Source organism: Oncorhynchus keta, chromosome 6, assembly GCF_023373465.1.
Source record: "Oncorhynchus keta strain PuntledgeMale-10-30-2019 chromosome 6, Oket_V2, whole genome shotgun sequence".
Classification (NCBI taxonomy): domain Eukaryota; kingdom Metazoa; phylum Chordata; class Actinopteri; order Salmoniformes; family Salmonidae; genus Oncorhynchus; species Oncorhynchus keta.
The window spans coordinates 19,736,572-19,797,519 of NC_068426.1; the positions used below are offsets into that span (position 1 = coordinate 19,736,572).

The 60,948-nt window shown below is 44.1% G+C and overlaps 1 protein-coding gene, 1 long non-coding RNA gene and 1 pseudogene across 4 annotated transcripts; 2 read left to right on the top strand and 1 right to left on the bottom strand.

The window, feature by feature from the left end:
- Positions 1 to 867, top strand: part of LOC118384845 (proliferating cell nuclear antigen-like) — a 4,856-nt pseudogene extending 3,989 nt beyond the window's left edge.
- A 7,618-nt stretch (positions 868 to 8,485) lies between these two features.
- LOC118385178 (calsenilin-like) lies at positions 8,486 to 52,022 on the top strand. 2 transcript variants are annotated; one of them, XM_035772091.2, is made up of 9 exons: positions 8,486 to 8,601; positions 31,589 to 31,769; positions 43,277 to 43,401; positions 44,241 to 44,310; positions 48,546 to 48,616; positions 48,730 to 48,837; positions 49,008 to 49,112; positions 49,355 to 49,417; positions 49,680 to 52,022. In XM_035772091.2, exons 1-9 carry the CDS (start codon positions 8,596 to 8,598, stop codon positions 49,725 to 49,727), a joined length of 777 nt encoding a protein of 258 aa, XP_035627984.1. In that variant the 5' UTR covers positions 8,486 to 8,595; the 3' UTR covers positions 49,728 to 52,022. The 2 variants fall into 2 exon arrangements, with proteins under 2 accessions (XP_035627984.1, XP_035627982.1); XM_035772089.2 differs by lacking the exons at positions 8,486 to 8,601; positions 31,589 to 31,769 and having other exon boundaries at positions 42,203 to 43,401.
- LOC118385180 (uncharacterized) lies at positions 14,247 to 38,597 on the bottom strand. 2 transcript variants are annotated; one of them, XR_004825968.2, is made up of 3 exons: positions 36,257 to 38,597; positions 23,048 to 23,465; positions 14,247 to 14,430 (listed from the first exon to the last, which is right to left on the bottom strand). It is a non-coding gene; the product is annotated as an uncharacterized LOC118385180 (long non-coding RNA). The 2 variants fall into 2 exon arrangements; XR_004825969.2 differs by lacking the exon at positions 36,257 to 38,597 and adding an exon at positions 23,838 to 23,934.
- Positions 52,023 to 60,948: the final 8,926 nt, after the last annotated feature.

Genomic DNA, 60,948 nt, shown 5'->3' on the forward strand with positions numbered 1-60,948 from the left:
GTATAGGATTGCAGACATGGGCCACATCAAGTATTAACTGGCACTTGAGATTGTCGAGGGTGCATCCGAATCCTCAACCTGACTAAGCAAGTCTTAGAACACTTGGACTGAACCCTGAAGAACACTGACACCCTAGTGAAATGTTACCGTTAAAGAAGTATGGCTGTTCTGCAGGTCCCAATATGTTCCAGATGCCAGTTAAATCCTGTAGGAATGCTGTATACTGTATTATGGTTGAGGCAATATAACTAATGATATTTTTGGGTGATACAAATGTGTTTCCATGCGAGAAACATTTAAGTTGTTTGATGGATACAGTATGTTTGCCACATCTTGTTTATCCTTATCAAACGGCTAATTCATCACCCAGTGGGTGCTATAAAAACAGCTTTTCTTAATATTATCTATTATCAATTTTGCAAGTACATAGTTTTAGACTATGTTGTTTTGACATACTCGCATACCTGTACACATCACAAGGCAGTTTGTATTTAGAGCAAGCTTTTTGCATGTTCTCTTGAGATTGTCAGATAATTTATTGTCTAACATAGTATGTCCCCACAAATGCATGATGTGAACTTCTGACATGTCTGGGACAGAGGAGGCTGGTGGGAAGACGTATAGGAGGATGTTCTCATTGTAATTTCTGGAATGGAATCAATGGAACGGAGTCAAACACATTGTTTCCATGTGTATGATGTGTTTGGTACCATTCCATTGATTCCATTCCAGCTCATGAAACTATTTTTATTTTATTTTTACATGTATTTAATTCCTTCATTTTGGCACTAAACAGTCTCCATATATACTCCAATTAATTTTTTCCACCAGTACCGGGGAACCTTCAGACGAGTCTCGTGGGAGTAAAACAGCCGACATGTACATGTTCGTGAGAGACTCAGCAACCACAGCTAATGAAGTCACTGAAACCCTTAAACAGTCTGTTTTGTAATGGATGGACAGTAGTAATAAACTGGGCCGGAGCATCTCTAAAACTAAGAGCATTGTATTTGGTACAAATCATTCCCTAAATTGAGGAGACTAAATTACTTGATGTTACCTTAGACTATAAACTGTCATGGTCTAAACATATAGATTCAATGGTTGTAAAGATGGGGAGAGGTCTGTCCATAATAAAGAGATGCTCTGCTTTTTTGAGAACTCACTCCACAAAGCAAGTCCTGCAGGCTCTAGTTTTGTCTTATCGTGACTATTGTCCAGTCAAATGGTCAAGTGCTGCAAAGAAAGATCTAGTTAAGCTGCAGCTGGCTCAGAACAGAGTGGCACGTCTTGCTCTTCATTGTAATCAGAGGGCTAATATTAATACTATGCATTCCAGTCTCTATTGCCTAAAAGTTGAGGAAAGACTGACTGCGTCACTTCTTGTTTTTATAAGAAACATTGATGTGTTGGAAATTACAAATGGTTTGCATAGTCAATTTACACACAGCACTGACACACACTTACCCCACCAGACATACCACCAGGGGTCTTTTCACAGTCCCCAAATGTCAAGGAAACGGAGTCAGCTAATGGGGTCCTAATAGATTAAATGAAATCAAATCCCACCTTTCCACAGTGGGGTCATATTAGCATGTAGCCCAAACTGTTCGGATACTACAGACAGAAGTTGTCAGATCGGCTGTACCGACTTCAGACAAGTCCCAAAACACTTGTGGTAGAGCAAAACGTAGAACATGTGTTTGTGTTCGGGAGAGTCTTATGTTTCCATAAGGGGGTCATAATAGTTTGTATGCCAAACCGTTCGGACGCTACAGACGATTTTGTGAAAAGACCGATTTTCGGGAATGTCTCATAGTCTGACAAACACCGCTCTAGCTCTGTCACCTTTCAGCGCAGATGCGGAAGTGCGACATCAGCGGATGTGGTGTATTGAGATGCACCCAATGCAAAAAAACAGATATCTGTAGCTTAAACAGACAGATTTTTATGGGGATTTGTTTAATGATGCTAATTGGACTCTAGAGGGGACTAAAACAAAATATATTTCTCTGAGCAATTGTATTAGTATAAAATTAATTATAATTATTTAAAAAGGGTGTCAAAAATTCTGGACCAATCTGTACCTATGGTACCTACAGTATATTTCACATTCCCTTTTCCTTTTCAGTCTAGTTATCAAATAAATGTAAAAAAATATATTTAAAAAATCACAAGCAACGAATACAACAGGTATGTTTTCTTACGTTCCCTTTCCCAACAATGCAGAGTTAAAAAGTATGAAACATTTGCTAAATAAAAAAAGGAAATAGTAACACAATAAAATAATAATAACGAGGCTATGTACAAGGAGTACAGATACCGAGTGTGGTACATGTAGGTAGGGGTAAAAGTGACTAGGCAATCAGGATATATCATAAACAGAGTAGCAGCGTGTGTGTGTGTGTGTGTGTGTGTGTGTGTGTGTGTGTGTGTGTGTGTGTGTGTGTGTGTGTGTGTGTGTGTGTGTGTGTGTGTGTGTGTGTGTGTGTGTGTGTGTGTGTGTGTGTGTGTGTGTGTGTGTGTGTTTCGAAGCCTCTCCTTGTTCGGGCGGTGCTTGGCAGTCGACATCACCGGTCTTCTAGCCATCATTGATCCATTTTTCATTTTCTATTGGTTCTGTCTTGTCTTCCTACACACCTTGTTTCAATCCCATTCATCATCTGTTGTGTATTTAACCCTCTGTTTCCCCTCATGTCTTTGTCAGAGATTCTTTATTGTTCAGTTTTGTGTTGTTTGTATTGGTGGTGATCGGGTCCTCGTACCCATTTTATTTTATTTTTATTCATAGTTTTGAAGTTATGTTTTATTTACAACCATTAAACAACTCCATTTCATTAAGTTTGATTCTCCTGCGCCTGACTTCCCTGCCACCTATACAAACGACCCTGATTGTGTGTGTGTGTGTGTGTGTGTGTGTGTGTGTGTGTGTGTGTGTGTGTGTGTGTGTGTGTGTGTGTGTGTGTGTGTGTGTGTGTGTGTGTGTGTGTGTGTGTGTGTGTGTGTGTGTGTGTGTTGGAGTGTCAGTGTAGTATGTGGATGGACTAGTAACCGGAAGGTTGCGAGTTCAAACCCCCGAGCTGACAAGGTACAAATCTGTCGTTCTGCCCCTGAACAGGCAGTTAACCCACTGTTCCCAGGCCGTCATTGAAAATAAGAATATGTTCTTAACTGACTTGCCTGGTTAAATAAAGGTCAAATAAAAAAAATAAAAAAAAATGTGTGCGCGAGTGCAAGGGAGTCGGTGCAAAAAAGAGGGGGTCAAAGGAGAGACTGAATTCAATCTGCAGGCTGGCAGTTCATAGGAGAGGGATGACAGAGAGGAGGTGTGTGGCATGTAAAGAAAGCAAAGAAATTGTGACAGAGAATAGGAGTGAGATTAAAGGGAGGGAATAAGAAACATGACAGAAGGAGTGCAAGAAGTGTGAATGTTAAACAGGCTGAGGAATAAAAGTATAGAGAGGAGAAAGGGATGGATGTAGTGGATGAAATAGCGTGGCATAGACAGATGGGTTATTGTGTGTATGAGTGCATGCACAGCAACCTTTGTTGGAGAAGATATGGTGAAAAAGCAAACACACACACACATCCTCAATTAGACTCAACATTGGAATGTAATCCACCAGGGACACCAAGCGCTCGCTGGAGCTAGTCGCTAGGCTAAAAATAGACTTAGTGTCGACAGGAATGTGATAGACCGATAGGCAGAAAACCCAGAGGCACACATCGACAGACTCATGGAAATATTTAACCTTTTAAGCTTTTCCCCTGTAATATAAATTGCAGTGGAATTGAATACATGTAGTGTAACAAAATGACTCACATGAAAGAGTATAAGCCTATTTCATTGGTAGATCTTTATGTGACACTAATTTATTGGCTCTTAAAACAGAATGACGTCTTACTGTATTATCATTGAATGAATTAAAGAAGACTTTACCCTGGTTGAGTGAAAAAGACCCAGACATCCACACCTGCTTATAACTTCCCTTGCCCTTAGAGAACATGCGTTTTTGGATAGCTGAGATGGCTGAGAGTATATGTTTGCATTGGTAATTAGAATCTCTATCTAAATCCACATCAATCCTTGACATCATTGAGATGGAGTGTTCACTCAGGCTGTTATCTGCATGCTCTCTATTTCTTTTTCTTTATTCAAATCTTTCTCCTCTTCCTTTTTTACACCTCCCCCTTGTGTCTGATTAACCTTTCGCTCTCCTTATGGTCTAAAACACTGCTTAGCAACAGTTTCCACAGCAACACACTCATAAAGAAAACTATATCTCTCTCTTCCCTCCCTGACTTGGAGTCTTGTTCATAAATAAAGTTGACTGATTTTGACTGTAATACCCTTACCCCCCCAAATGGCTTCTGGCAAACTGTTGTGGGAAACCTTTTGGTCAATTTGCCACAATAGCTCATATTTTCACATGAAAATTAGTTTTGTGGCAAAATTGCAGCAAATTTGCAGTGGCCTTTGGCAAACAATTCTGGGAAACTTGTGGCGAACATTCTACTCTTTGCTGCAAATTTGCTGCAAACTCAGTATGAATATGCACATTAGATCTGGTTTTTGGTTACTGTGTGTTAACAACATTGAAATGTTGTATCTATTTAAACCAAATCACATACAACTTGCTTATCACAGATAAAACTATACTAAACATACTAAATGTACTAAATATAATAAACAACATGTATTCAATGTCTTAACAGATACAAATAAATCCAATACAACCTGAAATCATCAGTACGCTAATGAAGAAAATAGCAAAGACTGGATATTTCCCTACCTTTTTATGTAGCTACAGCATTTACAGAGAAATGTGAACACTATGGGAATGTGATAGAGGAATTAGAGATTCCTATGTATTTTGTAGCCAAAACCAAATTCGCACTCGTTTCTAATTCATTAATGAGGTGTAAGTTCATTAATTATGCATGAAGTAGATCGAGACCAGTCTTAAAAGCCAGGTAAACAGCGTTTAATTCAAGTGAGTACTGCCAGCATACACACATTTCCACAGGTTATAAACTGAAAATGACGTCAGCGTTTTCCAAACGTTCTATTTACAAGTAGAGGGGCCCTCTAGCTCTTGAGCCTTCGCGTTATCAGCACGAAGTCAAGGCCAGTCAGTATAAATCAACATTCTAGACAATCTGGAGATGGCCCGTTCCCACCACCTGGAGATTTGTACAACTGAATGAACTAAGGAACAGACCTTCATTGTTACTAAACTCCTGACTACATTATATACAATTGGGAAAGGGAGCAAGAGAGAAAATTCACATGTACAGTACATTATAGCATTTGGACTAGTCAGTTCTGATTGGAATGTATACATAATTAGTCATTTCAACCATAATTTCCTCTATCAGAATGTTGACCTTAGGATGTTTAAATGGGCAACTACAGAATTTATACGAGCCTACTGATAACTGAGTAATAGCTTTCAACCAATGGAAGTTTAAAAAACAACAAAAAATGCATCACACCCAGTTCAGAACTATTGCCTTTTTGAGTGAACATTGGAGATGGCGGTCTTTCATCCAAAGCTGGTTGAATTCAGAAAACACAAAATAAAAACAAAATTGGGATACTGAAAACCATAACAGAAAAGTTAGACTCAGCAGCTAATGGACGTTTTGTAAAAACGGAGTCAGATGTTACAAGTTGTTATAAGTTGCCTCGATGTTGCTATACTTCTCCCTGAAACTGGCATTCTATATATTTTTCAGCAAGGAAACAATGTTTCTGCCTTGTATAAATGCTATATAAACAAGCAGTGTAGCTAGCATAAACTGGGACTTACTGTAGGCCTACTAAATCTAACTTTAAATCTGTGGCCAACTGTTCCTGGAGAGCCACAATATACAATATATATATTTGTTTTTCAGGTGTATAAGTTTTGGGTGGAAGAAAAACAATATTGAAATTGAGTTATGCCTAATATGGATATTCATATTATTTTCCCAAAATGAATTATAGCCATGCCTTGACCTGGTGCACACATATTTCTCTGTCCTCAGTTTGACTGAAGGCCTCAATCATTATTTTTACCTTGTAACTGATTGCTTCTAGAAAGAGAGAAGGAACAACACATGATCAAGATGCACTACCTACAAGTTTGTATCTAATTGTTACAGATAATGAACGTATGGGCTACATTTATGAGAATAATACATTAATTTGCTTACTTTATCAAGCTTGAAGACAATACACTAATTCATCACTCAAAAAACGGGTTTTGAGTGAGTGCGCCACTCTCACGTTCGTTATAATGAATGTCGGACCAAGGCGCAGCCTACGTAGAGTTCCATATGTTTCATTCAATTCAAACTCACAAAAACAAATAAAGAGCCAAACAAAACGTGAAGTCATGGAGAACTCACAGGCCACAACACACAAACAAGATCCCACAAAACACAGTGGGGGAAATGGCCAACATAGACATACAATAACCTAGATAACCCACCCTAGTCACACCTCGACCTAAGCACCATAGACAATAAATGGCTCTCTATGGTCAGGGCGTGACAGCCACAAACATCTTTTCAGGGTGTTGATGCATCCTCCTCCCAAAACAGCCTCTTTCAGCACCTTGGGTAGGGGAAGGGTATCCATCTGTAAAAGTGTCTTGCTTTGATGTCAAGTCAGCTCATATTGTTGCTACCTTAGCTGTTGTGCTAGCTAGCTAACATGCTACAGAACAGTGCCATTAGCATATTGACATGCATATTAGTATTAACCTAAAAATATTTAGGCAAATCATTAGTTAGCTAGCCAACTATCACATTAATTGTGCAAAATTAGGATAGCTAACATTAGCTAGTTAGCTATTCACTAGCCTGCTAGCTCAGCGCTAGCCATTCAGTGACACTGACAGATTGAAAATGTTTCACTCTATGCCATAAAACATGACATTGCTAACTAGGCATCAATTATCTAACAATTTTACATTTGAATTAAAAAGTTAGACGCTCACAGGACAACTTAGGTAGGTAGCTAGATAAATAGCTTGGTTACCATTTTCCAACTGATTTTTCAAATCCCCCGATTGGTTGTCAACTGTTACTGATCTTGGAACTCATGTGTTCAACAGAAATTACTTCTGGTAAACCGTTTGCCAATAGTGGCATTAAATATGGTTGCCACAGGTTTGCCTTAGATTCAAATAGAATCTTGGAAGAATTGTTTGCCACTAGCGGTAATAAAGCACTCCTCAGGAGAGACCTCTATGATTATTGTTGTGAGTTCTGTTATCTTGATTGAGTTCATGAGTAAAATGACCTCTTAATTGACTGTTAGGAGAAACTGCATGAGAGGTCAATGAGGGCCAATCTCAAGTTATTCAGCTGTCTATAGAAAAGGAATGGGATAGGATCTTAGATCACTGCTGAATTAGTAAAAATACAATAGCGAAGGCACATTTTAGAGACAGAACTGTGTAAACAATAGTGCCATGACAATTCCCATAAAATATCTTGCAACGCCATCTGCATTTTAATTCATTTCTAATTGGTACTTCATATGCTTTTATAAAATCTATAAATATACAGTAAAACATACAATCACAGATTCCCAAGGGACATTTTTACCATGGCCTTACCACACAATGATCTTGTGTTCATTCTATCACTACTGATATAAAAATGTATTGTGCTGCTAAAACCTAGCCTGAGTAGCCTCTGAATACAATTCCAAACAGAGAGTGGGGAACTCGTGCATCTCTTCACCCCCTCTTCATCTGCTTGGCTTGTGCAATACTTTCGAGCAAAGCCACTGTTATCAGCGCAGTACTGCTGTCAAGTCTTAAACCCTGGTGATGTGTGAAATGTACATGTGCTCAATGGCACATAGCCTAACTACAGTAATTTACATATTTAGGGAACTCAAGCTAAAAAGTATTTTATTCAATGAAATCATTGTTTTATCTGTTAAAGGCTATGTATTTAGTTGTTTAGCCTGCATAACAATCTACAATGTACATGTATCTGTCCTCTTTGCTTATCATCATGATCAGCAAAATGTCCAAAAGCCTACAGAAAAAAACATCAAAGTAAGATATCCCCAATGAGCTCAATATGGCTTTTATCTTGAGTCCTACAAATCCAGCTCCCTGTGTGTAACCAACTTCAATGGGGAACAGATTGTTGGCCAGGTTCCGTTTGTGACTGTCTTATATTAGATAGGAAAGACATCTTGCACACGCGGTAAGAATCTAGACCAGAGAAACCCCACAGTGACTTCAGTACCACGGACAGCGACTTTAAGAAGGCTTACAGAGAGGGCCAGTCTCTCTCTCTCTCTCACACACACTCTCTCTCTCTCTCTCTCTCTCTCTCCCTCTCTCTCTCTCTCTCTCTCTCTCTCTCTCTCTCTCTCTCTCTCTCTCTCTCTCTCTCTCTCTCACTCACACTCTCTCTCTCTCTCTCTCTCCCTCTCTCTCGTGCGCCGGTGCTTTGAAATGCGCAAGTTTATATCTCACAAGGTTACCACTTACATAAAGATCCTCAGAACAAAAAGTGCGCGCGACTAAAGGAACGCCTCAGAGTGGTTTACTGTAAAGAACAAGACATCAACACAATAACACCATGCAGGTAAATTGAAAAGATAGCATGTATATTTGTTGTGGGTTTTTTAATTGTTGGAATAGCCTAAACAAATTGCTGCAGAGTTTTGAGTTCAGTACGAGGCAGACCTGCTGAATTCATGCCCATGTCATTCGTGGAATAACAGTTATGGCAGAAAATAATCATTGAGTTATTGCAAAACATGTCATACAGTGGACAAATAAATACATCCAATCAATTGGTATTATATTTTTTATTATTTTAATGTGAGTGTTGTTGAATCAATCAAATGAAACAGTAACCAACTGCCATGGAAAATAGGTAATGTCAGCTACTTGGTGTCACTGATATTGTACCTGCTCTGACGATGCCTCTATTCTATGCCATTTTGTGACAATGGCTAGGCTAAACTTAATGATAGTAATTCTTACTGTCTACAGTATTGTATGTCACTATCTTAGGAACAACAACAATAATAACAATAATAATTAGGTGGGTGCTTATATTTGTCCTATTTCACTCATGTACATGTGTATTAGTACATGTGTGAATTGGATTTTTGTTTTTATGCATATCCCAACTCTCCCTGAAACACCCTTGGAGAGTGGGGTCATGGCCAAGGTCTTCGTTTAAAGCGGTAATCAGCAGTTTAATTCATTTTAAAGCATACTCTCCACCTATTTCGATAACAAACTGAGGGATGGGGCTGGAGAAACTTAACCACTCTCACAGACAGGTCTCGGGATGCAAGGACTGACCATCCATGATATCAAAAATAGAATTTGAACTGTGTTTTGAGGCTATATGGCGTTTGTTTACATTTACTTTGTTTACAAACATTGTAGTAAAACCAGCTTATATTTTGGCTTCTGATGTGGTACAACAGTTGAACTAAGATCATGAGAAATGTATAAGTTACATTCTTCAAGAATCAACGGGTACATATCTGTCACGCCCTGACCTTAGATATCTCTGTTTTCTTTATATTTTGGTTAGGTCAGGGCGTGACTAGGGTGGGTACACTCGTTTTTGTATTGTCTTGGGTTTTTTGTATGTCTAGGGTTTTCGTAGGTCTAGGGGATTTGTATGTCTATGATATGTATGTATGTCTATGATATGGTCCTGATATGGTTCCCAATCAGAGGCAGCTGTTTATCGTTGTTTCTGATTTGGGGATCATATTTAGGTAGCCATTTCCCTTTGCTGTTTGTGGGATCTTGTCTACGTGTAGTTGCCTGTCAGCACTCATTTGTATAGCTACACGGTTCGTTTTGTTATTTTTTTAGTTCGTTCAGTGTTTCATTCTTTAAATAAATAAGAAAGTACCCATACCATGCTGCGCCTTGGTCCGGTCCTTATAACGAACGTGACAATATCACAATTTATGTAACTGCAGATTGCCCCTTTAACTGTGTTGTAACCATGTATTACTACTACATTTTGTGTATCAATTTCAGGCAGGCAATTACTATAAATGTTTTAAAGTTAAGCCATTGTCCAAAGGCAAGCATTCAGATATAATGTAATGTATTTAATCAACTAATGGTGTCCATATTGATATATAGAGTGACAGACTGTTCAACCCATTGTAGAGACTGTGCTAGACAGAAGTCTAGAAGCTGCAAAAAGCTGTTTATGCAATAGTTGAGTGTGTTGAGTGAAGTGCTGAGCATTCTGTCAGATGCAGTATGTAGGCATCACTCATTGCTGGAATTTGACCATGTGTTCTGCAGTTGCCTCACTGTTTGGAGTCGTACATTGAGACTTGGCATAAAATGATGTTGGTTAAGACGACATGTTGGAAAAGCTCAATGTGTTACTTGTTGGACTGGAAAATATGTACAAGTATAGAGCTGAAATGTTCTCTTGTTTTGAAAGAAAAAAAAGTGCGGTAGTAGTCCTCCCCACCCCCCACCCCCTTATACAACACACACACACAGCGATGGTAAACAATTTTTTGGCATTCACTCATGTCTTGGGACCGTCCGCCCAACAACACCAATGAGGGAGCCTTAGGATATAACCATTTTCAATGTAGTTGTCTCAGTCTGTACTGTAATGTATTTAGACTCTGAGAGACACGGTGCATGTGCGATACAGTGCACAGAGATACAATATACTAATAGTGTTCTGTGATACAGTGCATCCCTCTGTGACAATAATCAGCTGAGTCCCAGCTGTTCCATGCAGCAAGGCATTACAGGCATGATTGAACCCTAGAGGCTATGTGATTTACCACCCAGCAGCACTGTACCCTAAAACTTCTCAACTGCCAGTCCCTTTCTCAGGAAATAACACAGTACCAGAATGGATAGCTACAATTGCTTGAGTTAGGAAATATGGGCATTTGTAATGTAAAAACGATTTCCCCAAACCCTGGGGTCTATAGATCCAAGCAGGGACTTTCATACATTTTGATTGCAGACGTAGAGGGCAATTTGATAAGATTGAAATGTAACTACACTGTAACTTAAATTGAATTGTTCATTGAACAATTCATCCAGGCAAATAAAAGAGAGGTCACCCCACACCCCTTTCTCCCCTGTCGTGGAATCTGTTTTATCTGAGGAAGTACATGCGGAGTTACTTAACGATCATGCCAATGGGAGAGGAGAGGAAGAGACAACTTGGAGGGGTGTATAGGGACTATGGAGGCAGTTTGAAGTATTTCTAAAAGAGAGTGTATTTGCTTGTTCAAGTACACTATATATACAAAGTATGTGGACACCCCTTCAAATCAGTAGTGTCAGCTATTTCACCCACATCCGTTGCTGAGAAGTGTATAAAATCGAGCACACAGCCATGCAATCTCCATAGAAAAATATTGGCAGTAGAATGGCCTTACTGAAGACCTCAATGACTTCCAATGTGGCATCGTCATAGGATGCCACCTTTCCAACAAGTAAGTTCGCTAAATTTCTGCCCTGCTAGAGCTGCCCCAATCAACTGTATGTTCTGTTATTGTGAAGTGGAAACGTCTAGGACAACAACGGCTCAGCCGCGAAGTGGTAGGGCACGCAAGTTCACAGAACGTGACCGCCGAGTGCTGAAGCACATAACACGTAAAAAATTGTCTGTCCTCGGTTCCAGACTGGCTCTGGAAGCAACATCAGCACAAGAACTGTTTGTCTCGAGCTTCACCATGCGCAATGCCAAGCATCGTCTGGAGTGGTATAAAGCTTGCTGCCATTTGACTCAGTGGAAATAGTGGAAACATGTTCTCCGGAGTGATGAATCACACTTCACTATCTGGGTTTGGAAGGTAGCCAGGAGAATGCTACCTGCCCCATTGCATAATTTCGACTGTAAAGTTTGGTGGACGAGGAATAATGGTCTGGGGCTGTTTTCACGGTTCGGGATAGGCCCCTTTGTTCCAGTGAAGGAAAATGTTAAGTCTACAGCATACAGTACAATGACATTTTACACAATTCTGTGCTTCCAACTTTATTGCAACAGTTTGGGGAAGGCCCTTTCCTGTTTCAACATGACAATGCCCCGTGCACAAAGCGAGGTCCATACAGAAAAAGATTTGTCGAGATCGGTGTTTAAGAACTTGACTGGCCTGCACAGACCATCACCTCAACCCCATCAAACACCTATGGGATGAATTGGAACGCCGACTGCGTGCCAGGCCTAATTGCCCAACATCAGTGACTGACCTCACTAATGCTCTTGTGGCTGAATGGAATCAAATCGATGGTGCCAACTAAACTGACCTTTTGGGATATAAAGAAGGATTTTATCTCACAAAACGACCATGCATGTTGTAGCTGGGACCCTTGGGATTGCAAATCAGAGGAAGATTTACAAAAAGTAAGTGAGTATTTAATCGCTATTTGTGATTTTATGAAGCCTGTGCTGGTTGAAAAATATTTTGATGTGGAGGGCCGTCCTCAAACAATCGCATGGCATGCTTTCGCTGTAAAGCCTATTGTAAATCGGACAATGCAGTTAGATTATCAATAATTTAAGCTTTTAACTGATATAAGGCACTTGTATGTACATAGATGTTTAATACCCATAATACCCATGATTATTTATTTGAATTGCGCTCCTTCCAATTTCACCGGAGGTTGCCGGCAGGTGTCCCGCTGGCAGAACACCTAGCCCAAAGAAATTTTTAACATTTTAGTTTTTAACATTTTAACGTCAATATGGAAAAAATAAACGTATTGACTGCTGATCGCTATCCATGGTGCTGCAATTGCAACATGTCTCTGCGACTGCATGCCTATCGAAACATTGATAGGCTTTCTGTGGTACCAGGGCATGTATTGGCCTATTTGGGCATCATTTTCTCATGTTAAGCCTAACAATAATTTCACGAAGCTACACACAGTGTCACAATGCTGCCATTTTTAGACTGCTGGCTGGTGGAAATAATGTATGCAATGAAATGCAAACATTGCAGATTGTCAAATAAATGTTCGATGCAACAGAATACTGATCAGCTACCAATTGATTTAGTTGCATATACAACTGTCCTGTATAGGCTACCTGAACCTGCATGACATTAACTGTCCTCGTGCTCTTTCCCAGCTTGGATAGAAAGTTGTTGTGTTTAAAACCAGTCCGTTAATTTAGAAAGCTTTTACAAAATTACATATCAAATAGCCTAACACTGAGGAATAAGTATTCGGCTTGAGGATAAATTCAGCCACTATTTATTGTTGAACTCAGCAGTTTTGTCTGGCTAATAACCTACACAAACAGGCTGCAATATTCAAGGTAAATTACTGTAAATAAAATAAAATAAAATCTAACTTGAGAGATGCCCTGGTGTCTTTGTGTAGGTCCGTGTTGCGGACCCAACTGTTTTCAATACTGAATATTGCCAACCCAGACCTTCCTGAGACATTGTGCAATATATGTCCATTGCGCTGCACACAATTTAAACTAGTCTTGAATGATGCATTCCAAAATATACCAGAGATAAGGGACTGTTGATTTCACTCTCAGTTAATCTCGTTACGTAATATGTTGCGACTGGCAATAAAGGAGAATGAGAGGCTCAATTAAAGATGTTGCAGAACTGGTGTATTTGAAGTACAACTCCCTTCTGCCCAGTTTCCCTGATGTTGCTACGGCAATCAAGCTGTTTTTACCATCCCTGTAAATTTTGCTTCTACAGAGAGTGTTTACTCAACTAAAACTCATAAAGAATTACCTTAGAATCATTAGGCTCCCGGTCTGCTATGTGCTTTTGAACACCTGACCACCTGTAAGTCATTGCACTGGCACCGTCGTAGACTTGACCACAGCATTTGTACACTCATGTCCCCTTATACTTTCAATCAGCACATTTCTTTCTTCACCTTTTCAGTCACATTCCCGAAGCACTTACCTTTCTAGTACATATGGAGATTAAAAAGGTTTATGAATGACTTTTTGGAGGGTTACTGTCTAAAATGATTTATTAAATATAAAACAAAATAGACATCGATGACAACGCATGGGCCCCCAGAGTTTGCGGGGGCTGCTGGGGTGTCCAGTATGCCAGTTCTCTCTTGTCCCAGACCTGTTGTTTTTGACCCTCTATCTCCCTCTCCCCACCCCTCTCTCTCTCTCAGAAGAGGACTGCCCACCCCTCAGAGCCTAGTTCTGTTATGATGAGCGAAGGGGGGAACCCAAGAGCGCACTCAGCAGAAGAAACCGGAATGAATGCACAAACTGTTTATTGAACACAGCAAATGGGGAGTGCAGAAGCGGGGCAGCTCAGATGAGTTGCAATAACCAGGAGTGTAGAGTGAGGTTGGAGTTGGCAACGTGGAACAGGGGAATCCAAGGTAATGGTGGTGAGTAATATCCAGAGCAAGGTGGTTGGTGGTGAGATGTGGAACAGGAGACAGAGCGGTTCTGCAAGGAGGACAAAAATTATGTAAGGGAGATGGCAGGAATGAGTATATGTAGAGTTCTTGATTTATGGGACAATATGCAGCTGGTAGGGATTAGCTCTAACTCCAGCACACCTGTCTCCAACCACAACGAGAGAGAGAGAGAGAGAGAGAGAGAGAGAGAGAGAGAGAGAGAGAGAGAGAGAGAGAGAGAGAGAGAGAGAGAGAGAACTGAAGGTTAGAACAACACCGGAGGGGCACCAGAGGCCGTTGTGGAAGCAGATGTGACAGTACCACCCCCTCTACAAACGCTACCTGGCGCACGACCCGGCTTGTCTGGGTGTGAGGTGTAAAAATCCTGTAAAGAGGGAGGGATCCAGAATATGACGACGCTGTCAGGATTTGGCCAGGGTTGTTCCGGTTTTGGCCACTAGATGCCCCCATTGTGCTTTTTGACCCTTTTGTTTTCCCTTGTTCCCAGTTATTTTTTGCACCTGTGCCTCATTTCCCTTGATTGTATTTAAACCCTTAGTTTTCCTCAGTTATTTGCTCTGTGTTTGAATGTTAGTACCCAGCCCCAGTGATGCTGTGAACATTTGTTGCTCCAGTTGGACTCTCTTGTGGTACTCTGTTTTTGTTCTTGTTTATTTATTTTTGATTAGCTTTTGAGGCTTTTTTCTGCTGTACCTACCACCTTGTGGATTTACCTTTTGACTTGGAGGATTACCTTTGTTCTCTTGGAATTACTTTTGACTTTGTGGATTTATATTTTTGCCTGAAGAACTTTCCTTTTTTACTTTATTAAAACTCTGTCTCAAGTACTGCTGTGTCTGCCTCGTCTTCTGGGTTCTGCCGACTATTCGTGGCTCAGTTTGCTAAGTGACTGTTTCTCACACCGGAGACTCGGGTTCGTAACCGGGTCCTGACAGAAACACAGAGCCTAGATGAACCCAGAGGCAGCCAGTTCCCAGGACTTTATTGCCACGCTGTCCAAACACGAGGGGACTGTCCAACCAACTGTCCAGCCACGAAGCTGCTTTGGATCAGCAACAGGCCTTAATGCCTAGACATTCTCATCTTCTGTCGGAGATGCTGACTTCCATAAAGCAGATATCTGATCGACTTCCCCCGGCAACAGCTCCCGCCCCAGTACCTCAGATTCACGTGCCCATGGCTGAACCTCGTCTGAACCTCTTCTTCCGCCTCCCCAACGGTTATCAGGTGATCCGAGTGCTTGTAAGGGGTTTTTCACCCAATGTTCTCTCTCCTTCGAGCTGCAACCCTCGTCGTTTCCCACCGACCCATCCAAGATCGCATATATCATCACCCTGCTGTCGGAAAAAGCCCTGGCCTGGGCTACTGCTGTGTGGGATGCCAAAAGTCTCTGCTGTGCCAGCTACTTTGCCTTTGCTGAGGAATTCAAGCGAGTGTTTCAAGGTCCTACCAGCGGCCCTGACTCAGCCAAACAGCTCCTGACTCTCCGCCAAGGTCGGCGCAGCGTGACAGACTATGCCATCCTGTTCCGCACGGTGGCAGCAGCGAGTGGCTGGAACGACGAGGCGCTCATGGTGTGCTTTCTGAAGGGTCTTTCCGACACTATCCAAGATGAACTGGCCACTCGGGAACCACCGGACAGTCTCGAGTCCCTGATCAAGTTGGCCTCGCGCATTGACCAGCATCTGAGAGAGAGAGAACTCAACCGTAGACCTCTCGCCTTAGCCCCTATCAGTCCCAGCTCAGAGTCCCCACCTTTATCCTCACTGGCTCCACCGGAACCCATGCAGATAAAACGCATCTCTCAGGCTGAAAGAGACCGCCGGATGAGGGAGCGATGCTGTCTATATTGCGGCAAACCGGGTCATTTCCGCTCCACGTGTCCCGGGCTCCAGGGAAACGCTCTGTCCCGTGCAGACCTGGGGGGACTGTAACCGGAAACATAACCTTCTCCCATCCGTCCAACTCCCGTCTGCTCATTCCAGTCACCCTTTCCTGGGACAACCACAAGCTTCACCTTCAAGCCTTGGTAGACTCTGGAGCCGCAGGTAACTTCATGGATGGTGTCTGGGCGAAGGAGAATGGCGTTCCCTCTGAACCTCTAAGTGACACCATGAGGGTTACTACCTTGGATGGAAGCCCTTTGAGATCTGGACTTGTCACTCGTGTCACTACCCCCTTGCGACTTTCAGTTTCCCAACACCAGGAAGTGATGAACTTTCATCTGATTTCCTGTTCCGAGTTCCCTCTCGTCCTTGGATACCCCTGGCTTCACAGCCATAACCCTCACATCGACTGGTCTGTGGGCACTATCAAGCAGTGGGGTCCTACGTGCCAAGCCACTTGTATCTTCCCGAGTTCCCTGAGTTCTACTCCCGAGTCTCTAGAATCCATCGACCTGTCCCGAGTTCCCGAGTGTTACCATGACCTCAAACCGGTATTTAGCAAACAGAGGGCCACCATTCTACCACCCCATAGACCTTACGATTGCCCCATTGACCTGTTTCCGGGCACCTGTCCCACCAGGGGTCGGATCTTTTCCCTAGCTCCCACCGAATGAGCTGCTATGGATACCTACATCAAGGACGCTCTGGCAGCAGGCGTCATGCGTCCATCCACCTCTCCGGCGGGAGCAGGGTTTTTCTTTGTGGCCAAAAAAGACTGTGGATTACGTCCTTGCATCGACTACCGGGGACTCAATGCCATAACCGTCCGTAACCGCTACCACCTACCCCTTATGGCCACAGCCTTTGAGCTGCTCCAGGAAGCAGTTGTCTTCACTAAGCTTGACCTGCGGAACGCATACCATCTTGTGCGTATCAGACCCGGTGACGAGTGGAAGAGCGCTTTCAACATGCCTACTGGTCACTACGAATACTTGGTGATGTCCTTCGGCCTGACCAACGCCCCGGCTGTGTTCCAAGCGCTCATAAACGATGTGCTTAGGGATATGCTTAACATATTCGTGTTCGTTTACTTGGATGACATCCTCATCTTTTCGAGCTCCCTTCAAGAACACACAAAGCATGTCAGACAAGTACTCAAACACCTCCTAGACAGCCATTTGTACGTTAATTCGGGAAAATGTGAATTCCATTCATCCCGAGTACAATTCCTGGGATTTGTAGTGGAACCCGGTCGAGTCCAAATGGACTCCAGGAAGGTAGGGGTGGTAGCGGATTGGCCCACCCCCAAGTCCGTTAAGGAAGTTCAGCGTTTCCTGGGCTTCACAAACTTTTACCGCAAGTTCATCAAGAACTTCAGCTTGGTGGCAGCCCCTCTCTCAGATTTAACCAAGGGTGGAAACGCAAGGTTTTTGTGGGGAAAAGAAGCTGAGACGGCCTTCCAAGGACTCAAGCAGCGCATCCTCTCTGCTCCCATCCTGACACTACCGACTGCGGATGAACCTTTTGTAGTGGAGGTAGATGCATCAGAGGTTGGTGTTGGAGCTGTCCTGTATCAGAGGGGTGAAGACAAGAAGCTCCACCCTTGCTTCTCTTCTCACACCGGCTTACCCCGGCCGAGAGGAACTATGATATGGGGGATCGTGACCTCCTCGCGGTTAAGATGGCATTGAAAGAATGGAGACACTGGCTCGAGGGGGCTTCTCACCCGGTTCAAGTGCTTACGGACCACAAAAATCTGGAGTATATCCAGCAGGCGAAGTGGTTGAACTCCAGACAAGCTCGATGGTCTCTTTTCTTCAACCGATTCCAGGTTATCCTCACCTACCGGCCCGGGTCAAAGTATCTCAAACCGGATGCCTTGTCCCGAGTCTACGCTCCTGCCATTCGAGACGACACTGACATGCCTGTCCTTCCTGCTGCTCAGATCGTGGCCCCGATCTCGTGGCAAGTTGAGGATACGAGCTCAAGCTATCGAACCGGATCCGAAAGGAGGTCCTGCCAATCGGTTGTTTGTCCCCAAGGCAGCGAGGACCCAGGTCCTTCTGTGGGGGCACTCCTCTCGCCTCACCTGTCACCCGGGCGTAGGTCGCACCTTGGAGTTCATCCAGCGAAAGTTCTGGTGGCCCACCATAAAAGAAGACGTTGCCACTTTCGTCAAGGCCTGCCCCGTGTGCTGCCAGGGCAAATCTTCTCACCTACGCCCTCAAGGACTCCTTCACCCTTTACCTGTTCCCCACAGACCCTGGTCCCATATCTCGTTGGACATTATTACTGGCCTTCCTCCGTTCCATGGTAATACTACTATCCTAGTCATCATCGACAGGTTTTCTAAGGCGGCCAGGTTCATCCCCCTGACTAAGTTAGCTTCTGCCAAGGAAACTGAGTCGGTAATTAACCATGTGTTCCGAGTCTTCGGCATTCCTCAAGATATGGTTTCCAACAGAGGTCCCCAGTTCGCCTCAAGGTTTTGGAAGGCCTTCTGCCAACTCATAGGGGCCTCTGCCAGTCTATCTTCAGGGTACCACCCGGAGTCCAACGGCCAAACAGAGAGGATGAATCAAGAGCTGGAAACCACCCTCAGATGTATGGCCCTTAACAACCCGTCCACATGGTCGTCCTTCATTGTTTGGGCCGAAAAACGCGCACAACACCTTGCGCTCCTCCTCCACTGGTATCTCCCCGCACGAGAGTCAGTTTGGCTATGCCCCTCCATTGTTCCCGGACCAGGAGGCAGAAGTCTGAGTGCCTTCAGTCTTGAAGTTCGTCAGACGCTGTCGGCTTACGTGGAGGAAGACCCGTCTTAAATCTTCTGCGTTCCTCACAGCGGTACCAACAACAAGCCAACAGACGTCGCCGTCCCGGGCCTACCCTGCGCCCCAGCCAGAGAGTCTGGCTCTCCACAAAAAACTTACCGCTACGGGTGGAGTCACGCAAGCTGTCCCAGAAATAAATCGGTCCCTTTAAGGTTGCCAGGAGAGTGAACCCCGTTTCATATCGCCTACACTTACCCAGATCCCTGAAGATTAATCCCACGTTTCACATTTCCTTATTAAAATGTGTTGTTTTTTCTCCCCTTGTCCCGGCAGACAGACCTCCCCCTCCGCCCCGTGTCATCGGAGGTCAGCCGACTTATACAATCCATCGGATACTGGATTCCCGCCGGGTGCAGCAGTCCTGGTAGTATCTGGTGAACTGGGATGGCTACGGTCCCAAGGAGCGCTCCTGGGTTCCTGCCAAAGACATACTGGACCCTGACCTCATTCGACAGTTCAGGGCCCTCCACCCCAAGAAAGCTGGTAGGAACGTCAGGAGCCGTTCCTATGGGGGGGGGGATTTGTCAGGATTTGGCCAGGGTTGTTCCGGTTTGGGTCACTAGATGACCCCATTGTGCTTTTTGACCATTTTTCCCCCTTGTTCCCAGTTATTTTTTGCACCTGTGCCTCGTTTCCCTTGATTGTATTTAAACCCTTAGTTTTCCTCAGTTCTTTGCTCTGTGTTTGAATGTTAGCACCCAGCCCCAGTGATGCTGTGAACATTTGTTGCTCCAGTTGGACTCTCTTGTGGTACTCTGTTTTTGTTCTTGTTTAATTATTTTTGATTAGCTTTCGAGGCCTTTTTCTGCTGTACCTACCACCTTGGGGATTTACTTTTTGACTTGGAGGATTACCTTTGTTTTCTTGGAATTACTTTTGACGTTGTGGATTTATATTTTTGCCTGAAGAACTTTAATTTCTTACTTTATTAAAACACTAGGTGACTGTTTCTCACACCGGAGACTCGGGTTCGTAACCGGGTCCTGACAGATGCGGCACCCAGCTACGCTCCTCAGGCCCATATCCCTCCCAGTCCACCAGATACTGCCACCCGCGGCCCCGATGGCGCACTTCCAACAGCCACCGGACTTTATAGGCAGGATGGTCGTCGATAAGACGAGTGGGTGGAGGAGCAGCTGCAGGAGGGGACAAGGGACTGGAGCAGACTGGTTTAATTAATGAAACATGGAAGGTGGAGTGAATCTTGAGAGAGTCCGGGGGTTTTAGATGAACAGCAGAAGGGTTTATGACATGATCAATCTCGAAGGGGCCAATGAGTCGGGAGCTAGTTTTTTCGAAACCACTTTCAGAGGCAAGCCCTTCGAAGAAAGCCATACCCTTTGGCCTGGAGTGTAGACTGGAGCCGCAGCACGACAACGATTAGCCTTGGATTGGGTCCTGGCAGAGGCACGAAGAAGAGCATTCCGGGCCCTCCTCCAAGTGCGATGACAACAGAGCATGTTGTCCTGGACTGAGGGCACCGCTTCTTCAACCTCCTGTGCAGGGAACAAGGGAGGTTGGTAACCCAGAACACACTCAAAAGGAGACATACCTGATGAGGTGTTGATGAGGGTGTTGTGGGTATATTCCACCCAGGGTAGCTGGGCACTCCAGGAGGAAGGGTTAGCTGAAGTAACACAGCGTATAGCAGTTTCCAACTCCTGGTTGGCCTGCTCGGTTTGACCGTTGATCTGGGGGTGATAACCATACGAAAGGCTGACCTTAATGCCCAGAGCTGTGCAGAAGGCTCTCCAAACCTGGGATGTGAACTGGGGACCTCTGTCAGAAACAATGTCACTCGGGATGCCATGCAGTCGCAAAACATGGGATACCAGCAGATCCACAGTCTCCCTGGAGGACGGAAAGCTTGGAGAGGGGAATGAAGTGAGCCGCTGTAGAAAATCGGTCAATAATAGTGAGGGTGACTGAGTTACCATTAGATGGGGGAAGCCCAGTGACAAAGTCCAACGCTATTTGTGACCAGGGGCAACTAGGTATGGGAAGAAGACGAAGCAGACCAGATGTAGGTTTGGTGGAGGTTTTATTCTGGGCACAGATCGAGTAGGCTGAGATGAATTCCCTAGTGTCTCTCTCCATGGTGGGCCACCAAAATCGCTGACGTAGGAAGGTGACTGTCCGATTCATGCCAGGGTGACAGGTGAGGTGAGTAGAATGGGCCCATTGAAGAACATCAGAATGAACTGAATCTGGCACAAACAGAGCCTTACCAGGACCGTTTCCAGGATCAGGCTGGTTTAGCTGAGCCTGACGAACACGGGCCTTAAACTCACAGGTGACAGCAGCAACAATGCAGGAGGATGGCATAATGGTCTCAGGCTCAGCACCTTTGTTGTCTGTGGTGAATTGACGAGAGAGGGCATCAGGCTTGGTATTCTTAGATCCGGAGCGATAAGTGAGTGTGAAGTTGAATCTACCAAAAAGCTATGCCCACCTGGCCTGCCGAGAGTTGAGACGTTTGGCGGTCTGAATGTAGGCTAGATTCTTACGATCCGTCCACACAATGAAGGGATGTGCTGAACCCTCTATCCAGTTACGCCATTCCTCCAGAGCCAGCTTAACAGCCAAGAGTTCACGGTTGCCTACTTCAAAATTTCTCTCTGGAGATGAGAACTTGCGGGACAGAAAGACACAAGGATGGAGCTTCTGATCCAAGGGAGAAAGTTGAGACTGCCCCTACCCCAGTGTCGGAAGCGTCCACCTCGAGGACGAACTGGAGTTCTGGGTCTGGCTGGGTAAGGATAGGAGCAGAAGTGAAGCGGTGCGTTCCCCGGAATGCTGCCTCTGCCTCAGGGGACCAGTGGAATGGAGTGGAGGTTGAGGTGAGAGGAGTGAGAGGAGCTGCCAAACGACTAGTCACGGATGAATCATCTATAAAAATTGGTAAACCCCAGAAAACGCTGTAACTGCTTCAGATTCATGGGCGCAAGCCACTCTGTGACTGCCCTAACCTTGGCAGGGTCCATTCGTAGCTGTCCTTGAGCAATAATGTAACCCAAGAAGGATACAGAGGAAACATGAAACTCCCATTTCTCAGTCTTGACAAATAGCTTTTTCTCCAATAGCCTTTGGAGAACTTGGGTGACGTGTTGCTTGTGAGCCGCAATGTCCTTCGAAAAAATAATAATGTCATCCACATATACAAAAACAAAATGCCCAATGACATCCCTCAGGACATTATTCACCAGGCCCTGAAAAACGGCCGGTGTGTTAGTGAGGCCAAATGGCATTACGAGGTACTCAAAATGTCCAAGTGGTGTGATGAATACTGTCTTCAACTCGTCTCCCTCTCTGATGAGGACAAGGTGGTAGGCATTCCAGAGGTCCAGTTTAGTAAATACAGTTGCACCATGGAGGGGGGCAAAAGCAGAACTAATAAGTGGCAAGGGATACTTATTCCCGATGGTGATACTATTCAACCCATGGAAGTCTATGCATGGCCTCAGTGACCCATCCTTCTTGACAAAGAAAAATCCAGCTCCCACTGGAGAGGAAGAAGGCCTGACATGTCCGACAACCAGGGAGTCCTGGATGTATTCCTCCATGGCTTCTTGCTTGGGCGAGAGAGGTTATACAACCTGCTACTAGGGAGGGGAGCTCCAGGCTGAAACTCAATAGCACAGTCGTAAGGCCGATGAGGCGGCAGAGATGGGGTGTGGTGCTTGCTGAATACAGGAGCTAGACCGTGATATTCTGGAGGAACAGAAGACAGGTCTGAGGGTTCTGGAATGGACTGGGGTGCAGACAAGGCAGGATATATGGCAGAATGTAGACAATTAGAATGGCAAAATGTACTCCAAGTAGTAACCCTTCCGATAGACCAGTCAATCTGTAGGTTGTGTAGCTTTAACCATGGATGGCCCAGAACCAGAGGTGAGTGAGCACAGTCGATGATATGGAAACTGACCTTTTCCTGGTGATTACCAGAGAGACGCAGGATAACAGGAACCGTTTTCTCCAAAACACGGAAGAGTAGTTTTCCATTGAGAGCGTTGGCTTCCAAAGGTGAATCGAGCAAAACAGTGTCCAGGCCCAACTGTTTAACAACCCCTCGGTCCAGAAAACTCTTGTCGGTGCCTGAATCAATGAGAGCAGGCAGAGTAGGGCTGTTGCTTTATTGAACACAGCAAATGGGTAGTGCAGAACCAGGGCAGCTCAGATGAGTTGCAATAACCAGGAGTGTAGAGTGAGGTTGGAGTTGGCAGCGTGGAACAGGGGAATAGGTCCTGGGGGAAATCCAAGGTAATGGTGGTGAGAAATATCCAGAACAGGGTGGTTGGTGGTGAGATGTGGAACAGGAGACAGGAGACAGAGACAGAGCGGTTCTGCAAGGAGAGGACAAAAATGATGTAAGGCAGGGAAACATGCACAGCAGAGCAAACAGGATCTAGAGCAAAGACAAAAGGCTAGAATCATAACTAACAGATAATAGATTACAATTTGGCAGCGTGGAGATGGCAGGAATGAGTACATGTAGAGGTCTTGATTTATGGGACAATATGCAGCTGGTAGGGATTATCTCTGACTCCAGCACATCTGTCTCCATCCACACAATCACACCAAGGGAGAGAGAGAGTGAGAGAGAGAGACTATACAGGGGGAGAACTGAAGGTTAGGACAACACCGGATGGACAACAGAGGGCGTAGTGGGAGCAGATGTGACAAGTTCCTCTCTAGTTTTCTTCCTAGGTTCCTACCTTTGTAGGGAGTTGTTCCTTGCCACAATGCTTCTACATCTGCATTGCTTGCTCATTTGGGGTCTTAGGCTGGGTTTCTGTATAAGCACTTTGTGACATCTGCGGATGTAAAAAGGGCTTTATAAATACATTTAATTATATGTCCGGGTTTTCAACGCATGGCCAGTACTCATCCCACCCTGACGCTGATCTTATGTTGATGCTGTTTTCTGAATTTCTCAATGCTCTGTGTGCCCTGGCTTCCTTTCATATTCAAATAGGAGAGGAAGAGATGATGAGGGGGCTGGGTATCTCCCTCGATATTTTGCTCCATTCTCTCTTCAAACACTAACAAAACAAGAATCCACAGCACACACACACACACACACGCACGCACGCACGCGCACACACACACACACACACACACACACACACACACACACACACACACACACACACACACCCTGGAATAGACTAAAATGAACAGCTTTGTATGCGTAAAAAACATGATAGCTCTATCCTTGTGGCACTGTGGACTAATTCCATGGATAGAGAACAGAAGATTATAGGTTTGAAACTCACTGATGGCTCGTCACAATAAACAATGATTAATGCCGAAGGAAATTAATTTCCATGTGTCCTATCTGTCCTTGGAGTTAAAACAAAGTTATCCCAAAATAAGCTAGCAGTGTTATTGAAACGTTCAGTAAACATTTTAAGGAAGCTATTAAAAAAACTCCAAATAACTTATCGGTATTTGGTATTTTATTAGGATCCCCATTAGCTGTTGCAAAAGCAGCAGCTACGATTCCTGGCATGAAATATGACATAATACAGAACATCTGTTGTTGTCTCACCTACTGTTTTAGCTAGCTTTCCCAAATCAACACCTGTGATTACTGTATGCCTCGCTGTATGTCTCTCTCAAATGTCAATATGCCTTGTATACTGTTGTTCAGGTTAGTTATCATTGTCTTAGTTCAGAATGGAGCCCCTAGTTCCACTCTTCATACCCCTGATACCTCCTTTGTCCCACCTCCCACACATGCGGTGACCTCACCCATTACAACCAGCATGTCCAGAGATACAACCTCTCTCAACATCACCCAGTGCCTGGGCTTACCTCTGCTGTACCCGCACCCCACCATACCCCTGTCTGCGCATTATGCCCTGAATATATTCTACCATGCCCAGAAACCTGCTCCTCTTATTCTCTGTCCCCAACGCTCTAGGCGACCAGTTTTGATAGCCTTTAGCCACACCCTCATACTACTCCTTCTCTGTTCCGCGGGTGATGTGGAGGTAAACCCAGGCCCTGCATGTCCCCAGGCACCCTCATTTGTTTACTTCTGTGATCGAAAAATCCTTGGTTTCATGCATGTCAACATCAGAAGCCTCCTCCCTAAGTTTGTTTTACTCACTGCTTTAGCACACTCTGCTAACCCTGACGTCCTTGCCGTGTCTGAGTCCTGGCTCAGGAAGGCCACCAAAAATTCTGAGATTTCCATACCCAACTATAACATCTTCCGTCAAGATAGAACTACCAAAGGGGAGGAGTTGCAATCCACTGCAGAGATAGCCTGCAAAGTAATGTCATACTTTCCAGATCCATACCCAAACAGTTCGAACTACTAATTTTGAAAATTACTCTCTCAGAAATAAGTCTCTCACTGTTGCCGCCTGCTACCGACCCCCTCAGCTCCCAGCTGTGCCCTGGACACCATTTGTGAATTGATCGCTCCCCATCTAGCTTCAGAGTTTGTTCTGTTAGGTGACCTAAACTGGGATATGCTTAACACCCCGGCAGTCCTACAATCTAAGCTAGATGCCCTCAATCTCACACAAATCATCAAGGAACCCACCAGGTACAACCCTAACTCTGTAAACAAGGGCACCCTCATAGACGTCATCCTGACCAACTGGCCCTCCAAATACACCTCCGCTGTCTTCAACCAGGATCTCAGCGATCACTGCCTCATTGCCTGTATCCGCTACGGAGCCGCAGTCAAACGACCACCCCTCATCACTGTCAAACGCTCCCTAAAACACTTCTGTGAGCAGGCCTTTCTAATCGACCTGGCCCGGGTATCCTGGAGGTTCCCTCGGAGAGTTCATCAATGAGCTTGATGCCTTGATAAGCTCCTTTCCTGAGGACGGCTCACCTCTCACAGTTCTGGGCGACTTTAACCTCCCCACGTATACCTTTGACTCATTCCTCTCTGCCTCCTTCTTTCCACTCCTCTTCTCTTTTGACCTCACCCTCTCACCTTCCCCCCCTACTCACAAGGCAGGCAATACGCTCGACCTCATCTTTACTAGATGCTGTTCTTCCACTAACCTCATTGCAACTCCCCTCCAAGTCTCCGACCACTACCTTGTATCCTTTTCCCTCTCGCTCTCATCCAACACTTCCCACACTGCCCCTACTCGGATGGTATCGCGCCGTCCCAACCTTCGCTCTCTCTCCCCCGCTACTCTCTCCTCTTCCATCCTATCATCTCTTCCCTCTGCTCAAACCTTCTCCAACCTATCTCCTGATTCTGCCTCCTCAACCCTCCTCTCCTCCCTTTCTGCATCCTTTGACTGCATCCTTTGATGTCCCCTATCCTCCAGGCCGGCTCGGTCCTCCCCTCCCGCTCCGTGGCTCGACGACTCATTGCGAGCTCACAGAACAGGGCTCCGGGCAGCCGAGCGGAAATGGAGGAAAACTCGCCTCCCTGCGGACCTGGCATCCTTTCACTCCCTCCTCTCTACATTTTCCTCCTCTGTCTCTGCTGCTAAAGCCACTTTCTACCACTCTAAATTCCAAGCATCTGCCTCTAACCCTAGGAAGCTCTTTGCCACCTTCTCCTCCCTCCTGAATCCTCCCCCCTCCTCCCTCTCTGCAGATGACTTCGTCAACCATTTTGAAAAGAAGGTCGACGACATCCGATCCTCGTTTGCTAAGTCAAACGACACCGCTGGTTCTGCTCACACTGCCCTACCCTGTGCTCTGACCTCTTTCTCCCCTCTCTCTCCAGATGAAATCTTGCGTCTTGTGACGGCCGGCCGCCCAACAACCTGCCCGCTTGACCCTATCCCCTCCTCTCTTCTCCAGACCATTTCCGGAGACCTTCTCCCTTACCTCACCTTGCTCATCAACTCATCCCTGACCGCTGGCTACGTCCCTTCCGTCTTCAAGAGAGCGAGAGTTGCACCCCTTCTGAAAAAACCTACACTCGATCCCTCCGATGTCAACAACTACAGACCAGTATCCCTTCTTTCTTTTCTCTCCAAAACTCTTGAGCGTGCCGTCCTTGGCCAGCTCTACCGCTATCTCTCTCAGAATGACCTTCTTGATCCAAATCAGTCAGGTTTCAAGACTAGTCATTCAACTGAGACTGCTCTTCTCTGCATCACGGAGGCGCTCCGCACTGCTAAAGCTAACTCTCTCTCCTCTGCTCTCATCCTTCTAGACCTATCGGCTGCCTTCGATACTGTGAACCATCAGATCCTCCTCTCCACCCTCTCCGAGTTGGGCATCTCCGGCGCGGCCCACGCTTGGATTGCGTCCTACCTGACAGGTCGCTCCTACCAGGTGGCGTGGCGAGAATCTGTCTCCTCACCACGCGCTCTCACCACTGGTGTCCCCCAGGGCTCTGTTCTAGGCCCTCTCCTATTCTCGCTATACACCAAGTCACTTGGCTCTGTCATAACCTCACATGGTCTCTCCTATCATTGCTATGCAGACGACACACAATTCATCTTCTCCTTTCCCCCTTCTGATGACCAGGTGGCGAATCGCATCTCTGCATGTCTGGCAGACATTTCAGTGTGGATGACGGATCACCACCTCAAGCTGAACCTCGGCAAGACGGAGCTCCTCTTCCTCCCGGGAAGGACTGCCCGTTCCATGATCTCGCCATCACGGTTGACAACTCCATTGTGTCCTCCTCCCAGAGCGCTAAGAACCTTGGCGTGATCCTGGACAACACCCTGTCGTTCTCAACTAACATCAAGGCGGTGGCCCGTTCCTGTAGGTTCATGCTCTACAACATCCGCAGAGTACGACCCTACCTCACACAGGAAGCGGCGCAGGTCCTAATCCAGGCACTTGTCATCTCCCGTCTGGATTACTGCAACTCGCTGTTGGCTGGGCTCCCTGCCTGTGCCATTAAACCCCTACAACTCATCCAGAACGCCGCAGCCCGTCTGGTGTTCAACCTTCCCAAGTTCTCTCACGTCACCCCGCTCCTCCGCTCTCTCCACTGGCTTCCAGTTGAAGCTCGCATCCGCTACAAGACCATGGTGCTTGCTTACGGAGCTGTGAGGGGAACGGCACCTCAGTACCTCCAGGCTCTGATCAGGCCCTACACCCAAACAAGGGCACTGCGTTCATCCACCTCTGGCCTGCTCGCCTCCCTACCACTGAGGAAGTACAGTTCCCGCTCAGCCCAGTCAAAACTGTTCGCTGCTCTGGCCCCCAATGGTGGAACAAACTCCCTCACGACAGATTGACAGCGGAGTCAATCACCACCTTCCGGAGACACCTGAAACCCCACCTCTTTAAGGAATACCTAGGATGGGATAAGTAATCCTTCTCACCCCCTAAAAGATTTAGATGCACTATTGTAAAGTGGCTGTTCCACTGGATGTCCATAAGGTGAATGCACCAATTTGTAAGTCGCTCTGGATAAGAGCGTCTGCTAAATGACTTAAATGTAAATGTAAATGTAAGGACATTGACCTCATCCCATCACTGGTCATTCTTTAAAAGTAACTTCCTCACCACTTTAGATAAGCATGCTCCGTTCAAAAAATGCAGAACTAAGAACAGATACAGCCCCTGGTTCACTCCAGACCTGACTGCCCTCGACCAGCACAAAAACATCCTGTGGCGGACTGCAACAGCATCGAATAGTCCCCGCGACATGCAACTGTTCAGGGAAGTCAGGAACCAATACACGCAGTCAGTCAGGAAAGCTAAGGCCAGCTTCTTCAGGCAGAAGTTTGTATCCTGTAGCTCCAACTCCAAAAGTTCTGGGACAAGTCCATGGAGAACAAGAGCACCTCCTCCCAGCTGCCCACTGCACTGAGGCTAGGTAACACGGTCACCACAGATAAATCCATGATTATCGAAAACTTCAATAAGCATTTCTCAACGGCTGGCCATGCCTTCCGCCTGGCTACTCCAACCTCTGCCAACAGCTCCGCCCCCCGCAGCTCCTCGCCCAAGCCTCTCCAGGTTATCCTTTACCCAAATCCAGATAGCAGATGTTCTGAAAGAGCTGCAAAACCTGGACCCGTACAAATCAGCTGGGCTTGACAATCTGGACCCTCTATTTCTGAAACTATCCGCCGCCATTGTCGCAACCCCTATTACCAGCCTGTTCAACCTCTCTTTCATATCGTCTGAGATCCCCAAGGATTGGAAAGCTGCCGCAGTCATCCCCCTCTTCAAAGGGGGAGACACCCTGGACCCAAACTGTTACAGACCTATATCCATCCTACCCTGCCTATCTAAGGTCTTCGAAAGCCAAGTCAACAAACAGGTCACTGACCATCTCGAATCCCACCGTACCTTCTCCGCTGTGCAATCTGGTTTCCGAGCCGGTCACGGGTGCACCTCAGCCACACTCAAGGTACTAAACGATATCATAACCGCCATCGATAAAAGACAGTAATGTGCAGCCGTCTTCATCGACCTTGCAAAGGCTTTCGACTCTGTCAATCACCATATTCTTATCGGCAGACTCAGTAGCCTCGGTTTTTCGGATGACTGCCTTGCCTGGTTCACCAATTACTTTGCAGACAGAGTTCAGTGTGTCAAATCGGAGGGCATGCTGTCCAGTCCTCTGGCAGTCTCTATGGGGGTGCCACAGGGTTCAATTCTCGGGCCGACTCTTTTCTCTGTATATATCAATGATGTTGCTCTTGCTGCGGGCGATTCCCTGATCCACCTCTACGCAGACGACACCATTCTATATACTTTTGGCCCGTCATTGGACACTGTGCTATCTAACCTCCAAACGAGCTTCAATGCCATACAACATTCCTTCCATGGCCTCCAACTGCTCTTAAACGCTAGTAAAACCAAATGCATGCTTTTCAACCGATCGCTGCCTGCACCCGCATGCCCGACTAGCATCACCACCCTGGATGGTTCCGACCTTGAATATGTGGACATCTGTAAGTACCTAGGTGTCTGGCTAGACTGCAAACTCTCCTTCCAGACTCATATCAAACATCTCCAATCGAAAATCAAATCAAGAGTCGGCTTTCTATTCCGCAACAAAGCCTCCTTCACTCACGCCGCCAAGCTTACCCTAGTAAAACTGACTATCCTACCGATCCTCGACTTCGGCGATGTCACCTACAAAATGGCTTCCAACACTCTACTCAGCAAACTGGATGCAGTTTATCACAGTGCCATCCGTTTTGTCACTAAAGCACCTTATACCACCCACCACTGCGACTTGTATGCTCTGGTCGGTTGGCCCTCGCTACATATTCGTCGCCAGACCCACTGGCTCCAGGTCATCTAGAAGTCCATGCTAGGTAAAGCTCCACCTTATCTCAGTTCACTGGTCACGATGGCAACACCCATCCGTAGCACGCGCTCCAGCAGGTGTATCTCACTGATCATCCCTAAAGCCAACACCTCATTTGGCCGCCTTTCCTTCCAGTACTCTGCTGCCTGTGACTGGAACGAACTGCAAAAATCGCTGAAGCTGGAGACTTATCTCCCTCACCAACTTCAAACATCAGCTATCTTAGCAGCTAACGATCGCTGCAGCTGTACATAGTCTATTGGTAAATAGCCCACCCATACTGTTTTTATTTATTTACTTTTCTGCTCTTTTGCACACCAATATCTCTACCTGTACATGACCATCTGATCATTTATCACTCCAGTGTTAATCTGCAAAATTGTAATTATTCACCTACCTTTTACCTAAATGTAAAAGGCACATGTAGCCTACATATCAATGCATACACAAAAACTTTTAGGGCAAATAGGGATTGTCGTTGTGCAGTGAGGTGTTAATAGATCATTTCCGTTCTCAGAGAATTTCCGTTAATTTCAGTGAATTTCCGGTTAATTAAACCTCCCAGGAAAACGTTCAAGGAAACAGAGTTAAATGTTCTCAGAACCTCCCTGAAACCTAAAAATAAACAGAACAGGAGAAATTCAAAACATATTTTAAAAAATGTTCACTTTTACCAGTCAGGAAATGTATGGCGTCGTTACTACAACCAATGTGAAACCAAAAAAACACGTTTTCACAACTTTCAAGGAACCAAATGTACTACTGAATACATAGTAGGTTTTCCTCCATTCAGACGGGGTTGATGCTACCTCTTTCCTTCTCTATTATTTTCTTAATCCTACAACCCATCCTCATCTTATCTTCAGTCACAACATCCTGTATTACCAGCCTCCTGCCTCCCTTGTTTTATCACTCTTTCTTCTAACTTCTAATGAGACGTTGTTGCTAGGTAATGCATAGGTGGCAAGTTGAAGGAATTGACAACTTAAGTCTGCTTAGGAATGGCTGATTTTAAGCCTTGTGGGGTTCTTTGCACAATTGTGTTTCTATTTTGAAATCGTGTTCTCTTCCTCCCCCTCTGTCCAGCCCATAATTTCTCCTCTGTGTATTCACTAACCCTTCTGTACCAACAACCCTCTCTGAAGTATACTAACATCTCTTTTCTGTCTGTACTAACAGTCCTTTCTGTCGTGTCCTTCCCCTTTTCTCTGTCATCTGTTAACCCAGTTCTCTGTCCCCCAGGCTGATGGGAAGGGAATGGACAGTGGCCTCCTGCCTGATGCCAACGGAACAGAGCCCAGCCCGGGAGGACAGAGGGAGGACAGAGGGAAATGGCAGAAGCCGCGGATCAGTCGTAAATCTCTGATGAAGTGCTGTCTCGTCAAATGGATCATCGACAACACAACACGAGCACAGGGGCCAGGTAGGTATGGGACAGAGCAGAACTAACTACCCAACTAACTACTGTAACTAATATGAGGCTCAGTCATCCCAGCCACAGTGTTGTATGTGTCCTACCCTGTTTGGGATAGCTGGGGTGGAGTGAAGATGAAGGCGGAGTAGAGGGGGAGGGGATGCAGTCTTTCAATCCCCTGGCCTATACTACTGATTACATTATTTCTGATGCATCTACCCTATCTTATTGGACTATATTTAAATCTCTCTCTCTCTCTCTCTCTCTCTCTCTCTCAATAAATCTCTATTCATTCTAGCTCCCTCCACAGTCACAGTAAACTGATTGCTGTAGGGCTAAATGTTTTATTGTTGACTATTTATTTTTCTCTCAATTCTTATAAATGGTTTTAGGAGGCATTTATACTTGACAAAAATATAAACACAACATGTAAAGTGTTGATCCTATGTTTCATGAGCTTAAATAAAAGAGCCCAGAAATGTTCCAGATGCACAAAAAGCTTATTTCTCAAAACATGTCTCAAGTTTTGAGGGAGCGTATAATTGGCATTCTGACTGCAGATATGTCCACCAGAACTGTTGCCAGAGAATTGAATGTTAATTTCTTTACCATAATGTCATTTTAGAGATTTGGCAGTACGTCCAACAGGCTTCACATGTGTCGCGCTTCATGAGGACAAATGGTGGTCACACCAAATACTGACTGGTTTTCTGATCCACGCCCCTACCTTTGTGACCTTATGTATTTATTTCAGTTGACTGATTTCCTTATATGAGCTGTAACTCGGTAAAATCTTTGAAATTATAGCATGTTGCGTTTATATTTTTGTTCAGTGTAGGAAGCTTAAAAATATTACTGAAATAAAAATGCCAGTGTTAACAGTAATATACCTGTCATCTCTCAGCAGATAGAGAAGAGCTGCCTCCTGACAGAGACTATAGCCAGTCATTTTGTCAATTGATCTTATTCGATTATCGATGATTTGATTCAAAGCCTTGGTGGATTATTTCGTTTCAAATCATTTCCATACCCTTACCAAGTACAACACATGCAAATAGAGAGACATCCAAGGCTATGCAAAATATTGTTAAATAAATAGGGGCTGTTGAAGAAAGAATATATTTTTCACTTTTCTATCCAGCACCTGAACTATGGGTTAAAGCATGAGCTGAGTATGGAGGGAATAGTAGAGTGTCTGTTGCTGCTTATACCACGTTTGCCCTCATTTTCTCTACCTATCTAAATGATTGACATTGCCCTTCTGTGCGTGCAGAATGGGGTTAACATCTGCACGTGCACTCACCGGAGCTAAGAGACCCTTACCCATTCTCTACCCCCAAACCCCCATCCCGCCCCCAAATTAACCCCTTCATCGCCCTTCTGCCCTGCCTCAACTCATCCTACTCCAGTAAGGAACCCCAAATACAACCATGTCTAGGGATCTACATCTGCTGGATAGTATCACTCATTACATGACATAGTAGAAGTACTCTCTGTGCACACCAGATGGTACACTCACTCTTTCTGGTAGTCTCAGAACTATTCAGAATTGTTTAAGTGATGGAGAGAGAGAGAGAGAGGAGACTTCATCAAATAAATTAGATATACAGACATTGTCATCCTGTGAATCAGGGAAGAGACTCAGGAGGTATGCTAATTTGATAGAATGCAGACCTAACCGACTGTGAAATTAGTCAAAACAGAAAAATTTTACATCTGGTTAGAAATGATCACAGAGAAAAATGTCCTTGTGTGTGCTACCAATATCCCCCCAATATAATTCCCATACTTTAACAATGACAGCTTCTCCATCCTAGAGGGGGAGATCAACAATTTCCAGGACCAGGGACATGTACTAGTCTGTGGCAACCTAAATGCCAGAACTGGACAAGAACCTGACCCTCAGCACGCAGGGGGACAAACACCTACCTCAACTCAGAGTCTCTTAGAGCATTCACAGTCAGTCCACTGACACCCCTATCTGATCACAACAAAATCACACTCTACTTGAACAGAGCTATGCTCAATCATGAGGCATCAAAGCCAAAGGAACTGAATAATATTAAGAAATGCTATAGATCGAAGGAAAATAGTGTGGAAATCTACCAAAAAACAATTAATCAACAACAAATTCAATCCCTTCAAGACAATTTCTTGGACAAAGGGTTTCACTGTAATAGTGAAGGTGAAACTTGGCAGTAGAAATCCTAAAAAGTATCATTTCAAGCAGACAACCTAAGAAATTTTACAAAATTGACAAATGGTTTGATGAAGAATGAAAAAACCCAAGAAAGAAATTGAGAAACGTATTCAAACAGCAAAAACATATACATGATCAAATACAAATCTTAGAATCAGCTATTAAAGACTGGAGAATCCAGTGGGTTCTGGTAACTACATAATTGCTTCAACAGCAACCTTGGAAAAATCCTCTGCATGATCATTAACAGCAGACTGATACATTTCCTTAGCAAAAGCAGTGTACTGAGCAAATGTCAAATTGGCTTTTTACCAAATTACCGTATCACAGGCCACGTATTCACCCAACACACCCTAACTGACAAACAAACAAACCAAAACAAAGGCAAAGTCTTTCGACTCTTTCGACTCAATTTGGCATGAGGGCCTGCTATACAAATTGATGGAAAGTGGTGTTGGGGGGAAAAACATACAACATTATAAAATCCATGTACACAAACAGAAAGTGTGTGGTTAAAATTGGCAAAAGTCAATAGTTTGTAGACGCACCTTTTGCAGCAATTACAGCTGCAAGTCTCTTGGTGTATGTCTCAATAAGCTTGGCACATCTAGTCACTGGGATTTTTTGCCCATTCTTCAAGGCAAAACTGCTCCAGCTCCTTCAAGTTGGATGGGTTCTGCTGGTGTACAGCAATCTTTAAGTCATACCACAGATTCTCAATTGGATTGAGGTCTGGGCTTTGACTAGGCCATTACAAGACATTTAAATGTTTCCCCTTAAGCCACTCAAGTGTTGATTTAGCAGTATGCTTAGGGCCATTGTCCTGCTGGAAAGTGTACCTCCATCCCAGTCTCAAATCTCAGGAAGACTGAAACAGCTTTCCCTCAGAATTTCCCTATATTTAGAGCCATCTATCATTCATTCAATTTGACCAGTTTCCCAGTCCCTGCCGATGAAAAACATTCCCACAGCATGATGCAGCCACCACCATGATTCACTGTGGGGATGGTGTTCTTGGGGTGTTCTCTTGCACCAGACATAATGTTTTCCTTGTTGGCCAAAAAGCTCAATTTTAGTCTCATCTGACCAGAGTACCTTCTTCCATATGTTTGGGGAGTCTCCCACAAGCCTTTTGGCGAACACCAAACGTGTTTCCTTATTTTTTTCTTTAAGCAAGGGTTTTTTTCTGGCCACTCTTCCGTAAAGTCCAGCTCTGTGGAGTGTACGGCTTCAAGTGGTCCTATGGACAGATACTCCAATCTCCACTGAGCTTTGCAGCTCCTTCAGGGTTATATTTGGTCTCTTTGTATCCTCTCTGATTAATGCCCTCCTTGCCTGGTCCGTGAGTTTTGGTGGGCGGCCCTCTCTTGGCAGGTTTGTTGTTGTTGAATGTTTTAATAATGGATTTAATGGTGCTCCGTGGGATGTTCTAAGTTTCTGATATTTTTTTATAACCCAACCCTGATCTGTACTTCTTCACAACTTTGTCCCTGACCTGTTTGGAGCGCTCTTCATGGTGCCGCTTGCTTGGTGGTGCCCCTTGCTAAGTGGTGTGGCAGACGCTGGGGCCTTTCAGAACAGGTGTATATATACTGAGATCATGTGACAGATCATGTGACACTTAGATTGCACACATGTGGACTTTATTTAACTAATTATGTGACTTCTGAAAGTAATTGGTTGCACCAGATCTTATTTAGGGGCTTCATAGCAAAGGGGTTATTAAAGTTGTTGTTTTTTTCATTTCACTTCACCAATTTTGGCTATTTTGTGTATGTCCGTTACATGAAATCCAAATAAAAATCCATTTCAATTACAGGTTGTAATGCAACAAAATAGGAAAAGCACCAAGGGGGATGAATATTTTGCAAGGCACTGTATAGACATAATATGACATTTGAATTGTCTTTATTCTTTTGGAACTTTTGTGAGTGTAATGTTTACTGTTAATTTTTTTGTTTATTTCACCTTTGTTAATTATCTATTTTCCTTGCTTTATCAATGTAAACATATGTTTCCTATGCCAATAAAGCCACTAGAATTTACATTAAATTAAGACATAGAGCTGTACTGTAATTGTTTGGGACTATTGGCCTTAATGCTGCTCTCATTACAGTTGTTAATGTTTGATCCGAAGAGTATGTTATTAATGCCGATATGCCATCTACATCTGTCTTTAACGTAAGATCGATCAGCACTTTGTACTGCTGTCTTTGTTTCAAGGCCGTGTTTTTTTACGCACACTACGTAGCTGCTGCTCAAACTGCCACTTCCTTTACTTCCTGTCTTTACTCACCCTCCTCTGAACCATGATGATGTAGCCTATGTCTCCTCATATGTTAACCAACACCATCCCATCTAACTGATTTTTCGCTTCTCAATGATCATGCAAGTATGGAAGAGTAGGCTACCAAGCTGTTCCACCTCTGTGCAGCCGAATGTTATAGGCAGCTGAGCATGTGTATCCCGACAGGTAACCAAAGTCTGCATCACCCGGCACCCTTATGTCGTTTGTCAACTACTGCTTTAGACTGCCTACTATTGGTGATGATAATCTTCATAGTTATGCTGCCATGTTTTAGCGAGAGTTGAGGAAAAAAGACCTAGCCAAAGTTTGCAATGAATTTGAGAGACTGCCTGTCTCTGTCTTGCTTGAAACAGACTACCTTTGTTTTGTGCTTATGTTTGCAATACTGTTACAACACACAACAAAGTTGGTACGGACATGTCGATCATGTATTTTGTGTACAACATGATAGCTGCATGTAGTCTAACACCCCTCCTGAAAAAATAACATGAAATCGTGCTTGAGGCATAGAATTTATAGTTCGAATATGTCGACCATATCGTTAGTGTAGAGAAGCAGGACAAATGTAACACTTTTTTTTAGTTTTGTTCCTAATTACTCAGAGATCGATAGAGCTAGATACATAATATTTTATGACAAACAACTTATATATATTATATATTGCCTCTACCATTAGGAATTGTAATTTAATTTCTATGGTAAATACATTTAAATTAAATAGACAGAGAACAGAACTACCGCAACATTACTTTTGTACCTGCCGGTGGGTCGGGAATAACCACAGCCTTGGGATGGAAGTAACAGCTGGCGAGAAGTGCACAATATTTGTCTCATCGCCATGTTTCTGGTTTGTAATGCTTGTTACTTTCAACAAATGTACTATAAGCCATCATTTCATGTTTGTGTCGATTTGAATAATTAATCCTATAGGTTCGAAATGTATGAAAATGAACCATGCATCAACATTGTAATGTTACGCAACCACAATATTTTGCCTTACAATATGAATCAGATTAAAATGGATCACATAATAGCTACATTAACCATCATGTTCTTATCTCACTTTAATTGGAATGTAGTAGGATATGTTTTTCACCATTTTTCAATGATTATTCATGCTTAGTTGACCAATTATGTGCGCTCTAGCTGTCCTTGTCACGCGCACTCCTCTTGTCTTAAGAAAATAAACGGCTTTATTCTCTTCACAAACAGCAAACTCATCATGCTTATTAAATTTCCTTGGCTTTACATAAGGTATTTGACCTCCAGAATTATAAATATATGTTTAACCACTAACCTGCATTTAAAAGCTTATGTGAGAAGCTGATCCATCAAGTCAATTGATTAAGGCATAATTCTACTGAGGTCATATCATTTTCAAACATTGTCACTTGTTGATACATTGCTAACATTATAAAAGCAATATGAACTAGCGGAGACAATGGCCTGTGCATAAATGTTTATTTTATTTTATTCCCGGTCATCTGTTTACATTGTTTTACTGTAATTTCACCCAGGCTAACACCCAAGACTAGCTAGCATGATACTTGAAACCTATGCTGTCATTTAGTAACTAGATAGGATAAGAAAATGACATGTTTGGAACCTTAAACAACTGAACACAATTCTACAACCGAAAAACACTTCAGGTCTGTTTTAGCTCAAAACCCCTTTTTTGTTGATAACTCGGTGAAACATGGTCGGAATGGGCTGTTGTTTCGCAGGGAGGTCGTCCTCCACATTAGGAATGCACTGACCTGACTGTGCATCATTCTAGCTTCTGTGGTGTTACATGAGAAAATGAGCATTACTTTTGCACCGTGTTGCTGTCAATGAGGGAGATGCAGCAGTGGGAGACTGAGCAGAAGTTACGTAACAGAAAAATCCTGCGCATCAGAAATCTCCATATGAATAGCCAAGGCAAGTCAGATTTCAGAAAATCCATAACCGCAGCCACTCAGTTTTTTTAAAAATGGTCTATTACATGAGCTAACCTTATACCATATGCATGGATAGAAGGGTCTGCCTGGTGCTGTTCTGGCAGTTCACATGGTTATAGAGACATCTGGGGCGGCAGGGTAGCCTAGTGGTTAGGGCGTTGGACAAGTAACCAAAAGGTTTGCAAGTTCAAATCCCAAGCTGACAAGGTACAAATCTGTCGTTCTGCCCCTGAACAGGCAGTTAACCCACTGTTCCTAGGCCGTCATTGAAAATAAGAATTTGTTCTTAAATAAAGGTTAAAAAAAATACACATTTAATCAGTGGACTAAATATGTTCTGTGATCATTCTGATAGTAGTGGTTTGCTCCCTGTGGAAATAGAGTTGACAGTGAGGAAACTTCTCCTAAAAGGCATTTTTTACTCTTAGTATTTCAACTTGTATGTGTTTGCAAAGAAGCACTCGCCCTCCATTTGGCAAATCTGACCATAATTCTATCCTCCTAATTTCTGCTTACAAGCAAAAATGAACGCAGGAAGCACCAGTGACAAGATCAATAAAAAAGTGGTCAGATGAAGCAGATGCTAAGCTACAGGACTGTTTTGCGAGCACAGACTGGAATATGTTCCGGGATTCCTCCAATGGCATTGAGGAGTACATCACATGTCATTGGCTTCATCAATAATTGCATCGATGACGTCGTCCCCACAGTGACCGTACGTAGATAGCCCAACCAGAAGTCATGGATTACAGGCAACATCCTCACTGAGCTAAAGGCTAGAGCTGCCGCCTTCAAGAAGCAGGATTCTAACCCGGAAGCTTATAAGAAATCCCGCTATGCCCTCCGACGAACCATCAAACAAAGCGTCAATACAGGACTAAGATCGAGTCATACTACACCGGCTCTGACGCTCAGATGTGGCAGCGCCTGGACACCTTTACAGACTACAAAGGGAAGCACAGCCGAGAGCTGCCCAGTGACACGAGCTTACCGGACAAGCTAAACTACTTCTATGCTTGCTTTGAGGCAAATAACACAGAAACATGTATGAGAGCACCAGCTGTACTGGAAGACTGTGATCACGCTCTCCGCAGCCGATGTGAGTAAGACCTTAATACAGGTCAACGTTCACAAAGCCGCAGGGCCAGACGGATTACCAGGACGTGTACTGCGAGCATGCGCTGACCAAGTGTTTTCACTGACATTTTCAACCTCTCTCTGTCCGAGTCTGTAATACCAACATATTTTAAGCAGACCACCATAGTGCCTGTGCACAAGAACACTAAGGAAACCTGCCTAAATGACTACTGACCCATAGCACTCAACGTCTATAGCCATGAAGTGCTTTGAAAGGCTGATCATGGCTCACATCAATACCATCATCCCAGAAACCCTAGACCCACTCCAATTTGCATACCGCCCTAACAGATCCACAGATGATGCAGTCTCTATTGCAATCCACACTGCCCTTTCCCACCTGGACAGAATGAACACCTATGTGAGAATGCTATTCATTGACTACAGCTCATCGTTCAACACCATAGTGCCCTCAAAGCTCATCAATAAGCTAAGGACCCTGGGACTAAACACCTCCCTCTGCAACAGGATCCTGGACTTCCTGACGGGCCGCCCCCAGGTGGTAAGGGTAGGTAACAACACATCTGCCACGCTGATACTCAACACAGGGGTCCCTTAGGGGTGCGTGCTCAGTCCCCTCCTGAACTCCCTGTTCACTCATGACTGCACGGCCAGGCACGACTCCAACACCATCATTAAATTTGCAGATGACACAACCGTAGTAGGCCTGATCACCGACAACAATGAGACAGCCTATAGGGAGGGGACCTGGCCATGTGGTGAGAGGACTACAACCTCTCCCTCAACATGATCAAGACAAAGGAGATGATTGTGGACTACAGGAAAAAGAGGACATAGCACGCCCCCATTCTCATCGACGGGGCTGCAGTGGAGCAGGTTGAGAGCTTCAAGTTCCTTGGTGTCCACATCACCAACAAACTAACATGGTCCAAGCACAACATGACAGTCGTGAAGCAGGCATGACAAAATCTATTCCCCCTCAGGAGACTGAAAATATTTGGCATGGGTCCTCAGATCCTCAAAAGGTTTTACAGATGCACCATCGAGAGCATCACTGCCTGGTTACAGAGTGTGAACGGCTCAGTACATCACTGGGGCAAAGCTTCCTGCCATCCAGGACCTCTATACCAGGCGGTGTCAGAGGAAGGTCCTGACAATTGTCAAAGACTCCAGCCACACTAGTCAAAGACTGTTCTCTCTAATACCAAACGGTAAGCGGTACTGGAGCACCAAGTCTAAGTCCAAGAGGCTTCTAATCAGCTTCTACCCCCAAGCCATAAGACTCCTGAACATCTAGTCAAATGACTACCCAGACTATTCACATTGCCCCCCCCACACCACTGCCACTCTCTGTTGTCATCTATGCATAGTCACTTTAATTAACTCTACCTACATGTACATACCACCTCAACTAACCGGTGCCCCCGCAGATTGACTCTGTACCGGCACCCCCCTGTATATATTGTTATTTTTTACTGCTCCTCTTTAATTACTTGTTACTTTTATCTCTTATTCTTATCTGTATCTTTTTAAACTGCACTGTCTGTTAGGGGCTCGTAAGTAAGCATTTCACTGTTGTATTCGGGGGATGTGACTAATAACATTTGATTTGATTTGAAATGATGAACACAGGCTCAGTTGTGGGAGGGGCCTCAGACTGTCGTCCCAGTGCAGTGGTCAGTGCTGCTTAAGTGTTTTCCCTATAGTATCCACAAGGTGCAGCACTTTTATGTGCAGCATCTCTGGGCACTTAGAAGAGAGAGTCAAGTGACTAACTCCATCTAAATCTAAATCTCTCTTTGGTAAAATGCATTTCTGGCCTGTTCCCATTCCAGTCCTAAGACCAGCATTTTGCATCTCAATGATTGATTTATCCCCCGCCCTCTCTCTCAGCTCCTGCTTAAACTCACTCCATTAAGATGTGCACACTCATCAGTTATGAACTCTACCCATCTTCGTCTCTTCTCTTTGTCTTGTTTACGCCCTCACAGTCATGCACTCTACCACAACTGATATCATGAAAGTGTTGGTGGAGTGTAAACTAATGGAGAGCATTGATGCTAAAACTTGACAGAGACTTAAAGAGGAATAGGATGGGAAAAACCATAGGGCACTCTGTCTACCGCCCCTCTTCCCCCAATTTAAAGTCCCTTGATATTCGTTTGTTGAATTAGAAACACAATGTGAGGTTTCTTTGAATCCATCCAGTGTTATGTTTGATGTGAGTCTGCCTTTTTGTGCTATATGTGTCAATGGGAGGTAGACACAGGCAGCGCCACACAGGCTAGGGCAGACTCCTTCACTCTAAGTGCTGCTGGTCATATTCCAGCCATCAGCGGATGTGGATCAATGCCTGGTTTACAGCTTTACATCATCCTTAAAATGCCTGGGCAAACAAGGAAACGCTCAGACGGTCAATCAGAAACTATTAGTAAAAAACACACATCATCCCTCCGGACTTGCTGCCCTCCTCCCCCCTCTCTCACTCATCTTTCTCGCTCACTCAAATCGGAGACTGCACTAGAGGGAGAATTCCTGTCTTGATGGACCTGTGGGACGGACTTACCCAAAAAGGGAGACACGGGGGGTTCAGCCCTTAACTGGGACAGAATGTTTACTACAGAGGATACTTCACAAAGGAGATTTGGGAGATGAGGAATTAAGTAGTATACCTTTGTTGTTTTTTTTACTCAAAACCATGCACTGGACCTGGATTTAGAGGGACTTTTGGAAGACAAAATATTATCAACAAACTCACCTTTTTGCCTTCGCTGGAGATCAAGGGGTTAAATGAATGGCAGCTGAAACAGAGTGACTGTTACGGGATCTTTACCTTGTTCACCCATGAAGAGCATCGTCACTTGCAGATTTCACCTGCTTTAACAATGTGTGTGGGTGGGAGGATGGGGGGAGTAAAGTGTGACCAATAGATTTCAGTGTTTGCAGCTATTTTTCAGGCATCTTCTTCAATTCTTTGATAGGATGTTTTTTACATACACACTTACAGCAGCAAACATTTGTAAAGTTATGGAACACACATCCTATATGTCCAGGGCTGGCCAATAGAAACCATATAAAGGTTCTTACTCAAATCAGTCAGCCATGGTGCTGGATGGCATGGAACTGATTGCAATTACTGTAGTCATTGGCCTTTTTTTTGTCATGTTCAAGCAGTTTGGTGTCTGGGAGCCCTTGTCATTAGATGGTAAGTAACAGGAACAGACTCCCCAGTCTCTTTTCTGATCAAGGCCATCATATTCCTCACAAATAGACATAAGCTATTCGTACTGTGTTGTTGATAGTTGACGCTACATGATTTCACTGTTGTCAACACAATGCCTCAAAACACGAAGGTCTCATGTCTTATTACTGATAGATAGAAATAGAAAAGACAACACTGTGGCCACCTGACTTAACCTGATTGTGTGTTTCTCCCTTTCTCACCTCCTCACTTCCCTATACTTCAATCTCTTCCTCTCCCTTTTCCTCTCTCTGGTTGTTTGTATATCATAGATGGTGAGCACACACACAGTAGTAACTCCATGTATTCTTCATTTCCTTTGTCTTGATTATGTATGTTTTAATCTGTGCCCCACTCTCTCATTATATATGTATATGTATATGTATTTATATGTTGTCTCTCTGAGGGTTGCTTGTCTTCCACTCATCATCCTCATCATCCTTACTTTATTATCCACCATCTTTTTGCTTTTAAAAATGTTATTGTGCTCCATTGTCATCCAATCCCATTTCTGTTACCCACCACACAAATGTCTCTCCCTCCAACTTCTTTTGATTATCCTCACATCTTCCTCTCCCAATTTCAACCTTTCTCATCCATTTCTGTCCTATTTTTGCCTCTCCCTGAATCTGCATTCTCCTCTCCCTTTCACCTCACCCCTTCTCCCGACTTTCCTTCCTTTCCCTGGGTTGTCCTCCTCTCCCTCTCTCCCTCTCCTCTCTCAAACAGAGAGTAGTGACTGTGAATTGGAGCTTTCTACTGTTCGTCACCAGCCCGAAGGCTTAGAACAGCTCCAGGCCCAGACCCAGTTTACCAGGAAAGAGCTGCAGTCGCTCTACAGAGGCTTCAAAAATGTGCGACTGGGACTTGGCTGGGCTTAGAGCACCGAGTGGGAGTGGGGTGCTTAAATCAACATTGTCAGGGACTTGAAGGACTGCAAAGATATCATCTCACAATATGTTTTACATACTTACATAGCTACATACATTTACACAGATATTTACACACACTTCAAGCCTTTTAGACATACAGGTAATTGCCAAAATAATGGAAACACTTGAGTAAAGGGGGGATGCAACATATATTGAAAGCAGGTGCTTCCACACAGGTGTGGTTCCTGAGTTAATTGAGCAGTTAACATCCAATCACGCTTAGGGTCCTGTATAAAAATGATGGGCAGGCCATTATTCTGGCAGTCATGGCTATGCCTCCATAGGATAACAATGCCCCCATCCATAGTGCACGAGTGGTTACTGCATGATTTGATGAGCATGAAAATGATGTAAACCATATGCCATGGCCATCTCAGTCGCCAGTTTTAAACCCCATTGAACACTTATTGGAGATTCTGGAGCGGTGCCTGAGACAGCGTTTTCTACCACCATCAACAAAACACCAAATGATGGCATTTCTCACAGAAGAATGGTGTCACATCCATCCAATAGCGTTCCAGACACTAATAAGTATCTATGTCAAGGTGCATTGAAGCTGTTCTGGCTCATGGTGGACCAGCGCCCTATTAAGACACTTTATGTTGGTGTTTCCTTTATTTTGGCAGTTACCTGTATATTAGCCATTTACAAGCCGTTAGACACACCTCTTTGCACAGATATTTAACTACATGAATGCGTACAATACATACAAGTTAAGGAAGACAAACTTATTCAACATATGTTCATGTCTCTCTGAACAGGAGTGTCCTAGCGGGCTGGTGGATGAGGAGACGTTCAAGACCATCTATTCACAGTTCTTCCCCCAGGGAGGTAGGATTCTCTCCCCTCCAGAGATGCAAGGGAGGCACCATGGTTGATAATAGATGGGTGGGAGACTCCCTTTTAACTGCCCCTACTGTTATCAGCAATTTCAACCTGGACTCAGGGGTAGACCTCACATAAGCAAATGTATATCTGTGACACTCAAATGAGTATGATATGTTTTGTATGCTATTCATTTGTGGATGTCCATTATCCGTTTCACATGAAATGTTACGAATTACAATTCATATGATATGTTATGAACTGCAATTTGTGCAATATGCAATACGTATGACATGTTGTGGCTAATGTTAGCAAGGTGGCTAGATAGATCAAGTTAGCTAGGCTAGGTGTTAGGGTTAGAGGTTAAGGTTAATAGTTATGTTAGCTAACATGCTAAGTAGTTGAAAAGTAGCTAAGAAGAAGTAAGTAGTTGCAAAGTTGCTTTTTAGCTAAAATGCTAAAGTTGCCAGTGACGCCTTTGGGTTGCTCGAGTTTTGCATTATATGCCCACCCATCCTCCCCGACCAACCTAATTTTTGGCTTAAGTAACAATACCCAATGTAACATATCATACTAATTTGAGTGTCACAGATTTACATTTACTATATTATTTCCTTGAGGACAGGCTGGCTATTTCAATGGACTGTTATTTGATAGAGCATTGTCTTACTGTTTTTGACTGAAAATTTGATCAGTAGATGCAAGATTCTGAAAACTCAGAACCTCATCTATTGATATATACAGTGCATTTGGAAAGTATTCAGACCCCTTGACTTTTTCCACATTTGATTACTTTATGGCCTTATTCTATAATGTATTAGATATGTGGTCCTTGTGACGGCCGGCCGCCCAACAACCTGCCCGCTTGACCCTATCCCCTCCTCTCTTCTCCAGACCATTTCCGGAGACCTTCTCCCTTACCTCACCTCGCTCATCAACTCATCCCTGACCGCTGGCTACGTCCCTTCCGTCTTCAAGAGAGCGAGAGTTGCACCCCTTCTGAAAAACCTACACTCGATCCCTCCGATGTCAACAACTACAGACCAGTATCCCTTCTCTCTTTTCTCTCCAAAACTCTTGAGCGTGCCGTCCTTGGCCAGCTCTACCGCTATCTCTCTCAGAATGACCTTCTTGATCCTAATCAGTCAGGTTTCAAGACTAGTCATTCAACTGAGACTGCTCTTCTCTGTATCACGGAGGCGCTCCGCACTGCTAAAGCTAACTCTCTCTCCTCTGCTCTCATCCTTCTAGACCTATCGGCTGCCTTCGATACTGTGAACCATCAGATCCTCCTCTCCACCCTCTCCGAGTTGGGCATCTCCGGCGCGGCCCACGCTTGATTGCGTCCTACCTGACAGGTCGCTCCTACCAGGTGGCGTGGCGAGAATCTGTCTCCTCACCACGCGCTCTCACCACTGGTGTCCCCAGGGCTCTGTTCTAGGCCCTCTTATTCTCGCTATACACCAAGTCACTTGGCTCTGTCATAACCTCACATGGTCTCTCCTATCATTGCTATGCAGACGACACACAATTACTCTTCTCCTTTCCCCCTTCTGATGACCAGGTGGCGAATCGCATCTCTGCATGTCTGGCAGACATATCAGTGTGGATGACGGATCACCACCTCAAGCTGAACCTCAGCAAGACGGAGCTGCTCTTCCTCCCGGGAAGGACTGCCCGTTCCATGATCTCGCCATCACGGTTGACAACTCCATTGTGTCCTCCTCCTAGAGCGCTAAGAACCTTGGCGTGATCCTGGACAACACCCTGTCGTTCTCAACTAACATCAAGGCGGTGTCCCGTTCCTGTAGGTTCATGCTCTACAACATCCGCAGAGTACGACCCTGCCTCACACAGGAAGCGGCGCAGGTCCTAATCCAGGCACTTGTCATCTCCCGTCTTGATTACTGCAACTCGCTGTTGGCTGGGCTCCCTGCCTGTGCCATTAAACCCCTACAACTCATCCAGAACGCCGCAGCCCGTCTGGTGTTCAACCTTCCCAAGTTCTCTCACGTCACCCCGCTCCTCCGCTCTCTCCACTGGCTTCCAGTTGAAGCTCGCATCCGCTACAAGACCATGGTGCTTGCCTACGGAGCTGTGAGGGGAACGGCACCTCAGTACCTCCAGGCTCTGATCAGGCCCTACACCCAAACAAGGGCACTGCGTTCATCCACCTCTGGCCTGTTCGCCTCCCTACCACTGAGGAAGTACAGTTCCCGCTCAGCCCAGTCAAAACTGTTCGCTGCTCTGGCTCCCCAAAGGTGGAACACATTCCCTCACGACGCCAGGACAGCGGAGTCAATCACCACCTTCCGGAGACACCTGAAACCCCACCTCTTCAAGGAATACCTAGGATAGGGTAAGTAATCCTTCTCACCCCCCTAAAAAGATTTAGATGCACTATTGTAAAGTGGCTGTTCCACTGGATGTCATAAGGTGTATGCACCAATTTGTAAGTCGCTCTGGATAAGAGCGTCTGCTAAATGACTTAAATGTAATGTAAATGTAATGTAAATGTCCTTCTGTAGCACAGTTGGTAGAGCATGGCGCTTGTAACGCCAGGGTAGTGGGTTCGATTCCGGGACCACCCATACGTAGAATGTATGCACACATGACTGTAAGTCGCTTTGGATAAAAGCGTCTGCTAAATGGCATATATTTATGTTTTCCTGTCATCAATCTACAAACAATAACCCATAATGATGAAGTAAAAGCAGGTTTGTAGAAATTTTGGGAGATGTATAAAAATTAAAAAAACACATATCACATTTACATTGACCCAGTACTTTGTTGAAGCACCTTTGACAGTGATTGCAGCCTCAAGTCTTCTTGGCTATGATGCTACAAGCTTGTTACACCTGTATTTGGGGAATTTTTCCCACTCTTCTCTGCAGATCCTCTCAAGCTCTTTCAGGTTGGATGGGGAGTGTCGCTACACAGCTATTTTCAGGTCTCTCCAGAGATGTTAGATCGGGTTCAAGTCCGGGCTATGTTGTTTTGGCTATGTGCTTAGGGTCGTTGTCCTGTTGGAAGGTAAACATTCGCCCTAGTCTCAGGTCCTGAGCGCTCTGGAGCAGGTTTTGATCAAGGATCTCTATATACTTAGCTCCATTCATCTTCCCCTCAATCCTGACTAGTCTCCCAGTCGGTGCCGCTGAAAAACATCCCCACATCATGATGCTGCCACCACTATGCTTCACTGTAAGGATGGTCCCAGGATTCCTCCAGGTGTGACACTTGGCATTCAGGCTAAAGAGTTCAATCTTGGTTTCATCAGACCAGTGAATCTTGTTTCTCATGGTCTGAGAGTCCTTTAGGTGCCTTTTGGCAAACTCCAAGCAGGCTGTCATGTGCCTTTTACTGAGGAGTGGTTTCCATTTGGCCACTCTACCATAAAGGCCTGGTGGAGTGCTGCGGAGATGGCTGTCCTTCTGGAAGGTTCTTCCATCTCCACAAAGGAACTCTGGAGCTCTGTCAGAGTGATGGAGTTCGGGTTCTTGGACACCTCCCTGACCAAGGCCCTTGTCCACCGATTGCTCAGTCTGGCCGGGTGGCCAGGTCTAGGAAGTGTCTTGATGGTTCCAAACGTCTTCCATTTAAGAATGATGGAGGCCACTGTGGTATTGGGGACCTTCAATGCTGCAGAAATGTTTTGGTCCCCTTCCCCAGATCTGTGTCTTCGACACATTCCTGTCTCTGAGCTCTACGGACAATTCCTTCGACCTCATGGCTTGGTTTTTACTCTGACATACACTGCCAACTGTGGGACCTTATATAGACAGGTGTGCCTTTCCAAATCATGTCCAATCAATTGAATTTACCACAGGTGGACTGTGGTCAAGTTGTAGAAACATGTCAAGGATGATCAATGGAAACAGGATGCATCTGAGGTCAATTTCGAGTCTCATAGCAAAGGATCTGAATGCTTATGTAAACAAGGCATTTCTGTTTTTTATTTTGAATAAATTAGGAAAAAAATCTAAACATGTGTTTTTGCTTTGTCATTATGGGGTGTTAAAAAATATTTTATCAATTTTAGAATTAGGCTGTAACGTCACAAAATGTGAAAAAAGTCAAGGGTTCTGAATTCTTTCCGAATGCCCTGTAGATGCTTTAAAGACTGACCCATTTCACCCTGAGCAACCGTCAAAATGGATGAAAGTGAAAAGAGAATAAATAACCAACTGTCATCTACTGTACGCCTGCCTGACGTTAACTACATTATTGGTATCACTACTCAGATGCCACCACATATGCACATTTCCTGTTCAACGCTTTTGACATGGACAGAAATGGCTCTATCCGTTTTGAGGTAAGCAGAGCTCCTTGAAAGTAAGGTAATTTCTTCTCTCGCATAAAACCTTCCTGAACAATCAATCTTAGCCATCCCAATAACCTGCTCAACCCCCCTCCTCTTCCCTCCAGGACTTTGTGATTGGCCTATCTGTACTGCTCAGAGGTTCAGAAACAGAGAAGCTCCAGTGGGCCTTCAATCTGTATGATATTAACAAGGATGGCTGCATCACCAAGGAGGTACAGTGGAAGGCCTTGCCTTCAAACTTTGCATAGAGAGAGTGCTACTGCTAGACGTAACACTGCAAGACATAGCACTGACTCATGACTGTGTGTGTGTGTACGTGCAACTGTGTGTGTTTTTGTGTGTGTTATGTGTGCATGTGTGTATTGTGTGCACCTGTGTACAGGAGATGTTGGCCATAATGACGTCCATCTATGACATGATGGGCAGGTATACCTCTCCTAGTGTACGAGATGATGACCCATCTGAGCATGTGGACAAGTTCTTTCAGGTACATAAACCCCCCAGCATGTAACCCCCTCCCATGTCTGACAGTTTACATGTTGTTTAACACCTTCTGTCCTTCTGTTTTGTATTGTTTCTGTCCTTAAGGCTTTATTGTTGGTTTTTGTTTGATGAGAACTCTGGTCGGTTTGAATTTCCACAACCTTAAAGCTTCACATTGTGTCACTGTGGAGGCTAGTAGTATACGGTATGTAATCATACAGGATCTTTAATGGCCACCTTTTTCAGAAAATGGATCGGAACAGAGACGGGGTGGTGACCATCGATGAGTTCATAGAGACCTGTCAGAAGGTAAACACATATGTATCTGATATTAAAAATGCCAGGACAAGCCGCTGGCTGTTGCATGGTTTTAACCTGCCTGGCTAACATTCCAGGTATTCCTGTAGTTGGTAGATAGCATGTTCTGTCAGTTTTGTCTTACAGAACCTGCACAACATGTCAGAAGAGCACACAACATATGAAAAGCTAAGAACAGTACTGCCATAAGTAGTGTTCAATTGACATTGTGTCCAAAACAACAAATTCCTTAACTCTTAATTTCTCTCACCAGGATGAAGATATAATGGCCTCCATAAAGCTCTTTGAGAATGTAATCTAGGTCTAGGACTGGTCAGAGAACACAGATATATGTCAAGATGACCTTTGATTCCAATAGCAGACCCTACAAGCCCCTCCGTACCTTGCCCCTCGCCGTTGGATAATAGAAGATTAATGACACATCAAAATGAGGACAGTAAACATAAACATGTGGAATAGGGAAATGTGACTCGAAACGTTTGACTCCACTATGTATGGGAAAACAATCCCTAAAAATGGCCCTGCTGACAGTTCTACTTTCCTTTCCTTTTTTTTCTCCAATTTTTACAAACAACATGCCACTGACTTTGAGTAAAGCCAGAGTGTTTATGTATGCGGACGACTCAACACTATACACGTCAGCTACCACAGCGACTGAAATGATTGCAACACTTAACAAAGAGCTGCAGTTAGTTTCAGAATGGGTGGCAAGGAATAAGTTAGCCCTAAATAAAAGCATTAAAAATAAGTTAGCCTAAAAATAAAAGCATTGTATTTGGAGCAAAACACTCACCTGACCCTAAACCTCAACTAAATCTTGTAATAAATAATGTGGAAATTGAGCTAGTTGAGATGACTAAACTGCTTGGAGTAACCCCAGATTGTAACCTGTCATGGTCAAAACATATTGATACAGTAGTAGCTAAAATGGGGAGAAGTCTGTCTTTAACAAAGCGATGTTCCGCCTTCTTAACAACACTATCAACAAGGCAGGTCCTACAGGCCCTAGTTTTGTCGCACCTTGACTACTGTTCAGTCGTGTGGTCAAGTGCCACAAAATAGGACTTAGAAAAATTGCAATTGGCTCAGAACAGGGCAGCACGGCTGGCCCTTGGATGTACACAGAGAGCTAATATTAATAATATGCATGTCAATCTCTCCTGACTGAAAGCAAAGGAGAGATTGACTTCATCACTTACATATCACTTACATACTTTGATTTATGAGAAGTTTTGACATGTTGAACGCACCGAACTGTCTGTCTACACTACTGGCACACAGCTCGGACACCCATGCACCCCACAAGACATGCCACAAGAGGTCTCTTCACAGTCCCCAAGTCCAGAACAGATTATGGGGAGGCACACAGTACTACATAGAGCCATGACTACATTGGACTCTATTCCGCATCAAGTAACTGACACAAGAAGTAAAATTTGATTTAAAAAACACCTTATGGAACAGCGGGGACTGTGAAGCAACACAAACACAGACACATACCAACACACACATACATACACACACACACGATAACATGCGCACTCTACGTACATACACATGGATTTAGTACTGTAGATATGTGGTAGTGGTGGAGTATGGGCCTGAGGGCACACAATGTGTTGTGAAATCTGTGAATGTATTGTAATGTTTTTAAAATTGTATAAACCGCCTTAATTTTGCTGTACCCCAGGAAGAGTAGCTGCTGCTTTGGCAGCATCTAATGGGGATCCATAATAAATACAAATACAAATAGGAATGGCAACATAAGAAGTGAAATGTTAGTACACTGTGCAGTAGCATGTCTACTGCTCATGCCTGAACCGATTATGATACTTTGCATGTTTGCCTGAGAGTAGTGTAAGTTAATGTTAACACAGTTGAATGTAAGTATGAATGTTATTATTGAGTAGCCTGAAACAAATATTATTGTATTTGTTTGTGTGTGTGTTGTAGGGGCTCATAGTAATGGGTGGAATGGAATAGATGGAAATGAATCGAGCACATCAAACACGTATTTTGCTACCATTTCATTCCAGCCATCATTATGAGCCATCCTCCCGTCAGCAGTCTCCTGTGCACACAACAGCTTAGAAATGTTAAAGTTTTTTACATTTCTGTACCCTCATGTATAGTGTACATATAGCTCATCAGCATTATGATAGGAAGGTGGGATTTATTGATTTTGCCATATCATATAGCTACTCGCACCATTACAGACAGTACATGCAATCATCTATCATACCGCCATACTCCAAACCACCCCTCTACAGCCTATGTCATAAACTAACTGCATACCTGGAGAGAATGTATTTCAAAATGTTGTTGAATATCACTCTAAATAAAAAAGGAACCTGCACATCGCATGATATTTCATATGTAATTGTATATCACTTTCCTAAAAATAGTTTTCCTGTGGCCTAAAATGTTTATGAATTACAATGTAATTGGTACAGTTGAAGATGACCTGTGCTTTGGCTCATATATAAAGTCAAGGCTGTTTTCTACTAACAAGTTGAGTCAGTGTTTTTGTTCTCAAATGCCGCAACAAAAAAAGTAATGCTCTGCTGCATTATATGGTGCATTGGTGCATTATATGTGCATTGGAATATTGTTTTGTTGCATTTTAGAACAGTAAAGCAGACCTAACTAGCAAGTAGCAAAGACACAGGAAAGCATACTTTTTTGAAATGTGAAAATTCAATTTTAATAAAAAATACTTTGGTGGTTTTCAATGTTGCTTCAAGTCTTAGTCACAAATAAATGTTTGGACTCTTGTTGCTCTTTACTAGTTCATTATTACTTTTAGAATTATAACCATTTTGCATTTGCATAAATGCTCCATAGGCAATAATGGTACATTTTACGTTCACCACTGCTCTTGAACCATTTAAATGCCCAGTACAGTCAAAAGCATGACTTGTATATATTTTCACACTATGAGTTTGAAATAATACTGTAAAATTGTGAAGATTATGGTAATGCCCTTTTAATGTAAGAGCTGTTTGAAAAGACTGCCTGAAATTGCTGCCTGTTTTGGAGTTTTGGCCTGCCTGGTGACCAGGCAGTAAATTAGTTTATAGACCAATAAAAAAGAAAGTTCCAACCCTCTCTGCCAATAACAGTTTGTTTTCAGTTTTCCCCTCCCCACTCAGACCACTGAGTATAAATATTATTTTTGCTGTCTCTTGGTGTCTTTCCTATATATAACTCTTATTCTATTTTTTTATTATAATTTAATGCAATATCTTTTGTTGTTCTTGTCTATTACTGTTCTGTACTTTGTCATGTTTTTGTATGTTTTATGTGGACTCCAGAAAGAGTAGCTGCTGCATGTGCAGTAGTGAATGGGGATCCTAAAAACTAAACTCCCAGAGAGTCCAAGCTAAATTATTGTGTGAGAAATTGCTCTTTGCTAAGAACACGTTTTTTCACAAAATGTTTTACAAATTTAATGGAAAACAATCACACTAAGGTACTTAATTGTTACCCAGAAATGATTTGATATTCGGATAGAAAAGGCTCCATAGGACCTTTAAGTTACAAGCACCATGACCAACATTGACATATGCAGAATGACTTAGCCAGACTGGCCTGACAGCATTCCTGTCAGATACAAACAGAGGGACAACCCACTTAGCAATCTCACTAGGATAAAGACCTCCTCCATTCCTGTCATTATTGTACGAGATTGTGATACCTCACATCTCAAAATAGGGCTACTTAATGTTAGATCCCTTACTTCAAAGGCAATTATAGTCAATTAACTAATCACTGATCATAATCTTGATGTGATTGGCCTGACTGAAACATGGCTTAAGCCTGATGAATTTACTCTGTTAAATGAGGCCTCACCTCCTGGTTACACTAGTGACCATATCCCCCGTGCATCCCGCAAAGGCGGAGGTGTTGCTAACATTTACGATAGCAAATGTCAAATTACCAAAAAAATTGCGTTTTCGTCTTTTGAGCTTCTAGTCATGAAATCTATGCAGCCTACTCAATCACTTTTTATAGCTACTGTTTTACAGGCCTCCTGGGCCATATACAGCGTTCCACATTGAGTTCCCTGAATCGGACCTTGTAGTCATAGCAGATAATATTCTAATTTTTGTTGACTTTAATATTCACATGGAAAAGTCCACAGACCCACTCCAAAAGGCTTTCTGAGCCATCATCGACTCAGTGGGTTTTGTCCAGCATGCTGGACCTACTCACTGTCACAGTCATACTCTGGACCTAGTTTTGTCCCATGGAATAAATGTTGTGGATCTTAATGTTTTTCCTCATTATCCTGGACTATCGGACCACCATTTTATTACATTTGCAATTGCAACAAATAAACTGCTCAGACCGCAACCAAGGAGCATCAAAAGTCCTGCTGTAAATTCACAGACAACACAAAGATTCCTTGATGCCCTTCCAGATTCCCTCTGCCTACCCAAGGACGTCAGAGGACAAAAATCAGTGAACCACCTAACTGAGGAACTCAATTTAACAGTGCGCAATACCCTAGATGCAGTTGCACCCCTAAAAACTAAAAACATTTCTCATAAGAAACTAGCTCCCTGGTATACAGAAAACACCCGAGCTCTGAAGCAAGCTTCGAGAAAATTGGAACGGAAATGGCACCACACCAAACTGGAAGTCTTCTGACTAGCTTGGAAAGACAATATCGTGCAGTACCGAAGAGCCCTTACTGCTGCTCGATCATCCTATTTTTCCAACATAATTGAGGAAAATAAGAACAATCCTAAATTTATTTTTGATCATGTTCGAAAGCTAACTAAAAAACAGCATTCCCCAAGTGAGGATGGCTTTCACTTCAGCAGAAATAAATTGATTAACTTCTTAGTGAAAAAGATGATTATTAGAAAGCACATTACGGACTCCTCTTTAAATCTGCATCTGCACAACTCTGCCAGGACCGAGGATCAAGAGAGACACTCAAGTGTTATAGTACTATATCTCTTGACACAATGATGAAAATAATCATGGCCTCTAAACCTTCAAGCTGCATACTGGACCTTATTCCAACTAAACTACTGAAAGAGCTGCTTCCTGTGCTTGGCCCTCCTATGTTGAACATAATAAATGTCTCTCTATCCACCGGATGTGTACCAAACTCACTAAAAGTGGCAGTAATAAAGCCTCTCTTCAAAAAGCCAAACATTGAGCCAGAAAATATAAAAAACTATCAGCCTATATCGAATCTTCCATTCCTCTCAAAAATGTTAGAAAAGGCTGTTGCGCAGCAACTCACTGCCTTCCTGAAGACAAACAATGTATACGAAATGCTTCAGTCTGGTTTTAGACCCCATCATAGCACTGCGACTGCACTTGTGAAGGTGGTAAATGACCTTTTAATGGCATCATACCGAGGCTCTGCATCTGTCCTCGTGCTCCTAGCCCTTAGTGCTGCTTTTGATACCATCAATCACCACATTCTTTTGGAGAGATTGGAAACCCAAATTGGTCTACACGGACAAGTTCTGGCCTGGTTTAGATATTATCTGTCGAAAAGGTATCAGTTTGTCTCTGTGAATGGGTTGTTCTCTGACAAATCAACAGTAAATTTCGGTGTTCCTCAAGGTTTCCGTTTTAGGACTACTATTGTTTTCACTATATATTTTACCTCTTGGGGATGTCATTCGAAAACATAATGTTAACTTTCACTGCTATGCGGATGACACACAGCTGTACATTTCAATGAAACATGGTGAAGCCCCAAAATTGCCCTCGCAAGAAGCCTGTGTTTCAGACATAAGGAAGTGGATGGCTGCAAACGTTCTACTTTTAAACTCGGACAAAACAGAGATGCTTGTTCTAGGTCACAAGAAACAAAGAGATCTTCTGTTGAATCTGACAATTAATTTTAATGGTTGTACAGTCGTCTCAAATAAAACTGTGAAGGACCTTGGCGTTACTCTGGACCTTGATCTCTCTTTTAGCGAACATATCAAGACTGTTTCAAGGACAGCTTTTTTACATCTACGTAACATTGCAAAAATCAGAAACTTTCTGTCCAAAAATAATGCAGAAAAATTCATCCATGCTTTAGTTACTTCTAGGTTGGACTACTGCAATGCTCTACTTTCCGGCTACCCAGATAAAGCACTAAATAAGCTTCAGTTAGTGTTAAATACGGCTGCTAGAATCCTGACTAGAACCAAAAAATGTGATCATATTACTCCAGTGCTAGCCTCCCGAACACTGGCATTACATGGGCTTGCTCGTACCTATCTCTCTGATTTGATCCTGCCGTAAATACCTACACGTACGCTACTGTCACAAGACGCAGGCCTCCTAATTTTCCCTAGAATTTCTAAGCAAACAGTTGGAGGCAGGGCTTCCGCAAACCGGAAAGGCTCTGGAGCAACGAACCGCCCTTGCTGTCTCTGCCTGGCCGGTTCCCCTGTTTCCACTGGGATTCTCTGCCTCTAACCCTAAGTCTAAGTCACTGGCTTACTGGTGGTCTTTCATGCCGTCCCTAGGAGGGGTGCATCACTTGAGTGGATTGAGTCACTGATGTGATCTTCCTGTCTGGGTTGGCGCCCCGCCTTGGGTTGTGCCGTGGCGGAGATCTTTGTGGGCTATACTCGGCCTTGTCTCAGGATGGTAAGTTGGTGGTTGAAGATTTCCCTCTAGTGGTGTGGGGGCTGTGCTTTGGCAAAGTGGGTGGGGTTATATCCTTCCTGTTTGGCCCTGTCCGGGGGTATCATCGGATGGGGCCACAGTGTCTTCTGACCCCTCCTGTCTCAGCCTCCAGTATTTATGCTGCAGTAGTTTATGTGTCGGGGGGCTAGGGTCAGTTTGTTATATCTGTATGTACGCTCTCTCTAATTCTCTAATTCTCTCTTTCTCTCTCTCGGAGGATCTGAGCCCTAGGACCATGCCTCAGGACTACCTGGCATGATGACTCCTTGCTGTCCCCAGTCCACCTGGTCGTGCTGCTGCTCCAGTTTCAATTGTTCTGCATGCGGCTATGGAATCCTGACCTGTCCCAGACCTATTATTTGACCATGCTGGTCATTTATGAACATTTGAACATCTTGGCCATGTTCTGTTATAATCTCCACCCGGCACAGCCAGAAGAGGACTGGCCACCCCTCATAGCCTGGTTCCTCTCTAAGTTTCTTCCTAGGTTTTGGCCTTTCTAGGGAGTTTTTCCTAGCCAACGTGCTTCAACACCTGCATTGCTTGCTGTTTGGAGTTTTAGGCTGGGTTTCTGTACAGGACTTTGAGATATCAGCTGATGTACGAAGGGCTGTATAAATACATTTGATTTGATGATCTAGTACCACGGAAAACGCAGGAGAGTCAATGAGAAAGAGACTGATTCTCTCATCACGACCCCCCTTCGTCTCCATGGCCAGGGAGATGGTGGCCTCCCTGATTAGCCCGGACCCTAATGGTTGACTGTCCAGAGCGTGAACCGGAAAAGGTCTATTCACAGGAATAATGGGGATCCCTAATGCTCTGTCAATAAAATTCCCAACTACGCCTGAATCGACGAGCGCCTGATGCTGGGAATGCGGGGAGAACTCAGGGAAACTAACAGGTACAAACAGGTGGACAACAGAGGACTCTGGATGGGAGTGGTGCATGGGGTGACGTCAGAGTGCCCTACCTGCTGCCTCGACTTTGTGGGGTTTTGTTTGTCCACCTGCCTCTTAAGGATTGACCACAAGTTCTCAATGGGATTAAGGTCTGGGGAGTTTCCTGGCCATGGACCCAAAATATCAATGTTTTGTTCCCCAAGACACTTAGTTATCACTTTTGCCTTATGGCAAGATGCTCCATCATGCTGGAAAAGGCGTTGTTCGTCACCAAACTGTTCCTGGATGGTTGGGAGAAGTTGTTCTCGGAGGATGTGTTGGTACCATTCTTTATTCACGGCTGTGTTCTTAGGCAAAATTGTGAGTGAGCCCACTCCCTTGGCTGAGAAGCAACCCCACAAATGAATGGTCTCAGGATGCTTTACTGTTGGCATGACACAGGACTGATGGTAGCGCTCACCTCGTCTTCTCCGGACAAGCTTTTTTTCCGGATGCCCCAAACAATCGGAAAAGGGATTCATCAGAGAAAATGACTTTACCCAAGTCCTCAGCAGTCCAATCCCTGTACCTTTTGTACAATATCAGTCTGTCCCTGTTGTTTTTCCTGGAGAGAAGTGGCTTCTTTGCTGCCTTTCTTGACACCAGGCCATCCTCCAAAAGTATTTGCCTCACTGTGCGTGCAGATGCACTCACACTTGCCTGCTGCCATTCCTGAGCAAGCTCTGTACTGGTGGTGCCCCGATCCCGCAGCTGAATCAACTTTAGGAGACGGTCCTGGCTCTTTCTGGACTTTCTTGGGCGCCCTGAAGCCTTCTTCACAACAATTGTACCGTTCTCCTTGAAGTTTTTGATAATCCGATAAATGGTTGATTTAGGTGCAATCTTACTGGCAGCAATATCCTTGCCTGTGAAACCTTTTTGTGCAAAGCAATGATGACGGCACGTGTTTCCTTGCAGATAACCATGGTTGACAGAGGAAGAACAATGATTCCACGCACCACCTTCCTTCTTAAGCTTCCAGTCTGTTATTCGAACTCAATCAGCATGACAGAGTGATCTCTAGCCTTGTCCTCATCAACACTCACACCTGTGTTAACGAGAGAATCACTGACATGAAGTTACTGGTCCTTTTCTGGCAGGGCTGAAATGCAGTGGAAATGTTTTTAGGGGATTCAGTTCATTTGCATGGCAGAGAGGGATTTTGCAATTAATTGCAATTCATCGGATCACTCTTCATAACATTCTGGAGTATATGCAAATTGCCGTCATACAAACTGAGGCAGCAGACTTTGTGAAAATTTATATTTGTGCCATTCTCAAAACTTTTGGCCACGACTCTACACAAGAAAAGAACCAATAGAAGCTCTCTTCACAACCTAACAGTTAATCAATCTATCAAATGTATTAATAAAACCCTTTTTGAAAGGTGGGTTAACTTCTTGCCATAGTGCATAAAACAAGAGTAGCTTACGTATTTCTATAATTGTCCCCAGGCTATTAAGTTGTGTGTCTCACCTCGTCCCTAGGTCAACATGACAGTATACTGTGTTTCCATTATTGGATTAGATCTATGAAATAGTGGGTGCTCATATCCTTCAGATACAAAAATTCCATGCAAATATGTTGTACAGTATCAACTGAATGAAACTGGCAAACAAATTAAAATCAGTTATGTTTTAAATCAAGAGACCACAAGTAACAGAAAACCAGCAAATCTGTATAAACATTATGCAGTATACTACATATTTAGTTCTGTTCATATACAAGAGTGGGACTTGCTACTGTGGGGCTGCCCTTCATCATACATATCTTCAACAATACTGTCCTCATCTGGGCATGAACTTAGCTCTTCCACAGCTTCAAAGCCACCCTGCCCACTCTTCTGGGAAGGCTTTCCACTAGATATAAGAACATTGTTGCAGTGATTTGCTTCCATTTAGCCACAAGAGCATTAGTGAGGTCGGGCACTGATGTTGGATGATTAGGCCTGGCTCGCAATCGGCGTTCCAATTCATCCCAAAGGTGTTCGATGGGGTTGAGGTCAGCGCTCTGTGCAGCCCAGGTCAAGTTCTTCCACACCGATCTTCAACAATAATTTCTGTATGAACCTCGCTTTGTGCAAGAGGTGCATTGTCATGCAGATACAGGGAAAGGCCTTACCCAAACTGTTGCCACAAAGTAGGAAGCACAGAATCATCTAGAATGTCATAGTATGGTGAAACTTATAGATTTCCGTTCACTGGAACTAAGGGGCCTAGCCCGAACCATGAAAAACAGCCCCAGACTATGCATTGGGACAGGTAGGGTTCTCCTGGCATCCGCCAAACACAGATTCGTCCCTCTCACTGCCAGATGGTGAAGCGTGATTCATCACTCCAGAGAACACATTTCCACAGCTCCAGAGTGCAATGGCGGCGAGCTTTACACCACTCCAGCTGATGCTTTGCATTGCACAAGCTTTACACCACTCCAGCGACGCCTGGCATTGCACACAGTGATCTTAGGCTTGTGTGCGGCTGCTCGGCCATGAAAACCCATTTCATGAATCTCCTGACAAACAGTTATTGTGCTGATGTTGCTTACAGAGGTAGTTTGAAATTCGGTAGTGAGTGTTGCAACAGAGGACAGATGATTTTTACGCTCTACTCGCTTCAGCTTCAGCTTCAGCACTCAGCGGTCTTGTTCTGTGAGCAGTTTGCATACACTTAGGTTGGGAGTTATTAAAACTCGTTTTTCAACCACTCCATAAATTTCTTGTTAACAAACTATAGTTTTGAGAAGTTGGTTAGGACATCTACTTTGTGCATGACACAAGTAATTTTTCCAACAATTGTTTACAGATTTTTTCACTTATAATTCATTGTATCACAATTCAAGTGGGTCAGAAGTTTACATACACTAAGTTGACTGTGCCTTTAAACAGTTTGGACAATTCCAGGAAATTATGTTATGACTTTAGAAGCTTCTGACAGGCTAATTGATATTATTTGAGTCAGGTGTACCTGTGGATGTATTTCAAGCCCTACCTTCAAACTCAGTGCCTTGACATCATGGGAAAATCTAAATAAATCAGCCAAGACATCTGAAAAGAAATTGTAGACCTCCACAAGTCTGGTTCATCCTTGGGAGCAATTTCCAAACGCTTAAAGGTACCACGTTCATCTGTACAAACAATAGTATGCAAGTATAAACACCATGGGACCACGCAGCCATCACACGGCTCAGGAAGGAGACGCGTTCTGGATTCTAGAGATGAATGTACTTTGCTGCGAAAAGTGCCAATCAATCCCAAACCAACAGCAAAGGACCACGTGAAGATTCTGGAGGAAACAGGTACAAAAACGTCTATATCCACAGTAAAACGAGTCCTATATCAACATAACCTGAAAGGCCGCTCAGCAAGGAAGAAGCCACTGCTCCAAAACCGCCATAAAAAAGCTAGACTACGGTTTGTAACTGCAAATGGGGACAAAGATCGTACTTTTTGAAGAAATGTCCTCTGGTCTGATGAAACAAAAATAGAACTGTTTGGTCATAATGACCATCGTTATGTTTGGAGGATAAAGGGGGAGGCTTGCAAGCCGAAGAACACCATCCCAACCGTGAAGCATGGGGGGTGGCAGCATCATGTTGTGGGGGTGCTTTGCTGCAGGAGGGACTGGTGCACTTCACAAAATAGATGGAATCATGAGGAATGAAAATTATGTGGATGTATTGAAGCAACATCTCAAGACATCAGCCAGGAACTTAAAGCTTGGTCATTGTTACCGAGATGGCATAGCAGTTCAGACGTCTTTTGTCCTCGTCTTGTCGTGTCCTGTATATATATATATTTACAACTTTTTTCACATACATTTTATTTTTGATTTCCATCAACTCATCTTCAGGGCGCTCTCCTGCAACCCGCCTCACCAATTTGCATTTATAAATAAGTATTATTTACCTCAGATCTGCAGTCCTCCAAGA

Bases quoted from the DNA above. Each gene is read 5' to 3' on its own strand.
- LOC118385178 (XM_035772089.2), top strand. From the start codon at position 42,820: ATGGTGAGCACACACACAGTAGTAACTCCATGTATTCTTCATTTCCTT. The intron at 43,402-44,240 runs GTGCGACTGGGA...CTCTCTGAACAG, and splicing joins TCTACAGAGGCTTCAAAAAT to GAGTGTCCTAGCGGGCTGGT. The intron at 48,617-48,729 runs GTAAGCAGAGCT...TCTTCCCTCCAG, and splicing joins ATGGCTCTATCCGTTTTGAG to GACTTTGTGATTGGCCTATC.